Here is a 71,612-nt window from a genome sequence, read left to right as displayed (position 1 = left end):
TACTTTAGAATGGTTGACATAGCAGAGTGACTTAGCAATACATGAAAATTACTGTGTGCACTCCCACTCTCAGGCATTTTAGTCACAAGCCAGGAATGGTTTACGCTCACAGCAAGGAATTTATTGCATCTGTTTAAAGACTTCTTCTTCCACTACATAAATTATTTTATCTTTTGCTTCCTAAGGAGCATGAGAACAGGTGTAAAGAAGACATAAATAAAGCTTTTTCTTCTTCCTTAGTCCAAACTCACTTTTTAAGCAGTTATTTACATCTATAATTCACCTCCCTTCGACCAATGCAGGAACAAAGATTTTCAAAGCAGAAGGGATGTGCATCTGGCCAAGTTCTACTACATGTACTGAATGATAAATAATCCTCAGACAGGCTCAAGGCATTAACAATTTCAGTGTACCATACCTGAATAATATCAATGCTACTGAATAACATTAAGAAACATTAATGAAAGCTGCACAGATTTTTTAAAGTCTCATCTGGAAGGGGGGGAAAAGAGCCTTAAAATACATGGGTTTAGCTGCAGCACCTTAAAAGAAAGATGCCTAACCTCAAGGCTCAGAAACCAGCATTTAAAGGGAAAAAAAAAAAGTTCTGCCTTTTAAGCCAGAGTGTGTTTTAAGGGTTGACTTAAATATTAAGTTGCAGGTGTTGACAATGCTGCATACCTGACACTTACTGCACCTTTAAATGGGATCTATCGAATCAAAAGTACCTTTTTAACTGATAAGGAAGAATCTTTCTTAAAAAGCACAAGTAGGAAGCTAAATGTTCTGAGAAGGCCTTCAATTTCACTGTTGTTTCCTGAAAGGAAAAACAACATATAAGTGGTTTTGCTCTGTAAAAATCTCTTTCGATACTAAAAGTAAGAAATCTTACCAGGACTGTCACAGTATCCTCCGTGATGCTCTCGAACAAGTGCAGCATTCCTTCCTCCAGAGGGCGAACGTATGAAGCGTTTTCATGGAGATATTGTGAGAACTGAGAACAGAGAGATTTTAAAATGGTGCTTGTTGAAGGCTCTTGTAAAATCTTTCAAGTTAACAACTGAATGGTCCATTTTAGCAAAGGACCTGTCATCTTAAACGATGCCCGAGATGTCATTAATAAGATATAACAATCATGTGATGTACAGCAACCACTTCTACAGGACACACAAACACACCTTGAGGGAAAGTGAGAAGTAGTGGCAGTCCAGGCAAAACCACATCTACGGCTTTGCCACTGCACCCTATCTCATTTTAATTGCCATGCACAGCACACCAAGCCCTTACTTTTTAAGTTTAAACATTCTTGCATTCCTTTCTGAACCCCATCAAATTAAGGCTAGATCCATGCACCATTAAGCCACCAGAATAAACTATCCCACCTTCCTCCCAGCTGTTGTTTGCCTCTCAGCCCTGTGTGAAGTCCTGAAGAACTAAACTGAGTTAAAACTGAGAGCAAGAGATGTGGTTTTATCTTTATCTGTGTCCGGTGCAGTTTTCAAAACGACTCAAAGCATGCTTATGCCAATGCAAAGGATGGAGCACTAACTAATCAAAGGAGAATTCTTACTTCCAAAAACTATGACAGGTCTGAGCAATAATGAAACTTCAGCCTCATGGAACTGCCTGACTTTGCTGAAAATTGCTTAAGTAAATTCTTTGGTTAATTTTGCCCTCAAAAAAGCATACCTGAGAATGAAGGTGTGTACTCTCACACACAATCAAAACATACCAACACCATCAGCTTTCCCTTTTGATAGCTCAGTATCATAAAAACCTTCTTCCACAGATTGATACAGGTAGTGAAAAGCGATCTTGGTTTTTATTTTGCCCCACAGAAAGACACCTTCACCTTTGATTATTTAAACCACAATAGCAGCTAAAGATCCCAGGCAAATAGGGTACAAGAGATTTTAATTATTTCTTGTATTATTATAGTGCAGCAACACAGTGTTAACAAGAAGAGTGAGATGCCAAGCCCTCATTCATGCATGCACGAATCTGGACAGAATTAGGGAAAATTCCTAAATATAAGGAGGAAGAAATGACACATGCAGAATGCTCCTGGCTTGTGCTGCAAGAGAGAGGACTTGAGTTATCTGGCATGATGCTGAAGACCCAGCAGAACCCAGCAATTCAATACTTAAAGAGAAAAGGAATACTTGAACCTGGAGGGGAATTGTCCACATCTATTTTGAGTGTTTGGTGGGGAAAATAGCTCGAAAGCACCAGACAAGACCTGGAGTTGGGGAAAAATAAATCAGTGCAAATCTGCTAAGCCACTACCTGACACTTGTCTCATTTTCTCTACCATATTAAGGGGGAGGCTTTGACCCATTCAGTGGAGTAGCTAAAAATCACACTGAGAACACTTGCCAAGCAAACAAGTAAATTAATAAAAAACACAGGAGCAACTACAACTTCAGTCAGTTATAAAAGATGCTTCACTGCTGGAAAGTCACAGCAAAAGACCTGAGAAGTAGCATGCATGGAGGGAATTAGGTCATAAATACAGAATAGGGTAGACTAAAAGAGACATAATTACAAAAACAAAGCCTGAACTACTGAATCAGAGTAAATTATCAGAAAAGAAGAATCAAATTACGGTTCTGATTAAGTTGCATATATCAGCTGTGCTGAAAAGCAACAAAGAAATGTTAACAAAGGATGTTAGGGGGAAAAAAATTCAGTGAGAAGTGATGTCTAAGCAACTTGACTTTATTCCTTAGTGTAAACTGCACTAGTGTCTGTAGAATCCAGTCACCACACTGGGCCATAGAAACAAAGAGACACAGTTCCTGCCCCAAAGCATTTGGAAGATGACAAAGTCACACAGTTTTCCCAGGAAGGATATGCCATTTTGAGTGCATTTGGTGGCAGAAGCAAGAAAATGTTCTCAAGCTCATATCTGTGCTGACTCTCTGTAAAAGTGTATTCTTGACTGACAGAGTTGAATCAATTGAGAAGGCAAATAGAATGGGATTTCTCTAGTGGATAAACACCTTCACAAGCATATTTGTTACCTGCAAAGGGATAAAAAGGAGGTTTTCCCAAGAGCAAGAAAGTTTTGTGATAGTTAACATTGACACTACATGCATTGCAGCCACTTGGTCAATGTAAACCACATCCATCTCAGTAGCTTAAGTCTGAGCCCTACCAACTACTAAATGGAAATTAAAGTCTGAATCACAAAATACTGTCATCCAGCAACTTAAAACCACATAGGTCCACTTACACTATGAAGTCAACTCTGATGTCAATGCAATTTTGTTCGAAAGCATACATATGTGCATCTCCAAACAAATCCTTGTGCACAAAGCTCTTTTCCATGCTTTATGGCATAGAAAATGCAGCTGAACAGCCCTGAATGACTCTCGAAAAGCCTTCCCACAGAGTTGAACCAAAACAGATGGGTCAGATTTCTCGTATTGATTTCAACATGCTTTACAGACTTGCAGCTTCAGCACACTTATATGAAAGAGCTTTTTGCAAGTAGCTCAAAATCAGATTATAAAGTTGGTTTTTTTGATAAGGGAACAGAGTCCAGGTTTTCTCCTTCAGAAGTCTACCTTCCATCGAGTTTATTTAATGTCACAGTTAAACACTTCATATAGAAAACCAGATTCTGTCTCAACATCTCCCATGCCCTAGTGCATTGACTAAATCAAGCTCCATTTAGCAGTGCAGTATTTGAGTATCATTATTTTAAAACAAGTCAGCTGAACTCTTAACAAATGCACTTCAATTTAGCAATTAAAAAGCAAAGCTTTGATTTGATTATCATATTGTTCTTGTTGCAGAGGCACAGGGGAAAATGATTCTCTGCAACATTTGCCCACATTCACAGAATTCACCCAACAGAAAAGACTCCTCATGCAGGAGGGAGAGGCTGGCTCTCAGGAACACACTCACAGCATTCCAGTAAAGTGGTAGAAGTTTGCATGACTAAGATTAATCACTCATGAAAGTCTACATAATTGAATATACTTGTAGCTGAAATTTGTAAGCTTTACCTTCTGATTTAACGGTGATATAGTGTCTGTTGCAGAATCAATGGGAAAGATCTGTACCTTCTGCTCAGTGTATGTGTGGAAGTTCAAGAGAGCTGTTACGAGTTCTTGAACAAAAGCCAGTGCCTTGCCAGCAAGGTCTCGCAACTTCAGCTGTAAAGACAGTTAAAAAATTATCTTATTTGACATGTATCTATTTAAGTATAAAAAAAACAAACCTACATTTGGATACAAAAAATTGTTATCAGTGATTTCTTTCTTGTTACTATTTCAGCCTAAAAACATAGCAGCAATTATTTTAACTTAATTTTTTAAATTTATCCATTAACTACAATGCCACACAGAAGGGCACATTGTTCTATGACAACAAAGTATGTTTTAATTTCACACAACTGGTGATGCTTTGCCTCTACCTCATTTTTCAAACTGCAGGCCACAAGAACACTCAGAAGTCAATACAGTTACAGAAATCATCTCTGAAATTTCCAAAGACCAACAGACTAATTGCTGACAACAGCAACCTGGTTGCAAGGAAACCTAAATTTGCTTAGTAAAAACCAATGAGGCTTTCTCCCAAAATTAAAGGTATCTGCTTTCTAACCAGTAACACTCAATTCTTATTCTCCCAGCCTGGACAGAACTGAGCTGTTGCTCATTAATAAGACTGTTCTGTGGCTCTAGTACAGTAGGAAGGTATCCCAGATATTAATCAAAAATGGAACATAGTCAAGAGAGAAGAAAGCCACACTCTGTTGTGACTTACGGAGGAGATAAGGTTAGAGTGACACTTCAGCCAAGAATGACTTATCCCTCAGAGATGTATTCCTAATGCTTCAATGAACTGTTAAATCAAGTCAATCCTGATTATGGATCTGGGATGGTGGTGAGTAATTAATGTATTCATTAAACTCAGTTTCTGTATGTTAATTAGCTACGCAAAGGAGGTAAACAGACACTATTGCTGTTTTGCTGTCCTTTACACTGCATCCTGTGCTAATACATCTGCATTTTACCTTCACTGGCAAAGCCAGGCATAAAAATCTGTCCTGGAACGTTTTCAAGACTGCAGACTTGAAGTATGAGGCTGACACAGTTCTAGCAGAAAACAGTGAAGGGAGAAATTCTCCATGCAGTTATTCAGATTTTTCTTAGAACTCAGCAGCAGCGACCTGAAATTTAAGGCTACTTTCATCACAAAATTGAACAGCAGGACACCTGTTCTCACAGCAGATGTATTAGGAACAACATCTCTTTACAGGCACTTCTGAAGAATGGAGAAAGCAACTATTTGAAATCTTTCTGCAGTGGCATCTGAATGCACTCACTTGAAGGTTCAAGACATCTCATACAAGCAAAGAGAAAAACTACATTGCTGTGGAGCCCATCCTCAGTGGAAGCAACAGAGGAAAATTTTGACTGCATCCAGGTATCTGATTTGCTACTGTAAAAACCCTTAATATATTTAGCTATTCACAGAAAACTAATGCTCATTTTTTAATACTGAGTAAGCAACATTCCCAAGGAAACTCATGAAATTACAATAGTGAACAGAAACTTTCTTTTTCCTTTCCAAATAAAAGTATTTAAATTTATAAGGGTTATTTTGCTGCAAGTAAGAGATGTTTTGACAAGATATATCCCATAAAATGCAAATGAACCATGTAGAGATCTCAAAAAAACATGATTTATTCCTCAGGATTATGACCAGTGACAAGTAATGTTAACTAGCATGGCATTCTAGTGTACACACCAAAGTGTAGTTTACAAATGCAAACATTCTTCGGGTCTCGAGTGAAGTGACTGAAAAAGCTCAGTTTAAGGGAAAAGGAATTTAAGATACCAAACCTATTTTTTTTTCCCCTCAACAAAAGACCTCTAAAATAACGCAGTTTTAATCAACTTCAAAAATTAAATGTTCAAGTTCTAGCTCACTGCAGGTTGACTGTTGGTAGTACAGGTTGGCAGTGATGAGATCAATAAAAGAGGTACCAGGGCAATTAAAAAGGACTTTAAGGCTTTGGGTTGATTGGTTGATGGGGTAGGAGCACAGGTGGTGTTCGCCTCAATTCCTGCAGTAGCAGGGATGAATGAGGAGTAGGAAAACCCATTTTATCAATAGGTGGCTAAAGGATTGGTGCCACCAGCAGAATTTTGGTTTTTTTGATCATGGGGCAATTTTTATGGTACCAAGCCTGCTAGAGTTGGATGGGCTTCACCTATCTAGCAAGGGCAAAAGAACCCTAGCATGTAAGTCGGCAGCGCTGATCCAGAGGGCTTTAAACTAGGTTGAAGGGGAAAGGGGGTGAAACCAGGCTCTCCAGAGAAGAGCCTAAGGGTGGATAGCCTGAGTTAGAAGTTATATCAGCAGCATAGCTGAAGTGCATGTACACCAATGCAGGCAGCTTGGGAAACAAATAAGAGGAGCTGGGAGCCATGGTGCAGCAGGAAAGCTGTGATGTAGTGGCCATCATGGAAACGTGGTGGGATGACTTGCATGACTGGAGTGCTGCCATGGGTGGCTACAAGCTCTTCAGAAGGGATAGGCAAGGTAGGAGAGGTGGAAAGGTGGCTCTATATGTTAGAGAAACTCTTGACTCTGTAGAACTTGAAGGAGTAACAATTAGGTTGAGTGCCTGTGGACCAGAATCGGGGGGAAGGCCAACAAGGCTGGCATCCTGGTGGGAGTCTGTTGTAGACCACCCAGCCAGGATGACGAGGGTGATGAATTATTCTACAAGCAGCTGGCAGAGGTTTCAAAATCACCAGCCCTTGTTCTTGTGGGCGAATTTAACTTGCTGGATGTCTGCTGGAAACTCAACACAGTGGAGAAGAGGCAGTCTAGGAGATTCCTAGAGTGTATAGAGGATAATTTCTTGTTGCAGCTGATAAATGAACCTACCAGGGCTAGGGCCCCATTAGACCTGCTCTTTATAAGCAGAGAAGGGCTGGTGGGTGGTGGTCAGAGGCCATCTGGGGCACAGTGACCACGAAATTATAGTTTTCAATACTTAGTGAAGTAAGGAAGGGCATCAACAAAACCTCTACCCTGGACTTCCAGAGGGCAGACTTTGGCCTATTCAGGAAGCTGGTTTGGAGAGTACTTTGGGAAACAGCCCTTAAAAACAAAGGGGTCCAGGAAGGATGGACATATCTCAAGAAAGAAATCTTGAAGGCACAGCAGCAGGCTGTCCCTGTGTCCTCGGTGGGGAAGACAACCGGCCTGGCTGAACAAGGAGATTTTGCAGGAAATTAGGGGAAAAAAAGAGAGTCTCTCACCTTTGGCAAAAAGGGCAGGCAACTCATGAAGTGTTTAGGGATGTAGTTAGGTCACATAGAAAGAAAATTAGAGAGGCAAAAGCACAATTTGAACTTAATCTGGCCACTTCTGTTAAGGACAACAAAAAGTGTTTTTATAAACATATCAATAGCAAAAGAAGGGGCAAGGAAACCCTCCATTCTTTGCTGGACACGGAGGGGAATGGAGGGGAACATAGTTTCCAAAGACAAGGATAAGGCTGAGGTAATTAACACCTTCTTTGCCTCAGTTTTTAACAAGACAGGTTATTCTCAGGACAACTGGCTTCCTGGGCTGATAGATAGTGATGGGAAGCTGAATAGCCCCCATTATCCAGGAGGAAGAAGTTAGTGACCTGCTAGACTTGGATCCTCACAAGTCTATGGGACCAGCTGGGATCCATCCTAGAGTGATGAGGGAACGGCAGAAGAGCTCACCAAGAGCTTCTCCATCATCTACCAACAGTTCTGGCTCACTGGGGAGGTCCCAGATGATTGGAAGCTGGCTAATGTGACACCCATCCACAAGAAGGGCCGGAAGGAAGACCCGGGAAACTACAGGCCCGTCAGCCTGACCTCAGTGCCTGGTAAGGATATGAAGCAGATCATCATATGTGCAATCACACAGCACCTACAGGATGGACAAGGGATCAGACCCAGCCAGGACGGGTTTAGGAGGGGCAGGTCCTGTCTGACCAACCTGATCTCCTTCTATGATCAGGTGACCCTCCTGGTGGATGAGGGGAAGGCTGTGGATGTGGTCTATCTGGACTTCAGCAAGGCCTTTGACACCGTCTCCCACAGCATACTCCTGAAAAAGCTGCAGCCCGTGGCTTGGACAGGGGCACTCTGTGCTGGGTTAGGAACCGGCTGGTGGGCCGGGCCCAGAGAGTGGTGGTGAATGGGGCTGCATCCAGTTGGTAGCTGGTCACTAGTGGTGTCCCCCAGGGATCAGTGTTGGGCCCAGTCCTGTTTAATATCTTTCTTGATGATGTGGGTGAAGGGACTGAGTGTACCATTAGCAAATTTGCAGATGACACCAAGTTGGGGGGAAAGTGTCAATCTGCTGCAGGGTAGGAGGGCTCTGCAGAGGGACCTTGACAAGCTGGATAAATGGGCTGAATCCAATGGTATGATGTTTAACAAGACCAAGTGCCGGGTCCTGCACTTTGGCCACAACAACTCCTTGCAGCACTACAGGATGGGGACAGAGTGGCTGCTGGAGAGCAGCCAGGCAGAGAGGGACCTCGGTGTTCTAATCAACAGGAAGCTGAACATGAACCAGCAGTGTGCCCAGGTGGCCAAGAAGGCCAATGGCATCCTGGCCTGGATCAGGAACAGTGTGGCCAACAGGACCAGGGAAGTGATTCTTCCCCTGTACTCGGCACTAATTAGGCTGCACCTCGAGTACTGCGTCCAGTTCTGGGCCCCTCAGCTCAGGAAGGATATTGAGGTGCTGGAGCAGGTCCAGAAAAGGGCAACAAGGCTGGTGAAGGGACTGGAGCACAGGCCCTATGAGAAGCGGATGAGGGAGCTGGGGCTGTTTAGCCTGGAGAAGAGGAGGCTCAAGGGAGACCTCTCTACACTCTCTACACTCTTCACTCTCCACAACTACCTGAAAGGAGGTTGGAGTGAGGTGGGGGTCAGTCTCTTCTCCCACGCAACAGAGGACAAGAAGGCACAATCTTAAGCTGTGCCATGGGAGGTTTAGGTTAGACATTAGAATGAAATTCTTTACAGAGAGTGTGATCAGACATTGCAATGGGCTGCCCAGGGAGGTGGTGGAGTCACCATCCCTGGAGGTATTCAAGAAGAGACTGGATGTGGCACTTAGTGCCATGGTCTAGTTGACAGCGTGGTGTTGGGTCATGAGTTGGACTCGATGATCTCAGACATCTTTTCCAACATGGCTGATTCTTTAATTCTGTGACACAGTAAAAGATATTTCATATAAGTTTAGTAAGACATAGGTATTAAACCTTTTTGCCATTCTTTTTAGAAAGGGGGTATCTGAGTTAATACTTACAGTGATCATGAGCCAAAAATCAATGGATTAGCTCTAGAGAGGTAAGCAGACAACTTGACTCCTTGACATAAGAACAATATACACTACCTCTGGAAAAGTGCAGAGGCTCTGTGGACAGAAATGCCCTTAGAATGTCATTGTAGCTGTAAGGTAGGCTATCTTCTTTTGTTTCAGTCACTAAAATGACTGGTTTTATTTCAGCATCTGTGTAGAAAGTTGAATACGAAACCACGAAAAGTGCTTACCTGATATCTTCTGTTGTGTAACGGTACATTCAGAGCATTGTATCGATTAGATCCTACAGGACAAAAATTGAGTTTGCACTTATTAAATTGTGGGAGTTTTTGAGAGACACTTATTGGTAAATAGTGATTTTTTAAAAAAATAAAATTTCATTGCAGTAATCTTACAGTTCATGTAAGCAATATTAACTAAAGAGATACAAACAATTGACTTCAACAAGGTAGGCCTAAATATTCCCACTTAAGAACTGTTTCTGTGACTAAGTGGAGAGAAAGCAGTAAGTCAAATTTAATCATCTGAACGTCCTGAATTTGATAGCTAAGAGCAGAATCCTCTTGCCCAAAGAACAGTAGTCATGACAAACAAGAGCAAAAAAATCTTTTAAAAGAAATTACGCTAAAGGAATTCAAGGTTATTTTCACATTTCAATTACATTCCAGGGAGTGCCAAGTAAGACTAATCTATTTTTTAATGGTTTGAACATTTTTTTAAAAAAGCTTCTGTATATACTTGATGTGTTGATAATTTAGACTAAGATGTACTCTCCACGTATTTCAGCATTCTGCTCCAGTCATGAAGTAACCAGACTGATTATTCAACTACAAGCAGGCATAATTTTTAGAGACAGAGGGATATTTGTACCTAGAGAAAAGCTTACAAAGTCTTATAGATTTTAAAAGAGATCACATCCATCCTCAATTAAATTGAACAACTACTTCAATTTAAAATTTGCACTCAAAGGAAACTTACAGCTTTTTATTCCTTTTCTGTCATTCACATGGGAAGAGGTAGTTGTATTCAGAGGGCAAAAAAACTCTGTCTGACATTACCAAATCTTTCTACTCTGGAAATCGTGCTTAGCAGTCAAGAAGTCATTTGATTGTTACTGAAACTAGTCAGCTGGCAGTTACACTTAAAGCCAACTACAGAGCCTATAGGAAGACAGCTGGAATCCACAGCAAACAAACATCTCCCAACTTCCATCACTAAAGATCTGTCCACTATTTGTAGTGTTTTCTACACAAGCAAAAACATTATGCTATAGCAGCTCAGTGAGCAGATAAATTATTTGCATCAAAGTTATTATTTGCTACAATGATAACTACCTATTTAAAAAAAAATGGAGCTAAAGAAGCCAGAGAAATAGAAACAGGCAGTAGATGCCAGGCAAGGTGACCTTTGTGAGAGTAAAGAAGTGAAAAGGATATCAATTCAAGGCACCAACACCTCAGCATGATGTGCTCTATGGGTTTCAAAATTTCCTAAAGAGAAGATGATCTGGTGTTCCTAAGCCAAGACTCACTGGATTGCCAATCCAGTGGAGAACTTGGAAGGCTCACCCCTGTAGCACCTGCCAGATCAGCTTTTAGAGAACCCAAGGCTATTTAAAACATCATCAAGTTTTATACTGAATGAAAAATGCAAAAGCTACCAGTAAAATATACAGGAAACTCAACAGCCTGTTTTCACTTCTCTGCTCCTTCTTCGCTACTTTCGGCTTTTTCACTATTCCAGGTCTTCCTGGTGTCTCTGCCAGAAGAGTGCAGGCAGTGCCTGCCCAACCTTGCATTCAGCTATTTAGAAGGCACACAGTGCACAGCACTCATCTGGCACATACTAACCCATCCTTGCACCACAGCAATGCAAAGGCTGAGCATTCCTAAATTCATGGTATCCTCTGCACTTCAGTTTTTCTAGCAGCAGTTGGAAAGGAAGCATTGCTTCAGGTAAAAATCCCCAAATTCAAAGGGCTTTTTTTCCTTGAAAAGACAAACAAGTCTGAGACAAACTACAGATAAGAACTAGTCTGGGTGTTCCCTGATCAAACATGAGATACACTGACAAACTTCCCACTAAGTACAGATCACTGTTGATCCAATGCCTCTAAGTCAACACCTCTACAACCAGCAGTTTATCCCCACCCTACTCCAACTTGAGAATATACCCTGCCAAAAATAGTTACTCATCTCAAAGAGTATTATTTTTTACAGAGAAACCATTAAATTGACAGTGTTCCTTTATCTTTTACAATATTCTGTTAACTCTAAGCAAGACAAGTGGCAAATTACTCAAAAGCCTTCAAAAGTTTTAATTTCCATTGTATACATAAAAGCTTAATATTTTCAGATTACTAAGCAAGACTATGACAAGTATTGTGAATACTTACTACAGTTACCTCCAAGTGTCTGTTCAGATGTCCAACATTTCTTACAGCTAACACATTTTAATTCATAAGGTGTACTTCCTCCAGATGGATACCCAAAAATCAAACAAGAAACCCAGACCAAGGCAATACGTACTTGTGTCATTAAAAGGTACTTTTTCATTAATTATGCATAGTGATTCTTCCAGTCTACTGCCCAAAGCTGCTTGAAGATTCTTTAGCTGTTGCTGGCTAAATAACAAAGAGACAAACGAAAAACCACACACACACACACGGTAAACCTTTAAAATTTAATCTGTTCACCAACACCATATCTCACCATAAGCATCCCTTGAGTATATAGGTGTCTGTCTCCTTCTAGATATTAGACAGAAATAATAAAGTAGGAATTATTTGTCCTCCTTTCTGTCATATTTAAAAAATTACATTCTATTCTAATCCCTAACAAATGCAGTGAAAGATGCAATAAACTTGTAAATCAGAAGTTTCATTCTTGAGAAGCTCAACTTACTTCAGAGTTAAAATTTACCTTGTTTTCCTATTCTGCAAATATTATATAAACTATATGAAGGCATTCTTTTGTACTAGAATTTGAGTGGGAATGTAAAAGGGCCTTGAAATTAAGTTACTATGTATCAAATGTGGTATTCTGATATGCAGGTAATGAGTTGTCAATAATTCAGTTAACTATGTCACATCACTATTTGAAATACATAACAAGCTCTTTAAAATCCCATATTTAAACACTGCCACGATACAGCCTCTTCTGACAAGACTTGGCAATTATGCTTCTGATGCATTCTAAAGTGATTTTTCTCTAGATCTGCTTCACTTGCATTTGACTGTGTATACAGATGTGAACCTAAGTAATTAAGATTACTAATATAATTAGATTCCTGAGAGGAAGAGTAACATACCCCAGCACTATACACATATGCCAACAAAGATCACTGCATATTGATTCCAAATTCCACACCTTACCCAACTTAGGCCCCCAAATTCTTCACTGTTTTGCTTCCCGTTTGACATCTAGAACTCCTGCACATATAGTGGAGGGTGGGGGGGAAGGTGTCAAAGTGACAGTTTTTTCCTTTTTTACAACATTTGATACACAGAAATTTATCAGGACTAACAAGGCAAAATAATCCAAAATAGACAAGCAAGATATGAAGAAACTAGCCAATAAGTAGCTCATGCACGTTAACAAACATTTTTCTTGGAAAGCAGCTCCAAAATTGCAGAGAAATGGTACAGCATGTACTGCAGTAGCACTGGGCATGATAGAAAATAAAGACAAACTGCAAATGTACAGATATTTCCTTTTTGTTCTATAAAGGAACAATAAACAAGTAGTTTGATATGTTTTGTTTTACATTCTGCCCTTAAATTTTCAAGGCACGCAGGCTGTTAAGTCTCATATCCCCTGGCTTTTCTGAAGAAAGAGTGGGTGTCAGAGGCAAATGGATCCCTTCCCCTGAAAGAGTGGGGAAAACAGAAGAGCAGTATTCTCAGAGACATATTCTGTCATGTGCTCAACAGATACTGATTTCAGTGTTTAAAATTAAGAAGTGTCAGGTTTTATTATTGTTAAAAGCCTCGCTTCTTAAATAGTAGGGACAATTTTTTACAATGACATTAACTACCCAGTCATCACAGAACGTGATAGACAAGGTCTGAGCTGAATAGTAGCAGGTTAAGACTATGGTTTTTCAAACACCACAAAAAAGCAAACAGCAGCAAAACACAGCTTTCATCCTCTTTTGCAAGTGACTTTTAGTGAAACCCTGACCTGTATTAGAGGAGATTTATGGGATTCAAGTATCTTCAGATCTATCAAAATAATTAAAATACATACTTCGAGGTTACCAGGTAAAAGAAGGAACTCTGCATCTGAAAATTCACTATGCATCTTACTCATGATGTTAAAGAACTATACTGCACATATAAAATGCACCTTAAAGAAGAACTTCAGAGAAATGCACCCTAATTTGATTTGGCCCACAGTCCTCAACTTCCCATTTTCTACAACTTGCATTCAAGACAATGAAAGTATTCCAAAACTAACAATAAAATTCTTCAACAAAAACTTTGAAGTATTCTAGCTGAGAATGTTATGTCTGAAGCAAAAACAATTGTTCAAGAAGCTTTTGCAGTGGAGGGGGATTTTTTAAATCATTTCAGTCGGTTATCTGAGTGTAAGCTTTGTTTTTAGAAGCAGTTTTTACAAACTCACAGATCTTTGTTTCATTTGAGTTCTTTACTTTCCCTAGCTTTCCATTACAAATAAATTCTTCAAGTTTTCATTAACATCACTGCTACTTAAAACAGCCTGGAGACAAAACCGCTACTACTGAAAGCAAAATCTGTGGAATTGTCTCGTTCCATACACAGCTAAAGAAAGCGGGGTTTGACCTGCACAGGTCAGGCTTGTCTTCATACTATCATTTGAGTTTTATCAAAGTCTTTTTTTGTCCCCCTTTTTTTAAAGGTATTATTAAAATGATTAAAAATAATTACTAAAAATAATCCAGTTAATGTTTACAGCAGTTATTTTTTTAATCAAATTTTCATTATATTAAATAAAAACACTTACCATTCTTCAGTTCGAAGCCTACAGTCCTTAGCTTCTCTTTCTAGTGTCTGAGACTTGATCTTTATGCAAGAAGATAATCTCACAATGTAAGTACTGACATGGCAAGACATTGCATTTCAAAATTTTTCAAACTTGCAAGTAAGAGGAAAAGCTCCTTACTTCTAATTTGGCTTTATCATTCTGCAGCTTTTCTATGGCATCTGTGTATTTCTTCGTTAAACCGTCCACCACAGCTTGGTGCTGGGCAGCATCAGTTTCCAAAACCTCAAGTCTAGTTCTCAGCTCCGCTTCCAAACGTTTGTGCTGCTCATCTGCTTCAAAGAACTAAAGGAAGAAAAGCAAAGCTTTTAGGAAAGCTTCATTTTACTGTTGAATCCAGTGTCCTGTGAGTTACACTGACCTCATTAACCAGTTCAGGTTAATAATTGCTAGTTTTCAGACAAATAGAAATTTTATTTTATTTACAGAGAAATGATTCAGGAACAAAGTAGTTTAATAAAAACAAAGTTTTGTAGTACTACCAAGTACTCCTTAAATATATTGCTGACTAATAGCAGACACCTGAAAAACTGAACTTGAGCCATAAGGTTTTTTCAAGTTTTGTAAAGTGAAATGCATTCCATTTTGGTAAAGTAATTCCTGACTTAATTACAGCAACTTGCAGAAAATATCTTCAACTTTAAAGCAATTCTGAAACAGTTAGCAAATTAATAATGAATTTCCACCCAGTACCAGCCTATTTTCAGTACAGTAGCTGTCACCAAAAAGTTAAAAATCTAAATGAGAAAATATGTATTATGTGAATGACTCCACATGCTGTCTTAAGAATCTAAGTCAAAATACTTTTTTATTTGCCCAGTGAACATCTTTATAAACAAGCTATCTGATCTAATCTACTGTTTTGCATACAACTAAGCCCCTAAAACCACTAGTTTTCAGACAGCATTTTATTTTCCCTATCTTTCTTTGTGTGATTGGTTTTCTGATTGAAAAAAAAGTTTCATTCACCAGTATATGTAGTCGTTCATTCTCTTCTATTTTCTTCTGAAGATCTTCATTGAAGACACTTTTTTGTTCTTGACTCAACTGAGATGAGGATTCTACACTTTTCTAGAAGAAAGAAAATGCCCTCATTGTCTCTGGGGACATCCCAAAGCCCATCCCCAGGTATGTGAGAACATTCCCACAGCTAATTCCCAGAAGGGCCACATGAGCATATACCCTGCTTACATTGACTAATATAGCAAAAGGTAGGCATACTGGACACAGCACAAGCCTAAAAGCAGCACTCTTCCCTTCACACCGTTGTTACTGTACAGTGGTACAACACTGACTGGTGAAAGCCCCTACTCAGATGTCACATTCACACAATGAAACCAGTCCTACAGGCAGCTGCCCATCTGAATTCATTGGAATACTGCACAATTCCATGCAGTCAGTAACACAAAACCCTATGCACACAGGCTCATTTGGTTTGGCAGCTGTGTGTGAGGCACATCTGCCCCCAGTAAGTGTCCAAGTGTGAGCCAGGCTGGTCTCAGCAGGCTAGAGCACGAGGTGGCACTGGAAAGCACAGGGTCTTCCCTGCCCACCAACTACCCTGAGAATACAGACATCTCTCTGCCAACTGTCTCCTCATTTTTCACCCATTTAATCCAAAAGACTCAGAGACCACCAGTGAGTCCCATGTTGCTGCTCTGCTTTACCACAGTGATGAAGAATGGTAGTATCGTCACCAAAAAAAGGGAGGCTCTTCACATTTAAACTTGACACCAAACTTCAAGTGCTCAGGACAGACAGGTCAGCTAGCCACATTTGGTGTCAGCCTGTGAACTACACCTGAGATATGGGCACATGTTCTCCTCCTTCTACAAGCAGTGCACTCTGACACAGATTATCTATCTGAATCTTAATCTAATTAATTTTAGATGCTATTTACATGGTTCCTGATGACAAGTCACCAAAATAAGAGTGACATGGAATTTAGTGTGTATGTACTTGGTGAGAACCTACAGGTAAAACTAAAGGGAACATATTTAAAAGATAGTATACTTCTTAAAAGAAAAATAAATAAAGCTGTGCATTCTGACAGTTGAACAGGAAAGAAACTCAGTGACAATGGTTTGCAAAGCTACTCAAGATAGGCCAATGTCCTTCAAAATTTGGAAACACATCTAGTGAAACTGATTTACATAATATGAAATAAAAGATCTGAAGGGTCAAACTGCATTTAGAAGAACGACCTACTATGGTGCATGAATAACGCAGTCAGAAGTACTATGCCTGTCAAGGAATTGGAGAGCAGAAAAATGGACAAGAGTTTAGGGAAAAAGTAACAAAGATGACTGTATTACTAATAAGTTGAATTATTTCTTTAATGTCAGTTTGATAGCTACAGCATATTGAGAGCTAATCAAAAAGAAAAGATGACAGTAATTAAGAGGGGTTTCCTCATAAGGAAGGTAACAAGAGGTGCTTGAGAACTGGTTAAGTCCAAGCACACCACACCCAGAATTGTGCTGTTACCTACAGAAGGCACAGCTGATGTTAGAATGTGGTATTAGCAGGTTTAATCAGCAAGCATTTTGGCAGAGAAAGATCACAGTACTGAAATTGCTCTGTCATTTTGAAATAACATAAGGAATAGCTAAAAATTGAGATTTCAGAGCATCTGACAAGATTCACAAACTACAATCAAAGACTGAAGAGTTAACCATCAACACCAAAATTACAAAGCAGGGAGGTGGGAATATGAAATGAGTGATCAGCTTTCTTCATAGCAGCTGACTAATCACAGAGCTCCAAGATATTTCCCAGCTGTTTGAACGCTTAATAAATACCCAAAAAGGGATATAGCAATTCAGTATCAGACGACAGACTAGAAGAACAGAGAACTACTTCTCACATAATTGTATGTATCAATACCTATTTTATGGGTATTTTCACTAAAGGACAAGGTATTGACAGGTGAGGAGCAGACACCTGCTAAGCAAGTTTTTTTTGCCTTTAGCACATACCTTGCTCTTTTTGCCCCTGGCTTCACTTAATGCAAGTTCATCTTGAAGTAACTCCACCCGTTTGGCAAGCTGCTGATTTCTAAATGTTAAGCTGTCCATTTCTTGTTGCAGCTTTCTCAGTGATTGATCCTTCATCTTCAGTTGCTCCTGAATGACCAAAAAATTTAATTTTAAAACTTTCACACTCGCTTTTAATAAGTAGTATCACATTAAAAAAGAGAACAAATTATAAAAAGAGGAAAAAAAAGTATCATTTTTAAACTAAAAAGATTTCACTTCCTTGAGCTGCCCATAGACCACATTCAAGTAGGTACTTCATTCTATAGGCTAATCATCAAGAAGCAACCTTCCACTTTTACAAAGTTAGCACTTACAGAGAACAATAAAGACTAGTTGCTAAACAGAAATTCTTCTAGTAAATCAAGTCTCTTCTTTATTCTCTTAATTACAATAATTTTGAGTAAAAAGTACTCCTGTTTACCTATTTTGTCACAGCTTCATACATCTGATATGAGCAGGTTTTAGAGATTACCTTCAGTGAAGCAGAGTTTGCTTGCTCATCTACAACTCCTTTTTTCAGTACTTGGTTCTGAGCTCGAAGCTGAAAAATAAGAGATGCCAGTAACTATGCAAGACAATGGAATAAATAAGAGCCATTCATAGAGCATCTGAGTATTCTCTCAGGAGACCACCAGATATGAATGCTTTTTCAAGTATTGTTTTCAGGTAGATACTAGTGGTATCAGGTTGGAAAAAAATTACCCAATTCATATCCTTAATTGCCAAGAAACAGGAAGTTACTTTACCACTTGAATATTTTGGTCAAATAGATCATAATTCTTACTCAATAAATACCTTTGAGGATAATTTAACTTAAACATAGTGAGGGCTTGAAGAACAGTGAATAAATATGGAACATCTGCAACTTCTTCCTTGAGTACTCAAGTTCTTGGTCATATTCAGAGCTATTCCTGTCTCTCCCCTCTTCTCCCCAAAACTGTTCATAACTGGTTCTGGAACATAAGCAGGGCTCACAAAGTCCAAATCTGTATCAATTCAAGAGGAGCTTAACTATACTCTAATGCAGAAATACTTATTACCTGTGGCAGCAGCTCATCCAGAGATGATCTGCCTGATAGATCATGAGCCTGACATGAAAATGCATAAAAAGCATAGAAAGAAAAGCTCTCTAAGACTTATCTACATAGTCCACAAATTTGAGCTAAAATCACTACAGTGAAAAGTGATACTCAAGAAATTCCCAGTCACTTCACAGACTCCACAGTTCCATCTTCCCATTCCTTGATAATTGCTTGAATCTTGGTATCTTCAATGACAGTTTGTATTCATTCGACATGTCTGAGTCCAGCTGTTGCAGATATAAATTAAAAGGGTTTGTATATTTGGGAATATCCCTGTCAGATGCATAACAGGCAAGATTCAACGCAAAACAGCAACAGCTAATGGTTCCAGTCTGATGACTGAGTGTATTTGAAGGTCAGAAGTCAGCTGTCATTGCCAAGCACAGGCCTTTCCCCTGTAGTAGTCCCACTGTGCTGCTCAGGCATCACAGAAGCAAGAGAAGAAACTGCCAAGAGCACCACAGAAAGGCTTCCAAGCACAGGGTTTCCCTAGCAAGAAAAAGCAGTGTAGTAGTTTTCCACACCTGTTTTTCTGCCACAGCTACTAATGCAGGACCACATCAGGTACAGTGGATGAACCCTTCATGGATACCCAAGCTGAAGGGTGACCCCCCCACAGGCTGCCACAAACTGAAAGAGCCTTTTCACTGCTCCTTCATGAGAGCTGCAGGAGAGAGCCAGAAGCTGCAACTTGTGTGTTTTCAGAGTCTCTTCTTCACCTCATCCTTCTCCTGGACTGCTCTGCGAACCGGGAGGGAAAGCAATCCAACGGCAGGTACTTTCCTGGGCACTCCTTGAGTCTGTCAAGCTCTTTCCAAGTGAACAGGCAAACAGCTTCCAAAGGCTACTCTCTGTTTCCACCTGCACACAACAAGCAGCCAACTGAACAACTGACCATGTACACAAAGAGAAGAGGTGTCTCCCACGACGATCCGTGTTGCGCAAGAAATGGGATGAGATGAAAAAAGTTGTTCCCACAAAGAACCAGTGAAACATCCCAGGCTGAGAAGAGTGTGATGAAGGTCAGAGAAAGTTTTTGGACACCATGATACTAAAAGAAAGAGGATCCAGCAGCTGGAACATTTATACAGTCAGAAGTCCACATTTTGAAGTTTCATTCAAGAATCAAGCAGCAAAATCCCTCAATTACCTTATCCTCAGCCACCATTAATTTCCAAGGCATAGCAGAGCCACTGTATAAAGCAACAAGAAATAGAAACTCTGTGACCTACAAAGCCCCACAGTGAATTCAGTTTTCTTAAAATGATTTTGTGGAAACATTAGAAAAATAAGTATCTGTGAGCAATTTAGACTGGATACAGGGGTTTTTAACAGCATTTTCAAGAAGAATAGTATTTAAAGACACATGGTTCTGCAGCACATACAGTCAAGCGCCTTGTGCCAATCACTCTGATGTTGGACTACCCAATGATGCTTTCCTCCCCAAGGCTGTTGAAAGACCGTGCCATTCAAAACCATGTCCTCTTCCTTCTAGCAAAGAAGAAAGAACAAAGAGCTCTGCTATTTTAAAAAGCATCTCAGGCACCTTGGAAAGGGAAGGCATTCTCCACCATGAGCTGCAAGTCTGTGCAAACACTGTGTTAAGCGGCACCAGAAACAAGATGCAAAGTCACCTGGGGCAGAGGAATGGGAACAGACACTCAAGTGTGGAATCCAGTGCCCTCGCTTCCAAGACACAGCAAACACCACTGACACGGCTAAACTCCCACTTCCATCACAGCCAACTCACACGGCTGAGATACAAGACCAAGATCGAATCTCGCGCCCAACTGGGAAGTGCAGAACAATGGAAAACACCACCAGTTTCGCTTCCCTGGCACAGCCGAGCTCGCTATTTGTATTCCAGGATGTTTTGCAGCCGAAGCCACTCCGCTCCTCGCCGTGTTCCCTCGGTACCTGCAAACCCAAACCCGCACCTGCCCCGCCCGGGTCCGCCCTCGCCCCATCCCCGGGAGGCACCTCTGAGCCCCAAACCCCCCGCGCTGCCACAGGAATCAGCGCCGAGGGCTCCGCGCCCCGCGGGGCGGCACCGCCAGGGCAGCCCCGGTCCGGGCTCTGCTGCCTCCTACCTTGGAGTACTCCTGGGCCAGCTTCTGGTACTTGCCCTGCAGCTCCGCCGCGCCCGCCGCCATCTCCGCCCGGCGTGGGTGGACTGGGTTCGGACAGGCTTGGCTAGACTCGGGCCCGGCTCGGGCGGGTTTGGGCGGGCTGGACTCGGCTCAGGTGGACTCGGCCAGGCTCGCCTCAGCTCGGCCGGACTCGGCTGAGCTCGAATCGGGTGGACTCAGCTCAGCTGGGCCGGACTGGGCACAGTTCAGCCGGGCTCAGCAGGGCCGGCCCCGCACGCCCGCGAATGGGCAGACGCACTTCCGGGTTCAGGCGGTGGGAGCGTGATGACGACATCGCGTCGAGAGGCGGGGGGCGGAGCTTTCACCAGCCGGCGCCGCCATCTTGACGCAACTTCCAAGATGGCGGCGCGGAGGAACGTGAGGCCGCGCGGTGCTGGATCACGTGACACTGGCGAGGCGCTCGTGACGCCCCCGTTGCCATGGCAACGGGCTACGGGGCGCCGCCCCGCCCAAAAAGCTTCGCCCTGAGGCTGGAGCGGGGTTGGGGGGTTATGTCGCGATTGTTGCGACGGGGGGAGCGGCGGGCAGTGCTCCGGTGCTGCCCCGCCGTCCCTGCCCGGGCACCGTGCCGGGGTGGTCCCGCAGGTTCCCGGCCTGGGCAGCGCTGTCGCCAGGGGGAGCCCCGGGCTGGGCACCGCGGGCACGGAGCACAGACACCCGCGGACACGGGAAACGCGGGTTTTGCGGATCCGTGGGGGAAGAAATGAGACAAAAGGCAGTCGAGACACTGCTCATAGCTCGCAGTGCGTGTCAGTGCAGCGCTTTGCTCTTCCTACGCCGTTCAGCCCCCACATCCATATTGGAGGAGATACTGCATATATTTATCTTATCCCAGGGGACTCGGGCAGTGCCATGTCACTGCAGTGCCCTCGGTTTGCTCCCAAGGTGCAGGAACTCGAACTCCACAGTCTCAGGAATCATTGAGAGTGGATCTCATAAATACATTTAAATACCTCAAAGGCGGGTGTTAGGAGGATGGTGCCAGACTCTCGGTGGTCCCCAGTGACAGGTGGAGGAGCAATGGCCACAGACTAAAACACAAGGAGGTCCACTTCAGCATGAGGAAGAACTTCTTAAATTGAGGGTGGCAGAGCACTGGAACAGCCTGCCCAGGGAGATCGTGGAGTCTCCCTCTCTGGAGACATTCAGAACCCACCTGGACGCATTCCCGTGTCACCCGCTCCAGGTGACCCCGCCTTGGGTCACCGTTGGGCTGGATGATCTCCAGCGGCCCCTTCCAACCCTAAGGACTCTGTGATTTGGAGTATCTGCACTCTGTGTTTTCCGGAGGGGGGGGGGTCCTTCTCTGATGCCTTCAGCGTGCAGGTCTTTGTTTCAGAGCCGCCTTTGATGGCTCCAGCATTCAGGCATCCTCCTTTAGAGATTGCTGAGGCTCTGCTAATTATCTCCTATTTGCTTCGTCTTTACCCTCAGATTTGCCAAACATTTAAATGTGTATATGCCATCAGCACTCCTCGAGCAGAAACTGAAAATATCATAATAGGTGTGTTTGGTCCTGCCAGATACTCAGCCAATGCAGGATTTTGTTTCTGAAAATGACTGGAAACAGATGTGTAAGGAAAATAATAAGGCAAAAATGTGATGAGATTTCACCAGCTGAGCATCTGGTGATTTGCAGGTTAAGGGCTTCCCGGTCTAGGATAGAGATGTAACAGCAAATTATTATTTTTGTTCAGTTTCCATGGTATCATTTTTTCCACTTGATTTCAGCACAGTGTCTTCATAGCCCTTCCTCAGTAGTGGGTAGTGCTAGAGGTGCTAAATCATCATTTTCTTACCTCCTTTGGTCTTTGTTCCCCTTTAAGTAGGAGTAGATAGTAGGTGCCTGTAATGGAAGTTAATCTTTTCCCTTAGTCTTGAGGCTTTGATGGTGTGTGTGCTATTCTTCTGCTTATCACAGTAGTGGAGTTGGCAAGCCCTAAATATGATATGGTGGCCAGATTAGTAAATATGTTTGTATCTCCACAGGAAGTCCTACTGTTGGAGGACATGTTGCTGACCCATATTGCCAACAACAGCACTGCGCATTTTTAGGAAGTCTGAAAGGGGAAATAAGCAAAACACATATTGTCATTACTCATCTGCTTGACCAGAAGAGCTTAAATAGCAATACTGAAATAAGAAATAAGGAAGCTCCAGTTTTTAACAATCAGAGCCATGATATGTTACTCCTTCCACTCCATTTTGCATTCCCTACAGAAGTTCTTATCGAAGTAAATGGAGTTTGGAATTGTCGTTCAGCACATCAGGGCTAACAGCAGCATGCCTTGCATGGTATGTCCTTACATGAGAGTGCAGTAAATTTTATAGTGGACAATTATTAAAAGCCTTTACAATTGATTCCAACCCGTATTTTTAGGTTTGCATTTTCTAGGGTGTGTCTTTCATGAAATGTTACATTGAAATACTTTGAACACACTTTGCAAGACACCACACTACCGTTTGTGCTGCATTCAAAGATGCTTTTGTGATACAATTTTATCCTTCTATGTGGTGCAGTGGAGGCTGACAGAGAAGTTTCACAGCTGAAAGCTGGAAGAGGGAGCTCAGAGAATTACAGTGCCTAGTTGTAGCAGAATGAATTGCTTTCCCCCTGACAATAACAGTGTTTCTGACTGGGCAGGGAGCATTCAGAGTGGAGGAGCACAGAATTTATTTGCCTGCACCCATCCAGAGTGGCAAGATCCAAGTTTACATTATATAGGGCATTTATCATAGGAGGTGCTGCCAGTTTCTTAAAACACAAGTGCATGGAGTGAATCAAAAACTGTGTGCTTTTGCTGCTTTAAGACTGAGAGCTGACTGTGGGATTTTTAGGCTCATCAGAACAGCTCTACCTCAGTGCATTTAAGCATCAGGCCAGCCTCTGTTATTTTAAAGTGGTACTGCCTCTTGCCCAGTTTCTCATGGATCCTGGAGTCCCTATAATGCTAGGAACATGCAGTGTTGTAATTTATCACTGCTCCATGGTGGTATCTGGTGAACAGCTTCAGACAAAGCTCCCCAGACATACAGGTGACAGAAGTTATGTGGCTTGTTTGTTGGTGGGGGGGTTTTCACTTTCTCACAGGAAATTCTCAGATTCATCCTTTTGATTTGATGTTGCAGCTGCAGTGGTACTTCCCCAAACTTCAGCTGTGAAAAAATGTCTTTCTTGCTCTGTTTCCTCACAAGCACGTTCTTAATTCTCCTCTCTCCCTGGAGATCCAGGTTGTCCAGGCACTGACACCCAGAGCCACACGGCACATGTGGCAGCAGCCGGTGTCGTACGGAATGACTCACTGATTGCAAAGGACTGACCCAGCTGGCAGAAGTTCAGAGCGAGAGAGGTCATGGGAGTGGAATGCCAGGCAGTGTCGGGTGGTGGCCACAGGACCCCCAGAACACCACCTTTGCAAACCCACCCACGTGAATATAAGCACAGGTTATGGCAGCAGAACTTAATGCAAGCTAAAACATGATGTGTCAAGCAAAGAAATCCCTTTTACAAGGGATGGCATTTTTGTTTGTCCTGTTGGTTTTCATGAGGGAGAACGGAGAGCAAAGGGTGGGCAGTGTAACAGAGGCTGTGCTTTCCTTCTGTCTGTGCTCAGCAGCTACTATAATGGGTGTTGAATTTTAGACTCTGTCTCAAGATGGCTAATTTATTTAAGAATTACAGGGATTGTTTCAAAATGTCTTATTTTCAAGCTCATTTATCCTCCCTTCCCTGCTCAAACAGTGCCTCCCCCTCTATCCGATTAGTCAGAACTTGTACTCACAGACACTGTGAATAGGTGCAGGTAAAGAAATAAACAAAGAATATATTTCAAATTATCCAGAATGTTTTCGGTGCTTTGGGAAAATAAACTCCATTGTCATCACTTACATGCTTACAAGTATTCACAACAAAAGGGTTTCTAAGAGACAGACAAAGATTCAAAAATGATTGGAAGGGAGCCATCTTCAGTCATCCGACTATCACAAGCAGCACATAAACCACATCCTCGGAAGCTGCAAACACCCTAAACTGGTGTTTTGTTTCTGTTATCGTAGCAACCGCAAGTACGAACAGCAGGATATGTGCTCACAATACCGGCTCGCTATTTCTCGTGGTGACTCTGTAACAAACTGCTTGTTATATGTAACCTTTCACCTCTTCAAAGCCTGATTGTGCTGATAAAATTAAAAAAAAAAGCCAAGTACTAAAAAAAAAAAAAGTATATGCATGTACAGATATGCACTTCACAGAAGAGTTTACTTTAATAATTATTATGTTCATTATCATAATTTCAGTATTTCCATAGCAGTTAAAAATAGAAATGAGAACAAGTCTTTCTCTCTCTTTTTCTCACGTCCCTTCCCAGCCCATAGGATAAATAGCTTGAGTCATCTATAGGGTGTGTGCAAGGTCGAGGGAGCGGTGCCTTTGTACAGAAAGAAATTGCGGAGAACAAGAAGATGGAAAAACTGAGCCGGCAGCTGCCTGTGATAAGTCAGAGCTGAGTTTTGCAGCTCACGTTCCACTTGGGCACAACACATACCAGCCCTGGGTGCAACAGCAGGAGCGTCTGTACCTGTACAGCAAATCCTCACTGACACTTGCTCCCTAAAACAGCAGAACTCAGTAACAGCTGGAAAAGTTTGATTCTTACTTTTTTTTTTTTGAATGCGGAATTACCCCTCTTCCAGGGAAATGAAACCTCTCCCCTAGCTCTGCCATCTTTTGTTGAAGGTCTGCACATCTTCTACAGCCTCACTCCTTGATTTTCTTCACACTTGCAGGAGCCTTGGCTGAGAAACCTTGGCCCAGCTCAAACTACCTGCACTCAAATTCCACAGTTTTGCACTTTTGCTGGAGAAAGAAAAATAAAAACCATATACATTAAATTCTGAGAGACAAAATTCAGAAGACTGAATTGAGGAGCATTGTGAAGATTGTACAGTGAGAAGTGGATGCTCTTTCACATACACCAGTTGTGGACACAGACCTGCAGGCCTTCAAAAGAAGTCCCAAGTCACCCATGCAAGTAACATTCACAAAATCCAGGACTGTTACCTGAAGTAAAGATGACATGGGTTTGTCTTGATTTTCTCATCGCCAGAGACAGATATGTGAGCAGAGAAAGGAGAGAGATCTGAAAGATTTACCAGTAGCTCAGGAAACATTTTTATCAGAACTATTCCCATTCATGTTTTTTTTTTAATTTTTAAAAATATTGTGGTGCCTCTGGAAACAATTTGGACTTTCGGAAAGAGCTAAAGGCAGGTCTTTGACGTGTAAAGACTGTCATGGAAAAAGAAGAGGGATGGAGGAGACGTGGGCAGGGTTCCTCACTGACAGAGCACAGGGAGACGGCACAACGCCACACAGAAGGAGACAGTGATAAATAGTTATTTGTACAGCACAAGCCCGATGGGAAAGGGAACTGGAAGCAGTGGAAGGGGAAATGCCTCAGGAGGATTGAAAGGCAGAAGGGGAGTATTCCAATCAAACCGACTGCTGGAAAAAGTGCCTTGTTGGAGACAGGTTTGTCTTAGTGGATTAGTATGAATTGGGAAGGAGAAACAGCATGAGGAGCAACACCATGTTGGTTTTGAATCCTAACAATGGGAGGAGAAAGAATCTTAGGGAGGATTATGAGGCTGAAATCAACTATCTTAATGTTTTTAAAACTATGAATAATTTCTTTTTTTAATTATACTGCATTTAGGGGGCAGGGGGTTGCGCAGTTCTCAGTGTTTTTTCTTTTTTCTTTTTTCCGTGGTTATGATACTGACCAGTAAAAGCAGAGTTATTTCAACTGAGTGAGGTATCACATACCTTTAAGAAGGTAGCACTTGAATGCACTTACAGGGATGTGTGTAGTAATTTATCACAGTGACATAGTTGGTCAGAAGCATTTTCCTTTTTTTTGGTAAAATACAGGAATAGGCTTCCAGGCTTCTACATTTTAGAAATAAATGAAATGTAGATAACTATAAAAAACCTGAGCACAACAAACAAAACAACAAAAAAACAAACCACAAACCAAACACCAAACAACCTCCCGGAAAAAACCCTCAAACAAAAAAACCCTTCTATAGGACTTCATCATTATCTATAAATATTCTATGTAATAATTTAAAGAGTTAAAGTTTTGCGGTGTTAAAAAACCCTTAAATTTCAAAATTACATCTGTTTTTCTCAATGGCCATAGATAATACAACAAGCTTCTTAACCAAGATGAAATTCAGCAAGAAACAAGAAGACACATAATATTACTAAAAATTGAAGCTTAATTGTTATTGCCAGCTTCCCATCCACGAGCATTCATTCACTTGAAATCCAGCATTCCTTAGAAGGAAAGCAGGGATGAGCCGCTTGCACAAGCCAGCAAAGAAAGGAAGATTCACAGAACAATGCACAATTGTCACCTCTAGTTGCATCCCATATTTCTGTGTATGGGTCAGTGCTAAAAGGAAATTTGGCATGAAGCTCTACCTGGGGCACTTGGGCTTCTCCTCTTTTTATGAGACATTCTGTATGATAAACAAAACAGCAACACTGTGAGGATCAGGGTATTTGTGAAGTTGGGACACCAACAAGTAGGGATTAACAACCACATCGGAAATAATGAACCTTGACAGATCTAGGGTTAAATACTTTAAAATTAGATCCTGCTGAAAGCCGAATCTTGTTGCTTAGCAACGGCTGCATGGGATGCTGCTGTCACTCAGCGGATGCTTCTCTGGGGAGTTAACATCATGCTCACAGAAACTGGGTTATGATTGGGTCAAGGTGACATCATGCAGCACGACAGCATCATTTTTTAAGGTAGCATCCACCACAATCACACCCAGAATTGTGTAGCCACTCGGAGATTTAAGGAAACATCTTTTGTTTTGGAAGGGCTCAGCTCTGCCTACACCTTACCTGGCCCACAAAAGGGCTTGCAGAGTCTGTGCAAAAGGGCAGGTCGAGTCAGCCACCACAGCACAGCCAAACTCAACAGTTGGATTTATCATCTTTTCAAATCCCTCAGCACCAAAAGCAAAGCAAAATACAGGCTGCAATTTGGGGATCTCTGACTGTATTCAGAGCATGGAAACCTCCACCAGCAGTTCAGAAAACACGCACAAAGCTTATGAGAGAGAATAAAACATGCTCTTACTGAAAATAACTGGAAATTTAGTTTGCTGAGCTAATTTTAGCATCTAAAACAACTGGTAACCTACTGGATCTTAGTAAGAAACCAAGATACCAAGTTAATTAAATTTTAAAAAAAGCCTTTGAGGAAAAAAATCTTTTTTTCAAAGTGATGCTGTGTTAAGGTTGGTATGGGCACCCACATTTCTGAGTGCCTGCCTGCCAACTTCAAAGCATGTGAGTGTTTCTGGTCTGATAGTGACCAACCTGCATTTCTAGGCATGAAAATACCCAAATGCTTAACTGCTACCAGTGTCTTTGGATACAGAAACTGGGTCTTCAGTCCAATCTAGTATGCTGACCATTGGAGCATTGGAAAGTCAAGATACCGTGGAAATGGAGATTATGGCAACCAGCATAAAAGCAACACTAGGTAGACATACCTAGTTTTAAGATACAGGATGTCCTTCTCTGATCATTGAAAGAGCACAGACCTTCCTTTTTTGGGACAGGCTGCATCAAAAAGGAGCTCCTGGTGAGCAGGAAGGTTACCAGGAGGGATCACAAAGAGTCAGGATCATGACAGATCTCATTAAATCAACTTCCAGGTCATGAACTAAGAACTTTTTCTGCTGATTGGGGCCTCACCACTTGGCAGTGATGGAGAACAAAGATAAGGACACATTAGTTGATAACAGGATTAGTCAACTGCATGTGACAGGGTAAAGGCCATGCCAAGCCTAGGACATACAGACAAGAGTGCTGCAAAGGCAAGGAATTATTAAGGGCAGATTTCAAAGAAAAGCACTCTAGAAGAGTGGTTTTCACTCTTCTCATGTGCATGCTGGCAGGCTGAATTAAAACTGGAATTGATGTACAGAAAAGTGGTTAAGAGGAATGAAGATCATGTCTTCCAAAAGGAAAACACATAATCTTGGTTTGTTTAATAAGTCAAGAGTCTAAGGAGGGAAATGATTGCTTTTGTACTGATGCAATAGGAAAATAAACACGCTGGTGTTTAACGAAGAGCTGTTTAAACTAACACTGGCAGACAGCAGTTAATAATTTTACATTAGCTCTAAGTAGTTTATAATGGTAAGAGCAGGCAGCTTTCAGGAGAGCCTGCTGGAAGAAAAGAGAGAAAAAGAAATCCAACTGATCTGAAGACTGAAAATTCAAGCAGAGGTGATATTGTTTTGCCATCTCAGAGGGGAGAATGAACCTCGTGGGTAAAAACAAGGAAGAGTTTTTATGTCTAAATATGCTGGGAAAGTTCACAATAACATTGCTGGACTATGATGTGATTACCTCTAAGCACACCAGATGTTCACAGCTACATGTATTTACTCAGACTACTCAAACTAAGAACATTACAGGTACCTGTAAGCTCAAAATCTGTGAAAGAGTAACCATATTCTGTGTCAAATTTAGACAGCCATTTTTTCAAAATAAATCTAATCTAAGAAGTATTTCCTTAACAACTGTCCTTAAAATACAGCTGGTGTAAGTGCATAATTGCTTCAGTTAATGCTTTATTTTGAGAGTTGTGGCTTCATACAGAGGGTAATTTCCAGCAAAGCTGTAACAGAGGAAAACACTCTTGGGAAATTTAACAATGAGCTCAAGGTTCTCAGCATAATACAGAGAATAACAATTAGAAAGTTATCATTAACATATGATACATAGTTGTGATTTTGTCCAAACTAATTAGAGCAGTTGTTCTCTTTTCAGTATATTAAGATGAACACTAAATCAAATATCTTAATAGCACATATGTATTCTGTAATGTGTGATTTAAATTTTATTTGATATGGCAATGAAAGCAAGTCTTTGTTAATATCTCCTGTATCACTTCAAGTATTGAGAAAGTTGTATTGTCATCAGATTCTACAGAGCAAGCTTAACTCAGTGATACTAGTCGGTTAAACAAATAAAAATAGAAAAGGTGGACCAATGTCTGCTTTTAACAGAGATAAGCATCATGTCACATCTTGTTTCCCTTCTCTGGTCTTTCTGCCTCTCAGGCACTGGAAGGGCACACGCCACATGCATTTGAGGGGAAAGGTGGCCCAGGAGCAGCAAGCTGAGGCACGTATAAAGTGGGATGGGGAGCATTTCATTCCTGCTAGTGAAGAGGGGGCGTTCCTACCTCTGTGCTTTCCATAAGGCCTTCTGGATAAAGACTTGACAGACATCAAAAATCACATCTAGGGAAAGTACACATTGAAAAAAACCCAAACAAGACCTACAGAGTGTTATCCAGGGACACATTTTTTAAATTACCTGTCCTGTATTAGGTTGTTGATCTTCTGAGTATTGTCCAAGCAACTTGGCCACAGCAGTATGGACACAGAACAGTAAATAATCATGGTTTCATCAGCAAAGATTCAAGTTATTTCTATTTAAACAAATGCTTTGCACAGAAGGGCAAAATATTATGCAGCAGTGTTTCAGCAATTTCCAACATGCCAAAACATTCTTTGAGTTCCAGGTTAAAGGGTAAAATCTTGGCCTTAAAAGATGCTCTTCAATTATTATGGGCCAGCTATGGATGAACCTGACTGTCAGCAAATCCTCCTATGGACTGGTAGGTATTTTACAGATGACTTCCACATGCATGCAACATCTTAACCAACCTTCAATGAAACACACATTTGGCTTTTTACACTGGTCCACTTCTCGTGGACGAAGTTTAAATGGGAAGGTGGAATACTCAGCACCGTCTGAGACCAGAACCAGGGTCTGGAGATAAAGAGAGAACACAGCGCTTTCTGTTTGCAATGCTGTTTATTTTAGAAAAGCCCCTTTGATCATCTGAATGAAAAATGTGGGCAGAAAAGTCACAAATGTTATAAAACAAAGTTTATTCTGCAATATTTTGTCATAATGAATTGCATCTCTTTGGTAAAAATAAAATTTATAAACATTTTAATTAACAGAGATTAGCATACAAAAAACTAAACTTCTGTAAATCGTCTTTAAAACGGGTAAAGGACTAAACCGGAGGAAAAGGGGTTAGAATTGGTCACCTACTGGAAAAATTATTCTAGACAAACCCAAGGACATTGTTTATGCTACATTAGAAACAAGCTAACGGGAATGGTTTAAAAACAACTCTGGTTCATTTGATCAGAAAGCATTCTTACAATTCACTTTTAAATAAATAATAGTTACAATGAATTGGCAATTATAAAATGTTTTATATCACTATATGGCAGTAACATAATACTTTTAATTATGCACTTTTTAATTTGAAGAAATGTACACTTATAAAACAGACTTGATAATGGCACTGGCAGTTAGGTGTGAAGAATGTGCTTTAAGATAAAATAGCAGGTGCAACATTTAAAATATTCTACCTTTTCTTTTCAATAAATATTCTGACCACACCATTATTCACGTGTATGAGTGTACTTTGCTTTAATTAAAGCTTGTACTTTTCAGGTTGATGAAAAGTTGCAAACCACACAACTTCCATTTTACAGTTGGATTTTAAAACATTTGATGTGACTTCTGCCAATCAGTAATTTAGGACTGGAATCTGGAAGGCCAATATAGGTTTGTACAGTATTCACATCAGATTTACCCTGAACAGAGCAACCTCCCAGGTACAAAAGTCTCATACACTTCTTCACTGCATTTAAAGAACTGAATGTGGTTCATTAATACTTTTCTTGCCAAAATGTATCCAAGTCAACCATTGGCATCAACATTTTACATATGTCACTAAAAAAACCCAAAGCCCAACAATCAAAATAACTTTTAATTATACTCCATTTATACTATATACACTAGGGTCTCTAGCTGAGGTGGCAAACAAACCCAAACCCAATAGATATGTAAGAGAAAGGAAGGACAGCTCTTCTCCTGCTCCCAAGAGGGGTGCTCTGCATCCGAGCTTTCGGCCTTTGCCTCCCAAACATGCAGGCAGAGGTGTGGGACAACACAGTGGAACAGGTCAGGGGCACAGATTGTCTGCCTTCTCCTTTGAAAGGAGAAAGGGAAAACAGCAAAGCATGAAGAGCTTTGCTCTGTGTCCCAGGGAAAGACTACGATTGCTTCCCCACTTCCAGAATTCTAGTTCTCCCAGGCTAAAAGCTGTAAGGATGGATGCAGCTAGCTTTCACTGCTGACTTTGATTAGTAATTGTTTTTTACTGGTCATTGCATATGGTAATTAAATGCACTGTTAGCATCCCAACTCCATCTCCTCAGATATGCTGAAGTCATTATCACCAGCTTCAGGGTTAACAGCAGCACAGCCACACTCCAAGTCAGTATTAACCTTCTCCAATTTTATCTGAGGCATAAAATAAATGCAGAACCAAATCAAAACACAGAGCCAACTACGACCGCAGAATTTCCAGAATACTTGGACTTTGATCCAGCTTTCACTGGAAGCTACAGAAAAGCTGCAACCACCTTCAGCAGGAGCCAGGCAGCACCCCTTTCCAACAGCATGAAACTGAAATCATGGCACTGAGCAAAATCCCAGGCTGCTACACAGTATTTATGTGTATCTGAATCCTGGTTTTCACATTGACACAAACTCTGCCCTTTGCAGTTTTCCATCAAAGTTCAAAAGCAACCCATGAACAAAAAGCAGTTCCACCAAGCATTCACATCTTCACATCCTGAAATCCAAAGAATCACTGTGTTGATAATTCATTTTCCTTTAAATAGTGAGTTTTACCCCTACTACCCATCAGTAACACATCAAAAATCAGATCTAATTGGCTAATGCAGCACTTGTGATTGCCAGAAGACATACACATCTGCACATGTTGCTCTGCTACAGGTATAGGCTAACAGGTGTTCACACAAAGCAGGAATGAAGCAGAGTATTTTCCTTCCCTTTCCAGAAATAAAACAAATAATTCTTAAAACTGAAGTAACTGGAAAAAGGAAAAAAAAACTACAAAAAACCAACACTTTTTTTTCTCCTAGGGTTTGTGCTGTAAATTCCAAAACACAAAGAACCTCAAATATTTCAGGCTTGATCCAACAGCCATTGAGTCAGCAGGAGCACCACCGTTGTCTTCAAGAGGCACTGAAATGGGCCCTCAGAGCAACAGACCTTCAGCAGCATGGCTGTGTTTGTATTTAAAACAGTTTATGACAGTATTCATGAACAGACTGACAAATACGAAATAAAAGGAAAAAGGGGCAAAACCCCCCACACTAGTCTAATAAAGGCATCCAAATAGCCAGGAAAACACCCCCTTAGGGAAAGGTTAACTTTTGGCTGAATCCAGCACTGTTCTCCACAGTAGACATTGGTTTCCTAGGTGGCTCTGCTCCTAATTTTCAACCAGCTTGCCCAACACCTGCTGGAAGCAATAGCTTCGTGTTGGTGAGAATGTTTATGGCACATCATGTTACCTTTTAGCAACAGGAAAGATGACCTTGGATAGCTGTATACGATTCTGCAACATACTTAAGGCATCCTTGTATGTACAGTAATGTTAAAACCCACTCCAACTGAACTGCTTGTCCATTTTTTAACAGAAAATTAAAAAAAAAAAGAAAAAAAAAAGGTCATCATCTACAGGAAGATGTAAGCAATCACCACTGATTTTAAAAGGAAAAAACAATAGGGATAAAGTTCAACATACCACAAAAGATTTTTGGCTGAAGGATGTCTAGGAACTATAAAGAGATTCTCTTATTGCAAAATGAATTGTGAAGGAACTTCTTCCCAAAACAGAGGTCCTCCTGAGCCTCAATGCACATCCAAAGGCAAAAGCCTTGCCCATTGGATGCCCCATATGTGGCAGCAGGCTGATGGGGTTCACACAGCACAAGGCACAGTGATCTGGGAAACAAAAGGTATGGATGGACAGTCCATGTGACAAAACCAGCAAACACTGGGGGAAGGGGCAAAAACCCCCAACAACACTAAACTGGGATGAGCTGTCGTCTCCCCAGAGGGCAGGGAGGCCCTGCAGAGAGACCTCAACAAATCAGAGATGGGCAATCGCCAACTGCATGAAGTTTAAAAGGGCAAGTGCCAGACTCTGCACCTGGGATGGGCAACCCTGGGTGTGTGTATGGACTGGGGAATGAGAGGCTGGAGAGCAGTGCCATGGAAAGGGACCTAGGGGTCCTGTGCAGGGCCAGGAGTTGGACTCAGTGATCCTGATGCATCCCTTCTAACTCAGCATATTCTATGATTCTATGGATTCAGGGTTCAGAGATCCAAAAGGAAGCAACTCTATTTTGTCTCAGATTAGGCAGCAAGACGTTCCCTTTTCAGCAGCTGTTTGCCAACTAAAGCCTCCACTTCATCTCCATTGTCACCACCATCAACTGCTGGGCTCTTTTTTCCCTCCCAAACTGGTACAGGGGAGTAGAAGGGTAGATGTAGCAGGACTGTGTAGGTACTACATATTCAACAGTGGTGGTAACACAGAGACAACATCTGACTTGAAAGGCAGTAGCTGTCACTGTTGGCCACATCCAAGGCATGTGTGGGCATGCACGTATCTGCATGAAAAGGACAATCCCCCACCCCAAAAAAACTCAACATGTCTTAAGATAAAACAACAAACCATGTTCCTTCAGGAATCTGAGCTGCACACAGAAGATTTGGGGGAAGGAGGGACAAAAAAAAAAACAACTGTGGGTGGTACCCACCTCAGCTACCCCTTATCCCACTCTTCCAGGGGGTGTTTAGTATCTTGCTGAAAGCAGCTCCTGCAGGTTTTCAGCCACTGTGTCAGATAGGCCAAAAAATGCAGCAACTCAGAGTTGCTTCACCAGTGTTTTCACTAGAGCCTGTCTAAAAAGTGAAGAGAGGAAAGGTGGGAGGAGGCAACCAAGGCCAGGACCCTTTCTTTCTCCCTTTCTTTTTTCACCTCCTTTTTAATCCTTTACATGGAAGTCAGAGCCCTTAGACAGAACAAAATTCACCTCTGCAGATGGGGCCAGCAGAGATGTAAATATGATCCACAGTGTGCATCTGAACAAACATATCTCTGCAAAAAAAATAAAGTCAACTATTAAAAAGAAAAAAAATAAACAGTGATCATTAAGTATGCTTTCAGGTTTTCACAAGTCATGCATCTCTAATCTGAGAAGATTAAATATTCTATTTTTCTTTTTAGGTGGTGATTTAAAAATAAATGGCTAAATTATAGTTTGCGCCAAAAAATAAAAAAAGCAGTGAGTCCTCTTATGGCTTTGATCTCCCTTGTGAAGGGTAAAAGTAGAAGAGTATTGCCACAATTAAAAAAAATATATGTATATATTCAACACTGACAAACATATTATTTTTTCCTTTGTTTGTGACAGTGGGTCTTTGCAGTACTTATTAAGGAACTCAAGCACGTTTGGATGCCAGCAAGGTGGAGCAGAGACCCCGCTGCTTCTTTCAACTCCTCATCGATTTCTTGACATAATTCCTCAAATGCTTTCTTGCTAGACTGACTTTCCTTAGAGGTATCTACACAAGGTTGTGATGCATAGCCACTGTCTCCAAGAGGATCATCTTCATAGTCAACGTCTGTATCCACTTCGCTGTGAAATCCTTCACTGCCATCGCTCCCGTCATGGCTGGTCTTGGAAATAAATTCATACACCTCGTCGAGGGAGGACAAGGAAGACACGCTGGACCTGGATGCACAGCGCTGGGAACCCATGCTGCTGGCACTGTAATTGTGATCCTCGTTCGGATCAATATTGGTGGCCGCAGAATCATTTTCCTGCAAATTTATGGAACTCGGAGGATTGAATGCGCTGCCATAGCTCCTCTTCTTGGGTGTCTTCAGAGGCTGAGGTTTCTCACCTATTAAAAACAAGATGTGTCAGTAAGCAAATACTCTATCTCCTGCACAATGAGCTGGCTGACTGCAAGGTGAGCTGAACATCAACAGTTAAGAGTCGTGGTCTCCTGTGCACATTTACTGTCATCCACAGAGGACAACAGTCCTCAGCTAATTGCAGCTAAGAGCTGCAGAGAAGTAGCCAAGAAGCTCTTCTTACCATTTAGCACAGAGAGGGCAGGGGAAAAACTTTGCATAAAAACCCCAAAAATAACTGGGAAAAGAAAAAGAAGGTGGTTCTAATAAAACTCTTGCAGTGCTAGCTGAAAGAACAATCAAACCAGAATTACTTCTTGACTGTTCCTAATATTTGGAAACTATACTCTACTTGTTTCCTGAAATTTTATAGAGAAAGCCTTTAGCTACTGAGTAGAGAAGAAAAACAGAGTAAAATGGCTTATGCTTACAGTCCAATATCCCTTGCTGAATGGAAGTATTTAACAGCATCATTGCAGTAGCAGCATCAATATCAGATTCTGTAAAGCAGAAGCAGCAAAATGTTAGATCTCAGGTAAGCCTGACAGGACGAAGTCCCTAAAACATACAAAGAACATATATATCCGCCTATACTGGCCTACAATAAAAAGTGGGGGCAGGGGGAATGTACAAACTCAGACCAAGCATGACTTGTACATCACAACACTGTTGCAGATCAGTCTCATACCTTAACTATGCCGTTCAAAAGCTGAATTCTCACGTTGCACTCACCGAAGCCAAGAATCAGTGACATAATTAGACATTCATGTGACAATGCTGTTGCTATACTTAACAAGTGCCTTTTGTTTGTATCAGTTGAGAGAGAAAGATTAGACACATGGCACAGCAAAGCATCTCAGCAGCTTCATACCCTGGCTATGTGAATGTGCAAGGCTGAGAACAACCGTGCCTGTTAACCCGGCACTAATTCAGAACACCTCCCTCCCCCAGCAGTATTTTTCACACTAATAAGTCAAACAGAAGAAATTGAGAATATGAGGGGGGAAAGGGCACTGAACTGCTTGATCTAGAAAGCATGGGGATCTAAATAATAAATAGGCACGTAAAAAGGCTTAGGTGAACTGCAGCATTGTCAGCTGGGGTGACAAGCGCTGCTGTAAAATGCCATCCTTTGTTGCCCAGAGTGGATTGCTTAAATCTCTGAAAGGCACCTGGAGGATATTAGGGCAAAGAGTGACATTTCTAACCAGAATCAGGTGAGAAGGAAAAGAAACAAGCACGCCTTTCCCACTCATTTCAGGATATGCTCATGCACTTTAAAAAAGAGGAAATCCAAGGTCTTCCTTGGCTCACTTCAGCAACGGATGATGAATACTCCTTATACAGGACAGAAATATATATGGTGGACTAACCAGGCAAAAGAAGAGCAAAGAGACAGTGAGCTCTCACAAGAGCCTTGGTGTCTGAGAACAAAAGATCACATTTGAGGCATATGTAGGTATGTACACGTGTATGAGCAGGGAGTGGAGAAGAGGAGCTGGAAGATATTGTGCTGGAAGGGACCAGCAGCAAGCAGAACAGGCTCTCAGTTCTGCTGAACTGGAACCTGGGTGGGAACTGTTAAAGTGAACCATCAGCAATGTCACTTCTGATGGCATTTGTTTTCCCCCCTACATTACAGGCATTAATTATATTACTGAATTTGAGGGGAGGGGACTGTAGAGTCATCAGTGTGGCTTCCTTATCTTGACAACTGTCCCTACCTTCATCCCTGGTCAAGAAGAAATCTGAAGAACATGACACCTTGGGATATATTGTATCAACACAGAAAGGGGACTGACCTGCTGTTTCCAGCACAGGTTATAAAACATACACATTCCCCCCTTGTTTTCAAAGTCTTTCATTTTAAACCCATCATACTTAAAGGTCTATCCCATTGTACTCATGAGATTATTTTTTTAATTCTGTTTTGTCTTTCTCTGGCAGAAATAGAGCCCCTGAATTTATAGGTCACATGCATCCAACCGAAAAAAAGTGGAAAAAAACCCATGAAGAGTTAATTTGCTCCACTAGTGTAATCAGAAGGTGAAATACTTCCATTCCTTACTTGCTATCACAGACATTTTGTTTTATCATCTGATGTTGGTACATAAGCACCACTTGTTAAAATGGCAAGTTATTAGAAGCATTAATGCAACACGGGATTACTACCTGCAAAGAGTATTCTGCACCTTAATACTCCCAAAGAAAGAGGAGAGACATTTCTGCAGTGACTTCTTAGCAGTACTCTGTGTCACTGTTAAGGTGCTTTGGCTTCATTTGCGATTGCTCTCCTCAACAGAGCAGTATTTCCCAAATTTATGCTTCCCCAACAGAACAGCTGAGGAAGCACCTTATTACAAGGAATTCTTTCATGTGCAGAAGAGCTGCCCTATATGACCCCATGAACATTAATGGCTTCCCTCTAATGCCAGAGAAATGCTGAGCAGGTTCCCTGAGATGCAGAAATTAAATGATAACCGACACAAATCATTATTTCGGCACCTCTGGTGTAGCTAATTGAAACAGTTAGCATCAGGCTGGCAATCTCCATACCTGTCACAGGACACACCAGCAAAATCATTAAGAGGAGGGGGATTTCTTGTATTCCCTAACGAGCCCTGAGAATCCCAGATCTAGCAGCCTTGCAGCAGCCAGCCAGCCAAGGAAGCTTCCTTGCCACTCATGTACAACCATAAACCTCCATCTGGATGCACGGTGATTATCATCTGTGGGCCAGGCACCTGCTTCATCTCTAAAAAGCCTTGGCTTTGCTGCCTAGCCAAAGCTGCTGGTTTGTGTCCAAAACTAAAAGCAACCTTCTCCCCTCTAAGCCTACCATGCTACCAAAACCAGGGAGCTGAGTGTCTGCTGTGCTTGCTCACAGACCCACTCTGTCAGTGGCCTTTCACTGTCCTTTTTGAAAGAGCTTTAACAACACTCCTATACAACACATGCTCACTTTCTGTTAGATTCAACTTTTGTGGCCACATCCCACAAGTTTTATACATCAAAATTTGCTGCCCTTGGTTCTCAGTTCTTTGTCTCCAATAAAACTAGTACAGAGATGTGTAGCTTTCAGATTTGTTTTCTACTGAACTATTCATTCTTTAAGTAGGTCATTTTTGGGAGTGATGCATGTGCTGAATACTTTACTGTCAGAACAAGATGGCCCCAATTACACCTTGAAATTCACCTTATGGATTTAAAATTAATACACAGGTGGCTAATATAATACACATACGCTGTATTACATCTGGTTTTTTTGTCATCTAGGAGACCCTTCAGAGCAGGTCTGTAGACAACATCAGCTGGGCGGCAGTACATGCTTGTGACTAAAACCAGGGGAGCAGAGTAAAGGAAGAAGAAATGTTTACCTTTGAGAGCTCGGCCATGGTTCTGCTGAAGGACTGAAGTTAGGTAGTGAGGGGACGACGACCTACTGAAAAGAAATTCAACAGCTCAAAGCCAAGCCCTAATTTAGGCAAATGATTTGTACAAAGTTTAGTAGACACCATATTATGATCACAGAAGGGTAAAAACAAAACCAACCCTATTGCCAAAGGTGGGCAAGCAATTCCTATTGCCCTCAGTAAATGGCTTGACACTTGGTTGATAGTTTGTGTAGCACTATTTAAGCCATCATCAGCATTTGGAAAACACCTCCAAACACACACAACGAAGCAAAAATCTTGTTGGCAAGAGATACTGACTTCTACAGATTTTATGTAGTTGCCTAAAGGCTGGATTTTAAACAAAAACATGTATTTTTTAGTATGCAAAACCTACGTGTGAAGTAAACTTCAGCTTACACAGGGATGATGCTCAGAGCCCAGGAGCAACACAACAGGTAAGGGGGAGTTGTGTCTGCCTGCTCCTCCAAATGGCAGAGGGCAATTAACAAAAATGAAAGGTAATGTGCAAAAGCTGGGGAAGAACAAAAAAAACCCCAAATCAAGATACCTGATGATTTTAAAGTTATCTGAAGCTTGGTTGTTTATCTGGGGCTTTTTCATAATCAGACCAGCTTTGCACCTGGCAAAGCACCACTAAATCCCCTACAGAATAAAGGGCAAGTTAAAGCTTTTGCATGTTTGTTTTTTGGGGTTTTTTTGCTACGCACCCAGTCTTAATTATTCAGTTCACTATAAATATACTAGCAAGCAGTTAGAAATAAATACAACAAAAATAGTACACACTATTAAAATTGCATGAAATGTAGCAATGTGCATCTCTTATAGTGTTGCTGGAAGAATTTGAAGGGTGATGAGCAGAATTTTCAAGCCCAACCTGTAATGGAAACCTCACAGGATTAATGGGGTGATTTTCATCCTTAAGGTGTGCTTATTTTTTATATTTATCATATTTAGGCAGCTCTGTTTTCCAAAATAAGGCACAGCCACAAAACCTCCCAAATCACAAAGTTGCTACATGTTTAACATTGTAATTATTTGTCAGATCATTCATTAAAACTCAAATAATTACTTCAGCTTTAGAAATACCTTTTCTAAACTAAAATCTTCATTCTTCAAATTGAAGTTTGAAGAAAATGCTTTTCACTGGTGACTGGCTGCTACTGAGGCTGTACACATCTCAGCCACCCTGAGATCAGCTACCCTGCACAGATGTTAATAAGGGTGCCCATGTAATACCCTCAGTGCTCCAACTTGCTGTCATATTATCCAAACTCAGCTGGCCATTGGTAACAGCTCCAAAGGCTGCTACAGTGCAAGGGGGAAAAAAAAAAATCAAAGCAAGGTGGTTTGAAATGCACCATCTGGGCTACATAAGGAGCTCTTGCTGCACCACAGCCTGCCTGGCACTGGTAACCAAAGCTACTGAAAAGGAGAGTAATATTTGAGCACCTCCCAGTGTCGTAACCAAGGGGAAAAAGTTCCAGCTCAGCTGAATGGGAAAAAGTGGAAAACCAGAGTTCACTGTCTAGTATGTTTTCTTTGTAGCAGCAATGGAGCACAAAAGGAACTGCAAAAATGGGGTGAAAAAAAATAATTAAAAATAAAAGGAAAGCAATGGTCCAACCCCAACAGGCTGGCTCTGCAGCCCACAGGTCTATTGTACAAAGAGATGCTAAACATTTTCATCCTTTTGCTCTAAGCTCAGATCCGTCAATAATCACGTCCACATGGAGCTTCCCCAGAGCAAATTAATGCCCAGTATTAAGACAAGCTATGCATAAGGTATCTCCAAGATGAGGACTGTGGCCATCCCCAGAGCCCAGGGCTGTAATACATGTAGTACTAGAAACAGAATGCAGCCAGGGGCTCTGTACCAACTTGTTGAACAAGCTGTGCAGAAATAAAATGCATCAGGGATGCCAATCATCTATGATAATATGAATTTCAGTGTCACTAGACACAGATTACAGTTTTGGAAAGCTTCTGCTCAAAGTAACAGCTTAAATTTTATTTTAAAATCCTGCGGAATGATAGGCATACTCCCCACAAACACACTGTAAAATAATTATGAACACTAGCCTTCCCACAGAAAAATTCAGAGACTCTCACAGTCGAATTTTAGGATCACCCTGTAGATAAATTTGGACAGTACTTCCAGAGTCTCTCCAGCTGTACCTCTGGGCTTTCTCTCTCCCTTCAACAAGGCAGACCCTTGTGGGCCCTTCCCCAAAATTAGGCCAGAATTTAAATCAAATCCAAGAATCTTTAAACGTGGAAGGGGAAAAAAAAAAATCTGGTTTTCTGTGTGTGATGGAAAGTCATATAAATGTTTTTTTTACTATTAAAGGAAAATAAACCAGCTTTTACTAGGAAGAAGTCTGGTATCTTAAAATGCCGTTTCTTATTTTCTTGTACTCATAAATACAAGCACTGCAAAACCCTTCCTGTATTGAAGACAGTGGGAATTTTGCCATGTGGCTTCATTAGAACCAGGATTTCCTTGTAATTGTGATTGTTGGCAAGTGTGACTAGTCCTTCAGTGAAGGAAAAAAAAAGTTACCAAAAACAACAGCTTCAAATTAAAGTAATGATCTTCTAAGTACTTCAGCATTCAGATAAAATCTCTCCTTCCCTACACCTGATTTCAGCATGTTGTATTTAGACAAGCTAAACAAACCACACTTCGGTATAACTTCAGCTGGACTAATCTTGAAGACCTTGGAGATACTAAAAGCTTAACTGAACTCCCCACCCTAGGCTGAGCCTGTCTGGATCCTCTGTGCCTCGGCTGGACAGACAACATCCGGAGGTCACTCTCTATCTCCATTATTCTCTACATTTTAATGTCTGACTGTGTTAACACAGACGTGGTATTAAAGCTTTCAAGGACTAAACTTTCACTTGAGTTGTACCAAAAAACCAGAAGTCTGTGCCCTTACATAGAAACATTAAAGCCTGTAAAAGCATTATCCTCTAGAGCCTGATTACAGTCATTTCAATAATCTTTATTCCCATAAAACCAAGCAATACCACCAGTCATCTCATACTTTCCAAGCTGACTATTTCTTAATACTTAAATGCTTTGGTGTTATATTAGTATTGCTCCCATTCCAGTAGAAAGCTGGAAAACAGGATACTTCTGCCTGGCTTGTTCCAACCCAAGATGGCCCTGGGTTGGAGAGAGACCAGAGATCACTGGTTATATCCTGTAGGTTACAAGCCCAACTGGAAAAGCCCCTGCCACACAAAAATCTTCAGCCAGACAGCTAAGGCTTGCATGGGGTTGCAGCTCCCAGAGTCAATGTCCTGTTGGACCCTGAGAAATGCCTGCTCAATGTTACCAGTCCAGTAATCCCAGTTCCTCCTGTTTGTTAAGGAAACTCCTTGCAGTAAGGTTAAGGCATAGGTCAATGTACAGAGACCTTAATTATCTCTTATCTCACCCAAATTCTTTGCTGAACTAGACAAACCGGCCACATGCCTACCTAAGAACTGAGCTCACCCAATGCATTCCTCTGCTTTGTGCTCCTCCTCTCTGTCCCACCTCTACAGGTTGACCCAGCTCCTCTTCCTCTACTGAGGATGCATGAGATTGACTTCAAATTCCCCCAGACCTATTGCCTGATCTTAAAATGTGCTGGTAAGGAAGCCCTGGTTTCAGAAGTCTTGCACGTTCCACCTCAGAGTATATTTATGTCAAAGACTGTTTCTTCCATCCCTGCTGCAAAATCCCTTTAACAGCCTTGGAGAAAAACAACCCTCGCAGACTAGCCTCCCTAAGCACTTCAGACTGTAGAAAAGTTGATTGTTTTTGACAACAGCATGGAGTATATACATTTTATAACCAGATAAGTGACTTACAGAAGAAGACACCCACCTCCTCCAAAGCCAACAGCACCACGCACACTTGATTCAGTCCTGGTGAACTGTGCTTGAAGGAGGATTTTGCTCCAGTTCCCGGGACTGCTTGCCCCCTGGAGAAATTGGGCTAACCAGTAAGCACCCAGCACACCCCTGACCTCCTTCTTTGAAACTCTCCCACAGTTAAGGAGACGACTTGGACACACACCTCAGATGTGCTGTCTGGGAAGCCCGAGCTCATTAAATCTCCCCACCTCATCTAGCTGGTCTCACCTAAGCCCCACTCAAATTCTTCTCTCGGGTGGCAAATGGTAACAGCAGATCAACATCCATGTGGGCATTTCCTCTGCCAGGTGGAGAAACGTGACCGCACACCCTACTCAGATGAGAAAATTCACCTACCTTGGTGGTGACGCCGGCGGAGTATAAAATGCAAGTGCTGAGGAAAAAGGCTGTTTCTTCAGTGCTTGGACAAGATTAGGTTTATATTTTGGGTCAACGCACCACAACGACCCTTTTCCATTCACCTGCAAGAAAGAAGCACGGAAAATTAGAAAACCTGGGGCCAGACTGTAACAGTCCTTTCTAATTTAATACTCCCAAGTTGCAGCACAGTGTAATGACTGTACATAGGCATACACCCCAGTGCAGCTGATGTACAACATCCACAGGCAGCTTCACCACCAGCATGGAAAGTGCATGCTCCCAAATTAAGAAAACAGTCATTATACACTATGGAAGCACCCATCTTGCAGCTTGGGATAGCATCTCCAAAGTCCCATTTCCATTTGCATTTGTCCCCCAAAAGCTGTAAACCTTATTTTAACACTTGGTAAACACAGCTGTGAGTTTAAGGATATGGCCAAGCACCAGCAAACTAATCAGCAGTCTTTTCATTAATAGGTTTCTAAGTAAAAAATCTAAGCACTCTTCCTTTTGCTTAAATATGGCCACATACTCATTTAACTTTACAGCATCCTGTAAAAGGATCTTGCCAGATGCCCAGCATTTTCCCACATTTTCAAAATCTGAAAACTTAATTAATGTATTTTTGATGCACCTAACAGTGTAAGCACCACTGTGCTAGTCATTCTTGATATTAAATTTGCTATGTTGAAACTTAAGAAAGATTAAGCACCTCTTGCCCCTCCCAAAGGTTTCCTCAAAAATTTACTAAATAAAGAAAAAAAACTGTTTTTTTTTGAGCCTGTTAGTTCTTGAAGACATGAAGAAAATTAAATAGGAAAGTTAAAACCTGATAGATCAGCTAAAAACTCTGCAGGTAGCAGCACCAGATTTTTTCGGGAGAACAGGTATTACAGAAATGATCATGTACCAGGCTGAAGGGTGGGGCAGCTCTACACCTGCACAGGAAGGAATTTTTAGAGGATTTGAGGGGTCTGATTCTCAGAGCAGAAACCCAAGCTTCATGGAGCACCTCCTGTGAGCCCACAGAGGACAGCTGGCCTCCTCCTGCCACAACCACAGGGGGTAATAATACCCTTTTATGGATGGATGCTCCATGACTTACTCAAGACTGAAAAGGACTCATGAAGCATGTAAGTCTGTGGTTCTATTTAAGTAATGTTTGTTTTTCTGGAGAAGAGGAAAAACTTTGCTATCAACAGAGAAGAAAGCCCCAGCTGAGAAAGAGATGCAGCTCCATAATTTTAGTTGAAGTCACTGCCTTTCACGAAGATCTGAGCTGCCCAATCTCTCCAAGTTATTTATTTTTTAACCTGAATCTTTCTTAAACTCATATTTTCATACTAAAACTGAGCACAGCCTGTAAGATACTTATCAAGAAGTTTACCTTTAATTATTAAACAGCCACGGTGGCTGGGAGGATGATGTAGCCACCCTAAATACTAACAGGGAGTATCCTCCCAACTGGCTGAATCCATCATCTCAATGACACTTAAAAACCCAGACCCCTTTCCCCAGCATCCCAACCCCCATCCAACTGGCTTTTTTTTCCCCTCTCTTTGGTAGCTTTGAGGCCCTCAGAGAACAGCAGGAACTCCCCCGACCAGCAAACCACTGCTCCACAGGGTTTTGTCTGCTACTTTAGGTGAGCACTTTCGCTTCATGCCTAATTCAGTTCAGCTGCTGGGGATTAGTTTCCCTCTTTCATCTTCCCAGCCAGGTATTCCCGCCAGCTCAATGCTATGACAACTTAAAACAAGGATTTTGGGTGGGTATTGCAAGCTGAACCAGGCACACCCTGAAGCCATGCAGATACTGACCCAGTGTAAGAGGCAGTAAAACAGTGACTTCTTCTGTGGGTTATGTGTAATGTGAAGCCACACTTCCACCCACCATTACAGACACTAAAAGCAGACATTGAGCAAAAGAGGTGATGCCCATGGGGCTGCTCCTGTGCACTGCTTCACTTGCACCCTCTGCCCAGCAAAGACACAGTAGAAGTCCAGCCCAGGTCTGAAGTAAAGTTTAATGTTTTAGGGGAAAGCCAGTCACAACTGGAGCTGGCAATTCCAGAGAACTAATACAACCAGCTTTAAAACAAGACAAAACAGATTGTGCTATTTCTCCTAGCAAAGACTAATCCTTGGATGCTCTAAAATGCTAAACTGCCTTTGGAGGTTACTATTTCACATCAACAGTGAGGGAAGTGTTGATGCGCTAGCTGAAATGTAGGTGTAACTTTCATTTAAGATCTAGAGAAACACCCCTCCAGAGCCAGTGCAGAAAGGCCACCAGGCTCTTCTTAATCTGCATCTCAGGACATGTGGAGCAGTCATATGGTTCTGAGATTATTTTTTGACCTATCATCTTTTTTGTATCTTCCTAATGTTTCTAATTTGACTTGCAGGCCTTCATCTAGGCAAAAACAAGGGAAGGAAAGTAATCGCTATGTTTTGAAGCACTGGAGCTATTTTGTAAAGACAGTAAGTTTCCAGCCCCCAGCATTTTGGGACTGGAACGTTGGAAACAAGATGCCTCCCGTGATCCAGCCTTATCCTTTATCACCACCCCACCACTAGTCCAGTGAGTAAAACCCAAGGAGCAACCACAGCAGAGCAACCCAGCTGGTGCTGCTGGCTCGGGCTCCCTGCAGAGGCAGACACATGTCCCTGTCCTGCAGAGAGCCCTCCATAAGCTTCAGCCCTGGGCAGCATCCCCAGCTCCACTGGGTATGGACAGTGCTCACCAGCCACTGGAAAATACTGTCTGTGTGCACAAAGGTATATCATATACTCACCAAGACTTTTATCAGGTAATAGGCATCTCTCTCCTATCTCTACAGCCTTATGGATGGGACCTGCCCCGCTCCTTGCCCAAATATTTGAAGAGCTACACAGACTGCATACCACCACTACTTGTCAAAGACGAAAAAAAAAAAGACAAACACTAAAAGAAAAAAACCCTAAACCACATATTTACCTAGAAGTCAGAGAGCTTTGTTGAAGATATTCAAGCCCTGCACCCCATCCTGCAGAGGAGCCAGTGGCAGGGCCACCCACACCCATGCAAGCAGTGGCCTGCCAAATTGATGCTTAATGCAAATGCCATTCCTGCCTCCCTATACCTTTTCCTCCCAGTGGTATCGATTAATGCATAATTCCCAATGCCACAGTTGTAAAACCAAGTCTAGAAAACAGCAGGGAGGCTCTTCAGGGCTTCCAGCTCCGAAGTGCTTTTCACTTCAGTTTCTCCTGTGCTGTATAGCAGATGCTGCTCCCTCAAAAAAAGCAATTTTGCACTGTAGGCATCTCTCTTCCCAACCCCAGGGAAGCACGACAGTGCTTAAGATGCAAAGACCATTAGATGTATCTTCTGAAGATCACTAGCCCACAGTTGTACCTCCACGTCTTCAGGGGCACCAGGGCCACATCAGGTACACTGGAAGGCAAGCAGGAGTCTCTAAGACTGGCTCCAGCATTATCCCCTCGCTGTTCATCAGCCCCACCTCCCAACCACCATTATGAGAGACCCACTGGAAATCTCATGTGCCTGGATGACTGCAGAGAGGAGGTCGACCCCAGCTCTAACAAGAAAGGGCATTTCAGCTTGTAGGTCTGTTACCTTGGGTAAATCTTGACAAACCACTCAAATACAGCAGCGCCGTGCGATGTGCATTCAGAACAGGTAATGTGTGTTTTAGCAGAGATGTGACATACATACAACCCTGTTTCCATGGCATGAGAAGTTCCTCCTCTTGACTGCAGTGCTGGCTCATAAGGCATCTCAAACCAGTTACTTTCCCTTCAGCACCCTTCAAATCATCAAAAGAAAACCATAACATACAATTTTTTCCAGCTGTCCAAGCAAGGACAGCCTTCTCAGCAGGGAAGCTCTAGCAGGGTCTTGTGGACAACGTCCAGAGCCATCAGGGCACAGTAAGCATGCTACTGCAGCAACTCTTCCAGGTCAGCACCAGCACAAATGAATCCAGTTTAAGTGTCCCGAAACTGCCCTGCAGCGCCAGCTCAGTGGGGTAAGTGGGGAAAAATCAGGAGATTCATTTCAATGTGCACTCCCAATCCAAACCAAAATATCAGCATTATGGTAAAGATGAGAGACTTTTCCTACTTTTGCTGCCAGACCTCCAAAAGATGATTTCATAGCTGACAGCCAGCAGCAATAGCCAGGGAGCTGTCAGACAGCAGCCTGCCCAGAGATGTGGGGTCACAGACCGTCCCCTCCTGTCAGACATTTACACTCTTCCAACACAAGAGCCCAGATTCATTTGAAAGGCTTTAAAACCCTTCTTACCCTGACATTACAAAAAAACCCATGCTTATCCAATACAGCATGCCATGGATCTCTCTGCTTCCACAGGCACTGGAGCTAAAAGAAAGCTGACTGTGTGCTCCCTTTGAGATATAAAATGCAATTAACAAAGGAAAAAAATGGAAAAAATACAAAATTATCTTGCCCTCTAGGGAAAGCACCCAGAGGCATGGCTAGCACAAGGTTACCAACAACCAGTAGAATAAGTTTGTAAGCCACTGCTGCTTGCACCAGAGGAGCTCATACAAAGGGGTCTGCAGCATTTCCATCATCTATCAGATCAACTGCCATGGAGTCTGTGCACGATGCTCTGTGTCACAGACTTATTTTGCAGGAAGAATTTGGAGCAGTACCCTCATCTGGTCCTTTTCTAAGCAGGGCAGAAGGTTAAGATTTAACTACTGTTTGCTGGAAATGGGGAAGCTTCAGCAAAGTTTCAGGAGGGGCTTTTTTGGGGTTTTTTTGTAAACGAAGTTTCTGTTCTTTAGAATTAGAGAGCTGTGCGGTCTCTGGAGCCCCGGGAAAACACTGACAGAGCACATCAGCATCACCCAGATGGTAGCAGTGGTAGCTGTTCCGCATTTTGCTCTTCCTACTAGAGATGTCACATCGAGCAGCAAGCCATCCTCTGAGCCCAGCAATACTAGTGGAGATGCCAGGGCAAGCAGGGGACCACACCAGTCTCAAGCTCCTGCCACCCAAATGCCAAGACAAGAGGTTTGACTGGTAACTCCTAACCCATGGGGGTTTCCAGGCTAGAAACAGCTGAGCATTAAAGGGCAGATCCACAGACAGTAGGAACTCATATACCAATTTAGATTTCCCATTCCTGCCCTAATTCTTCTGAAACCATTCCTGGACAGAGCCACACAGTCCTTTAAGGGTACCTCTGTCACCTGCAGCAGCATGTGGTCCCTGCTCAGATCCAGTCCTCCTCACAGGCACAGCCGGCAGCATCCCAGTTACTCCATTGCAGCACCTGGAGTCACATTAAGAGCCTGTCCTAACTCTGAGCAGGACTTGACAATGGGGGAGTTACTGGACTTGTCACATTGCAATAAAAAGTCACTTTTTCAGGGCAAAGCTGCTGCTTGGACAAACAGTGGCTATCAGTTAAATGTAAAAGCAGGAATATCAAGAAGCAGTGGTATTCAGTCCTATCAGTAGAAAGCAGTCCTTCCCAATGCCCACTCAGCTCCAGGACCACTATTTACAGCAAGAGGTTGTCAAGCACGCCAGGCATCACAGACATTTTTGATAACAAGACTGTTACCGCTGAGGCTGACCTCCAAACACAGGGCTCCAGGATTTGTTTGTTGACTTCCAGTATGTGGTTTGTTAGTTTATTTAAGTCAGAGCCAGCTCTTTGAGGAACAGGATGAGAAATGAGAGAGGGAGGAAGAAAGTCATTAGTAAAATCATAAAAGTCAAAAGAAAGAACTTGTACAAAAAAAGAGTATCCTTGACTTCAAGAACTGTGTCTGCACAACGCAGAGACACACACTGTTATGCTGTGACAGGGGTTAAAGCATTGCAGTACATTAAATGCAGGAATTAAGATGACTATTGGAAAGCTAGAGCTATGCAAAGTGTAACAGGAGATCACGAGTGAAGGAGTCAGTTTAATATTCAGGAAAGCTGTTTGGACTGAGAAACACTCACCACGTACATACAGTGTGCCCCCAAGCAAGAGGACCTTGCAGAGGACCACATCTGCACCCAGAGGGGCAACACCCACGCTAGCTAAGCAGGGAAGCTGGTTGGCATCCCACAACCTCTTCTGCTTGTCAGTGCAATCATAGCCATGGCTGTGTTGGAAAAGAGGGGAAGGAGGAACATACCCCAAAGTTTCAGCACTGGGGAATAGAGAGAGCACTGGTTTAAGAAGCTTTATCGAGAAGACAGCCTAAGAGAGATATCTGAAATTTCATCTGGCTATTGCAGGCTAACGAAATTGTACATAGAAATGAAGTCCTTTACAATTGCATGTTTGCCAGATTTAAAAATGATGCACCACAGCAAGATCTACCCAGGTCAGTAATAAATAACAAAACCAAGTGACTTTTGTCATCCTGTGATTTGTCAGAAGCAGCATTTCCAAACCGTCTCCAGCTGCAAATAAAGTGTTAGAGGACATGAAGAGGGGAAAAAACACCAAACAAAACACCCTTGAGAACAACAGAATCTTTTTCATTTCCCCCTGAATTTCAAACTTGCTCCACCTCCCTCCTGCCAGGTCTCACCTTGCCATGGCTTTTCTCCACCTTTCGGAAACACTTGTTCAAGGAGAGGTTGTGCCGGACCGAGTTCTTCCAGCCGGTGGGGGCTGTGGCGAAGTAGGGGAAGCGGTCCAGGATCCAGCTGTAGATTTCTTTGACTGGCAGGCTCTTGTTGGGGGACTGCTCGATTGCCATGTAAATGAGAAGGCTGAAAGAGTAAGGGGGTTTGGAAGTGGAGGATTTTTTTTCAGGGTTCTGGTAACAGGACGGTGAGAAGGATGGCACGCTGTCCCCCTCGATGTCATATAAGGGGCTAACGATGGGAAGGCCCTCACTTCCGAGGCTGAAGTTTGTTAGAAGGTTTGTACTTTCATGCAGCCAGTTCAAATTTGTGAGCTCATCGTCTGCTGCATCTCTGTCCACCACAGTGGCCTTTGGCTTGCCGGCATCGCCAGCGTCAGGCAAGCTGCCCATCCCATGACACTGCCGTAGTCCTGCAGCTTTTTCTGCTCCTGGCGTTTCAGCTTTCTTATCCGGAGTCATTCCAGTGACTGGACCCATTTAGCTTTATTGGTCTGCAACAAAGGAGATGGTCAGAAATCATTGCAAAACGCCAAAATCACATTCAGCCCACCAAACCCAAATACAGGGCTGCACCATCCCTATGCTGTGCAGGAATACTGTAGTCACTGATGAGAGCCAGGGTCCAGCAGGAGCCTCCCAGTAATCTCATGAGCATGTGCTAACTCCCCTTGGTTTGTAATCAGAGATTACAGTAAACACTTGGAAACTGCTGTATCTATCTTGAATTTAGACACAGAAATAACTATTATTTTCATGTCAAAATCTGAATCTGGAAAAGACCTTAACAGGTAGGATCTAATCCATGTAGGTCTGACATTAAGTCCTTAGTTATACTCATTATATTTGTAAATTGACCCTGTTTAGAAGTGTTTGCCTTTGGTGCCCAAAGAGTGAAAAAAGCTGCAAAACTTACATCAGCATAAAGTGCATTTGTGGTCTCAGCACAAACGAAGTCTTTACAACTCCCTACCAGTCACAGTCATTCCCAAGTGCTGTCACATATTTCTACCAGCCATATTTCTGGCCAGCCTATCAGTTCATCAGCTGTGGGTCCCTCAGAGCCGCTTGGGTCCAAAAGATCTTTTTCCCTCCTGCAAGAGCTTGCTGCCCTAACCTCAGCTCTCCTGCAGAGAGGAGGGTGGTGGAACCAGCTCTTAACAGGAAAGGATCATCTGCTGGGGTGGCAGCTCAGACTTGTTGCAGGAACAATGGCTGACCACTTTGATTAAAAAAAAAAACCCACACTAAAAACCTAACCATAAAATTATTATCTACAAAAACCTGCCACCCAGAATGCATGGGCTAACATGCTTTAGAGGCATTACACTAATAAAAACCACCTTGCTTGTAGGATTTTAAATGGGATCCTCTTGCAAACTATGTTATGGGAAGAACTGCTTTTTACCTGCTGATGTGACCATGCTAGAGCTTCACTGCACCCATAGCTTTGGCCAACACAGCTACACCAGAAGTACAGACCAACAAAACCACTGCACAGATGTGGGCTATGTACACGTACACACACATATACACTACAGACGTAAGACACGCCAACTGTGGATGCTGTTTATCAGCAAATCTGAGGTTCACATTAACTGTAAAAAAAAAAAAAACCAAAAATCAAACATACAAAAACCCAAACCCAACCCAGTTCCTTATCCCAGTACGTGCTATCATTCTGGTCTCATGCTCTGGCCCCCAGTGCAAGAGCTCAATTGCAAGACAAGGAGTTTCCATATCAGGCTTCACCAGACAGCTCTATGCAGTTACTGGATGCTTTCTTACAACAGTCTTCAGTAAACATGTGGCTCCAAGCACTTGCATCTTCTCCTACAAAGTGGAGACAAGGAGTCAGCCAGCCTGTGTACAGCTCTTGGCTGTCTCACCTACAAAACCAGAGCCAACCAGTTCCAACCTGCCAGCCTCACCGTGTCCATGGGAGTACCCTGTCCAGCCTGCCTGCAGACATATTTGCCCAGTCTCCTTACTCTGGAGAAGGGGAGTGACATGTGTGATGGAGAAGTGACATGGTGACCTAAAAAGGCAACAGGATACATCCATTTTATGCTCCCCAACAGGGGCCAGAGTCCTGCCAGCCCCTTCCTGGTGCCAGGCAGTCGTGGGGTGCAGAATTTATGCCTCCCCCAGAAAGCACACCAGGTTTCCCACCAGCAATTTTTGCTCCTCTCTTCATCTGTTCATATGCTCTTGCACCAGCAACTGCAAAGCTGTTTTGACAGTAGCACCTACACCTATGCTTACCAGCAGTGGTGCTGGAAACCACCCCCAAATTTTCTGTTTTCTATTTCTTATTTCTATTCAATGCAGGGATGGGCATGATCAACTACCAGCTCAGTTATAAAAATAAATAAATAAACAAAGCAAAGTGAGCTGCTCAAATAGCTGGTCGAAAATAGCTTTGCTCTCCCTACAATTTACTTCTCCCCCAAGCCATCAGAGCAGATTTATATTGGCAGTCAGTGATGGCTGGCTTTTAACACAGCCATATATACATACGCTCATGTCACTTCTTCAATGCTTTCTTAAATTAAAAAGAAAAAAAACCCAAACAAACAAAGAGCTAGTGAAAAAATTCATACAGTGAAACAAACCCCAACTCTGCTGCAACCCGAGTTGCACCGCTCTCCTTATGAAGATTAACTTTACCTCCTTGTTCAGCACCTCTTTAGCCAGCTACATACTAAGCTTACACCTCGCAGCCGTGTGTCGGTAATTTTAGCTCTCGGTTCATGTTACGTGAAATATCCCTTTGCGAATCTTCCGTCAGCACAGCAGATCGAGAACACGCACAGGCACACACACACACATGAGTCTGAGGTCACTGCATTTATTTCTTAGGTGAAAGGGGGCAGTAAAGTCTGTTTTCAACTCAAATATGGCCTGGGCACACTCAAAATTAAAGAGGGAAAAATATTAACTTATTAAATTGGCATTGCATATCAGGCAGGATTTGTGGTAGCATGCAAACCAATAGTGCATTGACATTTTCTTTTGGCAGAGAATCACCACAAGAATTAACACCCTACTTATCAAAAATATTATTTGCAGGTAATATACTTACAGGAACTAATTTAGGTTAGTGCCATGTTTCTCTCAGTAGATTTATTACAAAAATCCACACGTCTCATAACCTTCTTGGTGCCTAGTTCACCACCTTGCACACTTTCTACTTGAACACATCAGAAGTCAAAATATTTTTTCTAGAAAGCTATGAAGGCCATTATGAAGGCCATCTCATAAATAAGAAAAAAAATAAAATTAATTCCATAACTGCTGCAGTTTTCAAAGAGTGTTCTCCAGTGGTCTGCATCAAGGATAACTGAAATATAGAGATAGCAGAGTATGCAACAGGGAAGCTATTTTAATGAAGAATTTAACTCCATTGTGATGGCAGTAATAAGACTGGTGACACTGAGGACCATCAACTGATCATTTTGACACTGCTTTTCTGGAGACAGCATCACCTCAGCCTCAGAATATAGAACGCAGCCTCAGAACCTCTAATTCTGTCTTGTTTACTCTGGCCTGCTGCTGCATCAGTCTGAAGAAGAAGCCAACACTGGCAGCCTTCCGACTGCATAGGACTGCAAAGTCATCAAAAGCTGGCTGTTCCCCTAAGATCAACAACCACGAGTCCAAGGGTTGCCCCACAGATGGGGTCATTAGCAGGCATGGTAATGTCTGTCTCGTCTCTCAAGCACCCAAGGACCATCTGGACCACAGGACCTTCTCCCTTCTCAAGTACCCAAGGGCCACACAGACCACAGGACCACCTGAGACAGCACTGCTTTCTGCCTGCAGCAGCCTGGTGGGGAGAGACACCAGTGCCTCTGGAGCATATCTGAAGGCACACAAGTGGTCAGGTTGTGTGCTCTCCAGAGCCCCTCTTCATTCACAGAGACCTTTAATGACATGGATATTCACAATTTTTTTCTCCATGTGGGCTCTGCCTGGCCATAAGCAGATGGGATTGTGAGCACACAGCTTCCAAGATGTCATTCTCAAGATTACCACTTCCAATATTCAGGTTTTAATATTTTACATAAGGACTGTGGGATTCACCAAAGCCATCTTTGCTGTAAGCTGGCAAGGTTTTGTGGACAGGCATGACCCAGCGGGAAAACCACAGTAAGAGTGAGAAGAGCACGGAAGAAGCTCTCCGATGCAGATGTTTTGATAAAATTGTACATGCTTGGACCATCAGGTTATTTTCCTAATGTTTCTCACTGTTAACCAGCTCAAAGAGTCAAAGCAAACCAGGTTAGAGGTGGCCACTAGGACTTGCTCTCCACAGTGCTCCCAGACAAGCTGAATTAGCAGCACCAACATGGAAACAGGGAGGTTAAGAGTGCGCATGCACACTGCCAGGTCACTTGGTGAAATTCATCTTCCACTCCTTTATTCCCTTACTGCCATCTTCCCTGCCTCTTCAGCTACTCCAGGAACAGCAAGAAATCCATTTCCAAATGACAGGCAACTGCTCAGCTGCTGAAACATGCTCCCCATCCCTCTATTAGAGCTCTCCCCAAGCCAATTCTTACCGAAGGGGGATGGCAAATGGCAACCACCTACCCAGCTTCTCCAGCTGCTGTGTTGAATGGCCAGACACTTGCTGCAATTCCCACAGGGATAGCCACAGAAGAGCCAGAAAGCAACCTCCAGCCATGCACATGCAAAAATAATATGCTTTAAGCACACCTATGAAAAAGTACGGAAGAGTTTGTGCTCTGACCCATATGCTTTACCCCACCAATAAGTACAAAGTGACACAGCATGCTGCTGTTCATTGGTATTAACACTTGCAACTGAAAGCAGAGCATCACACATCCAAACCCTACGGAACTCAAGCATCTACCTCCTGCAAGAAAAGAAACACCAATCAAAACATCTATTCCGAGTATCGCAGTGGAGGTGCCCATTATTTTGCACGGCAATTATAGACAGAGGTAAGACATGATTCAGGGGTAAGAAGATTAAAAGGCTGCAAAGTCAACTGAGGTTGCTCAAGCAAAAGTTAGGATGCATCAGAAAAGAGGCGAGAGAGACAACCTTCTTTCCAGCAGTCTCTGTGATTTTTGGCATCACTCAAGAGAACACATAAAAGCCAGGAGTAGACCTGCCTGCTAATATGTGCCAGTCCAGCACCCAAAGCCCAGTAAAGACCTGCTCCTCCAGGCCACTCACAACCTGAACAGCAGAGCCCAAGTCCAAAGGGGCTGATTAAGGCTGCAGATGTGTTCAGTCAGCAGTCTGTTTCAGAGAAGCAGGAACAGACTGGAGAAGACTCAGTGTCTCAATGTTGCAAGACAAGATAATATTTTTGCAGTCTTCTCTCAAACTCACTGAAGAGCTAACTTTGGGAAAGGTTATGGGGATTGCAGAGCACACCTGCAGTTAAACCAGGTTTGTGTGCCCCCACGTACATCTCCAGCTACAACTTCATTTTGAAAGAAGACCTTGAGGATTGATACGTTCTGACACAGGAGAGAATACTTTGTGTGAGCATTTTATGAAGACAAAGCTGCTTTAATGAAGGCCAACTGTTTAACAAAATTGAAAGTTCACTTGGGCATATCTTCAGCCAAGCAGGGAAGCATGCTTGTTTTGCAGCAGCCCCTCTCAAAGAAGCCCCACTCCAGAGTCCAGGTCCAAAGGACAAAGCTGCAGCAGATACCACCACCACCAAAGGTGACCTTCTCCAAATCCAGCAGCAATGCAGGTGTAAGTCCACAGATGTCATTTTAGCACTGCGGCCACCGTGCCTGGACTCACTGACCTGGCAAGAAAGAAGTCAGTCTTTTTGTTAAAAGGTGCCACAGCCTTGTCCGTGCCAAGTCAGCGTGAGAACAGAGCTGCTGTTGCTGCTTGATCCTTCTTTACTCTACACTGGCATCAGATGAAAGGTGCCATTTGGCACCTGCACAACATCAGTGTCCCAGGTTAGGACAACCTTCTCCACAGCTAAATGCACCTATTTATTTCTGTATGACCAGCCAAGCAACTAGGTCACCTCAGCTAATAGTGGGAAGATCTGGAACCTGCCAACAGTGCAGTGATTTCCCTCCAGGTTTAAAAAAATACAAAAATAAATCTTACCCTGCATTGTCCACATCTGAGGAGCATAATATAATTTTAATCCAGGAAAAAAGATTTTTAGCCATATCACACCTTGGTTAATAACAGCAGCTGTGCACCCACCCTCTCTGTAACAACCTCAGGGAGCACAGCCTTTGTTACAGAGCCAGGCATTTTTGTGATTTTCACACAACTTCTGTACTAACAAAAACAAGCTCTGTGAGAGTATTTAAAACGATCAGTAGGTGCTTTTGCATGCAAGCAACTATACCAACAGCAAACTCTTCTCTTGATTTTCACATTCCCTTGCATTTATGAGAAGGTATTGACACCAGGGCTTGTCCTGACCTAAATTTATCAATGTATATACTGTGTTATTGAAACAGCCTAAGAATTACACAACTAAATGACTGTCACTGCTCACCTATATAAATTGGGGATAAACTTCCAAGTCAGCATGCACACAGCACAGGACCAGCTACAAGTCTTTGCATATTAGAGGGAAGTGCAAAAAAAAAAAGATCCTGGCACAACTAGTGAAAACCCATCACTAAAAAGCACCACATCTACTTGACTGGGAACATTAAAAGCACAACACCAGACCATTTCCTCCCATTTCCCCCCCAATTAATTCAACCTTTGCCCCCCACTCATCTCTTTGTCTCAGGCTGCCCTGCTCCATACCCTGCACACCTCACACCTGTGCTCAGCGGGCTGCAGGTCAGCTGAAATCATCCCCCCCCAGCCCCGAGAAAGGCCTATATTTGATTACGACACTATATGATGTCACGTATCCAAGACAACTAAAGGCATTACAGTCTCTTGAGGACAAAACCACCTCTTGGCCATAGATTTCAGCAAGCTGGGACCCACTGCCTGCAGAGGAGATGCGCAGACAGCTGCACCCCTGGGTGACAAAGGGCACCCAGAGATGCTCCCTGGGGTAGCACCTCCAACAGGCAGGGCCCTTCCAACTCCTCCTGGCTTGCAAAGCAGGGAAAAATTAAAAATAATTGTTTAAAAAAGCATTAAAAAAGCAGTTACTGGCTTCTCAAAACCAACTTGAAAACAAACCCAACCAACTGAAGGACCACACAAGCCATAAGCTCAGGGGTTTCGTTTTAACCCTGGCATTGGTAGGCTCAAAGGGGAAGAGAGGTTTTCCAGGGATTTGCTGAAATACTTCCAAGCCTCTCTCATTTTAATGCTCTTTTAATGTCAATGTTCTCCCGCACCCTGTGATATAATTAAGGGGAGAGGGGCGGGGGAAGGTAACTAAAACCAGTTAAAAGGTCCAGTATTAGGAAAAGTTAAGAAATGCTGCAAAATTTAAAAAGGGGAGGGATTAAAACCTTATCATAACCCAGGGAAGGGCAGGGAGCAAGAGAAAGTTTTCACCTGATCTGACTTATAGGAAAAAATTTTCTATTTTTTTTATTAAGTACACATATACACACACACAAGTGGGTTTGTGTTCAAAACAAGTATCTGAAAGTAAAATGATAACGTGAATTCTGACATGCCCAGACCCCAGTCCAGACCCTGTGCACAGCCCAGAGCCTCTGGGACATTTATTTCATCACTGCCTTCAGAGACTATGCAATCATGCAGCCTTTCCAAAGGCTGCAGTCACTGTTGGACCTAGTTCCGTGTGCCTCAGATTTAAAACATGCAGATAAAAACAGTCTAACAGAGAAACGGGGAAATGAAAAATATAAAAACCAAACCAGCAGTGAAATCTAAACTATTAAGAAAAACCCTTGGTGTCAGAGAAAGGGGGCTGGGGATGGAATAAGTGCTTTTAAGAAAAATGCTTCACTGCCAATAGTAGCTTTTCAAAAGATGCCTACGGGTCATGTTCCTTAAATTCAGTACTGTGCTCGCTAAATGGACTAACATGCAAAAAAATGTAAGCCATTGATATGTTCACAAGTGAGCCATTAGAGCAAATGCCTTGCAAAATAATTCTGATGCTAATTCCCTTTCCAGGGTAACCCCTCCATGTGTTTCTCTACCATCCTCTTGAAACAGAAGTGAATATAGCTTCATTTCAGTTGATGTCAGTGCCAATCTACCAATGCTAGAAAACATACTACTGTCTTTTATATTCAGCTTTTCTGCCCTCTTCAGCTTTAAAGTACCAAAAGTCCTGACTTTCACCTGAAAACCAACAATTTGAAGCTTTGCCCCGAGTGCCCCTTCTGCAAGATTTAATTTGAAAGCAACATCAGAGCTGTATCAAAAAGCCACGGCCACACTGCCGGTACAACTCTGTGATTGTGAAGCTCTCCCCACTTGCTGCTTCCCAGCTCCTGCTCTCAAAGCACAAGTTTTCCTCCAGAGCTCCAGGGAAGGCAAAGCGATGCTCTTCGCCGTGCTGACCCCCATGGCCAACTTGCTTTTCATTTTATTCCACAAGTGTCGAACTAAACTGACTGATAAGCGGCCTGGTGATGGTCCTCAAAGAGCAGAGCAAGCTTCCCAACTCCCACTCACTCAGCTCTACTTTGTGCAACTTCTCCAGGCACTGAGCTCTCTCCATATACAGTAATTAACTTTTAGGCAACCATGTACTTGCCCCAAACTTAAGCACAATGGAATCCAGTGAGAGTGGTAAAAAGAAAGCAAGCAGGGGACCACACTCGAACCGGGAAACTAAAAGCAGCTACAAACTGCAAGACAGGAATGCACTGAAAACAACTCGAGAGAAGAAATGAGGCCTAAGCGTGGCATTGAGACATGCTGCTCCAGGAGATGGGCTTTGGCAACACATCCCCTCACATGTCAGGAAGCCCACAATAAAAACACGATGGCAATTAGTAAGACACACACTGGTGGGACACGCAGATGCATAAGCAAAGTACCACAAGGATAGAGCAGCATCACCCACACACCACCCTTCCAGCACTCAGCAGACGGAGAACACGGTCACGCCAATAAAGTCAAAGGTACCCAACCATGCTGTTCAAAGGCATACTGAGGTGTGGGGGTCTGTGACTGTACTGCAGAGACCCGGTTTGTTGCTGGCCGGAGGGGAAGGCCAGCAGACAGCCAAAAGCACCGCAGCTGGAGGCTGCAGACCTGATCTCAGCTCACCGCTGCACTTCAAACCCATACCATTAGCAAGTTCAGTGGAGCAGTGACAGCCACCTCAGACAACAACTACCATCCTGCCAGGCAGCCAACATACACCACTGACCCGAGTAAATCGTGTTAGGATGTTCTGCCAGCAGGAACCGGGTAAAAACATTTCCAAATTATAATCTAATCCTTACAGAGTGTGCAGAAGAGCAGTGGTGGAGGGTGATTCCCGCAGCAGCAGTAGTCAATTTAGTGGAGTCCCTAAAGTGCCCTAATCTTTGAGGAAAAAGTTTGGAGCTCTAAGTCTAGTCTGAACATAATGGAAAAAATTTGAATGCATTAGGAAAAACAAAAAAGTCAAAATCCACATTGTTGACTTTTGGTATAAATATTCCGATCTGCGCAAATTCTAAGCTTCTCTTAAAACGGTCCTGGTACCCCTGAGGAACCATTTGGTAACACGGGTATTCCTGCCCCAGACACAACATCCAGGTTTCCCAGCTGCAGGCCTGAAGGCACTCGGCCTGAGCACTCAGCCTGAGCACTCAGCAGTGCTCTCTCCAAATGGGAAAGTGACCCAACCCTCGCGCTTCCACAGCCATACTGTTTTACAGGGAAGAGGCAGAGCACCAGGGGTCATAAAGACTCTGGCTGACATCAGGCAGCACTTCTTCCTTTCCATGTAATTTATTACCAAAGCACAGGTGAGCTGCCTCCCAATTGCTGACTGAAATTGTATTTTGGAAGTACCCTGGACCATTGCTGCATGCTTTTACCCCTCGTGGCAAGGATGGGATGGAGAGCTCACCATCACACAGCATGCACTAAGTCAGAAGACGTGTAATGTGACAGGGAACAAATAAACACGTATTACACGTAAGGGTCCAGCCGGATAAAAAGCGAAGCAGCATCTCAGGGTTTTCTTGTTTTACTTGTGGGTGTCTTCTGTGGGAGCAAAAGGCAGCCGCTGGATCTGGGAAGAGACACCCCACATGCACCCACCCGGAGCCTCTCAGCGCTGCACCGGGACACGGACAGGGTTTGCAGCCTGCAAGTGTGCACTTGTTGAGGCACAGCCGCGTGCTGACGTGAGTCACCGGTGCCGCTGACAGTGGTGCCTCGGCGCAGGAAGTTGCCCAACACCATTTCGGTTGCTGAGTGGCAACACACACACTGGGATGAGGCACTCGCTGCCTTCATCGACTTCCCTCAGAAAAAGTTACTATCAGTGCAGTGACATCCTACAGATGACCTTATACACAATACATTCATTTACCAGGAGGGGAGGAACAGCCACTGCCATAGCAAGAAAACTCAAGGAGCCAAAAGGAATAAACCAAAGTTAAACCTGTGTTAATAGGTAGTGAGCACGCATCCAAACCGCTGACAGACTTTACTAACAGTGACTAAAGGCTGCTTTTCACTGATTTGCAGCCAGGAAACAAAAGCTGTGCTTCACACAGCTTTTTTTGCACCACAGTAGTGCAGTGAAAGTACCCCATTGCAGGGAACAGCCTTAAGGGATGCATGGCAGCGGTGGCTGTGGGCTCGCCTGTCACTCCTCCCAACACCCATACTTCCTGCCACCTCCTTGGCTCTAATCCCACTGTGCAGCCCCTTCTGATAAGGTATCATGAACCTGCACATGGGAAAAGTCTTCTGCGTGCTTGGGGTATTTCCTCTCAAATACCAGCTCCTTTGAACCCCAAGGATGAGCAGTCAAGGAGTAACAGCAGGAGAGGAAGGTGGAATTACAACCCCAGTGAAACCAACATAAAAACTTCAGCTGCTCTTCTGGGAACTAACATTTCTGCACAAGAACTGTGTGGCTTTTTACCAGTTTAAACTATATCCATATACAGCATCTTCAGATGCCAAACCATCTCATTCTCCAAAAAAGTTTGCTTTTGCTCAACATGTCAGGTTTTCAAGTCTATTGCACTGAGTGGAAGAGCCTGTGGTTAATAAAGATGGTAAAAATCAGCTTGACATGTCCCTAAGCCTCTGTCTTCTTTCTCAAGTACTACACTCACTTGCCAGGCAGCACTTCTCATTCAAGGGGACCATTACACAACCCTGTACCTGCTCCATTACTTACTGGACTGGCATGTCCCGACACTCAGATAGTTGCTGTCAGTGCTGGTGCCATCAATCCCAAGTTCCTCAGAGGACATGGGAAGGCTTCTCAAGCAGAAAACTCGTGCTGGTTGGAGCTGTTGAAGCAGTACACTCCTTGGCTGGTGTCCCTTTTAGACAAAAAATACCTTACTTTTGGGCTGAAAAATCCCTGAGGAGCTCCTTCAGCACAGCCTCAGTGGCAGCAACCAAAGCAGGTCACAACTTCATCCTCTGGTCTAGATGCTGCCAACAAAGATATTAACCAAGTTTTATTTCAGCAAGGTCCCTGAGAGTGCTCAGGGTCATATGCCTGGATTGATACAGGGTCAGTGCCTCCAGCTTCCCTCAGAACCCGAAGGGCAGCCAACGCAGCATCTCCACCACAGCCTGCAGGTGTAGACACCGTGTACAGCGGCATCGCTCACTTTAGGGGAGCACATGATAATAAAAAAAGCACAGAAAAGTCCGATACTTATTTCAGGCAACTCAAACATCCAAAGTAGGAATTACCATCCCCTCTCTATTTCTACATAAGTCAAGCTGCGCAGCTGGACACAACTGAGCCCCCAGCAGAAGCCAAAGTGCTGTGGCAGCACACGGCCGAGCTCAGAGATAACATATCCTGGCACTCAGCTAAGTTCATCAGCTCAAGCTGTGTGCTGCATTAATTGCTACTACAGAGCTTTCAGTTCAGAGTTGTGTCCAACTACCTTCTGCAGAACTTGGGAAATGTGAGTCGACACCTGCCAAGAAAAAACAAAAAACAACAACCTGCTAACTAGTTCAAGTTTTCTGACATAATATAATGTCAGCTTAATTTTTCTTGCGTAGATGTAGCATAATACCAGACTTCTAGGAGACAAAAAAAAAGACTCCAAACCAAGAAACACAACAGAAGTTAAATGATTCTCATGTCACTATCTTACTACCCAATCATTACTAAATCCATCTAAATGCAAGTCCACCAAGAATAAGATTCGGAGAGTATATATACATATATATATACATGGTATACTACACATAAAGTTAGCTTGATTTCATATGTTAGTCACAAAGCTAAGCAAGTTACCTTCTCAGCATTGAAATCCACCATAATTCAGCATTTTTAACTTCACATTTTCCATACAGTGTCCATCCCTAGGCAGGCACCATGGCGGGAATGTGAGTTTATTGGGCCCTCCTCAAGGTTACCCCTTATTTTCTGCTCTTAATCTTTGTCCTCTTTACTCTTTGTTTGGGCCTTGTCAGAATCCAAACCTTTACCAACAAAAGCCAGTTTCCGCTCCTATAGAACCTGGGCAACCAAGCACGTTGGTGTGTCCAAGGCAGAATAAGGCGGGAGAGCACTGGGATGCTGCTCCTCTGCTGCCACCAACTCATTGCCCAACTTCACCAAAAGAAAAAAAAAACAAAAGAGACGGAAAACTCTTAAGGGCCACGTGCAGACAGATCCTAGCCTCACCTCGAGCACCTCAGCAGCCGTTTCTTGGATTTCAACCCAAAACGCGGGAACCCCGGAACGCCTCCCCTACTCCCCCCTCACCTCTGCAGACCACAGACCTTCTGCACATCCATGGGGGCTTCCCGCCGCTTCGGGCACGGCGGGGCGCGGCGGAATAACGCCAGAAGGGTCCCTACTTAGTTAAATGAAGCGCCGCCTGAGGCTTTTCATGGGGGCGACCCGGAGGCGAGGGGCACGTCGGGGCCGCGCTCCCGGGTCCCGGCGCCGGGCTGGCCCCGCTCTCCATCCCCGCCGCTGGAAGCGCGCACGGAACGCGGGACTGCCCCGCCGGGGGAACGGGGGCTAAGGGGGGGGAGGGGGGGGTCACCCGCGTAAATCCCGCGGGTGGAAGCTCCGCCGAGCCGCGCCGGGAGGAGGAGCAGCGGAGCGGGGTGTGGGGAGCGGGTCCGCGGCCGCCGTGGGGACAAGGGGGGGTTGTCCCCACGCACCCCCCTCCCCGCGCATCGCCATCCAGGGCAGCGCCGCCCCCGAGCGCTGTCCCCACGCGGGGCGCCGGGGGACACCAGTGCCCCCCCACGGAACCCCCCCCCCCGGAGCCAAGCGGGACCCGCCGCCCCGCTCCCCGCGCCTCCCCCTTCCGCCCCAGCGGAACCCTCCCGGAGCGTCAAAAACAAACAAAAAAAACCCCCACCATCCCCCCAAACGCGCGGAAAGCCCGAAAACTAAACCAAGAAAAAAGGCGGGGGGAGCGACAAAGCCGGTGGCGGGGTTGGCGGGAGGGGAGCGCGGGGCAGAGCGGGCTGCACTCACCGCGGTCATGAAGCCGCGCGGCCGGCGGCGGACACACAATATGGCAGCGGGGGGATGTGTCAGGGAGCAGCTGCTCCCTGCGCAGCGGCGGCGGCGGCACCGCCCTCCCCGCCGTGCTCCCCATGGCAACCGGGAACAAGCACGGCCCCCCCCGCTCCCTCGGCGCCGGGGCCGCCTCTGGCACCGCCGCCGCCCCGCGCCCGCCGGGGCGGTGCGGGCTGCCAGCGGCTTCCAGGCTCCGCATCCCGCCACGAGCATCCTCGCCGCCTCGTAAAAGTTCACCTTCCCCCCCCCCCCCCTCCCTCTCCCCCCCCCCCCCCCCCAAAAAACAAACCCAAAATTTCAAACGTAAACCCTCCTTTTAGTTTCGCTTCGCTTTCCTCACCTTCTTTATATTTATTCTTTTTGTCCTCTCAACAGAAATGAAGCCGCCGCCGTGTTTGCTCTGCCTTGTAGCGCATTGTACTCCGCTCGTGCCTTCGGCTTTAAGCTTTCCAGGGCAAGAACTTGGCTGTTTGCTCGGCGGGGCTGAGCCGTCCTGCGTGTACACTTGCAGTTTTACAACATCATAAAGGGGACCTCGGGAAGTCGCTCACAGAGAGGAACTTTGGTTTGGACCTGATCTTCCACTGCAAAAAAAGTTTATTCTCTTTTCCAAGGTTCCCTCACCTTCTGAAGGACACAGCTTGTGCCTGCTTCGTGATGACTTGCGGTAATTTTATTTATAAGGAACAATGGGGATGTGTTTCAAGGAAATTCCCCCACTCCGCGTTAGGAGGAACCAGTTGTTGGTTTTTTTTTAATTTGAAACAATTTCGGAGAACAACCTTTTGGGTTTTGTAAGAGTGAAGATGTATCAGGCTCAGGGTTATAGCACGCAGAATATTCTCCCAAGGGCAGAGGATCGAATCCAGTGGCAGGGAGGCTCCTTCTGCTGCACCATGAAGCATGACCAGCTTCAGAAACAAAGCCCAACCACACAGTTTTGACCAGAATAAATTATTCTCAGCAAATTTCATTTAGCTCCTACCTAATTTCCAGTGATTGAATGTGTTATGATTCATTCAACCTCTTCTTTTTCCTTTTACAGCCTCAAAAGTTATCCACGGCCTTCCTACCATCTCTGCAGACAACAGAAATGCACTTATATTAATTATGTATTACCAAAGCCATCTAATGCTGAAAGCACTCTCCATTCCTAAATCATTAAAAATAGACCTAACACTGCTGGTACCAGCAATGCTTTGCCCATAAGAGGCTCTTTTGACTAAATTCCTATCCCTCAGAAAGTGCACATCAGCGTGCCTTGTCTACCTTTCACACCTCAGCTGCTTTGGCAGAGGGAGGAGCAGGGCTGAGCAGAGTGTTCTTTGCCTGTTGGGATCAGGGTGTGTTGCTTTGACTTTTGCCCAGCTGGGCGGCAACCTGAAGGAGAGACATTTGAATCCAGGATCCCTTCAGCTTCAATTTATTATGTGAAAGGTTCAGCGTGGGCCACCGAATGTGGTATCTGTTCTCAACCTTTGACAGCATTTACACCCTGGCCTTTAAAGTGGGTCTGCTCACAGATTTTTTCCATTTACGCCTTGAAAATGCAATCTGGGTTCTGTAGGAACGCATGCTCTCTCACCCTTTATAGTTTAGTGGTAGGAAAAAAAACCACCAGAAAAACAAACAAGAATTAAAAAGATAAAAGCTGTAAGTACCCTGAAGTCGCCACCTCCTCACAGACTTCGTCTTTGAACTGGCATTTTATTTAAACAAAATTGTAGCACAGCACTTCACATGAAATAAAATGTTTCCACACCTCCTGAAAAACACTGTCACCTTTATCTTTCTCAGCCCTCCCTACTCCCAACATACCCACATTAGGTCCTTGTGGTTTCAAACTGTACTACATTGTTCAAAATCCAGCTACTTTGCATCAATAGTGACCAAGATTTGAGGGTTTTTGGAGCACCTTCAGAATCTCTCTCTTAGCTCCAAGTCCAACCACAGTCACCTTCACTCAGCCTGTGAAGTCATCAGTGGCTGCAGCAGTGCATCTGGGGACAGGGGACAGAAGAAAGTCCAGGACAATCCCCAGAGAGGCTTGTCCTTTCTGCCTTGTGTCGCACTCATCTCCATAACACGCAGTAGCCAGTTACTCTTCCAGCAGTGCACATACAGTTGCGGTCCTGCAACAGCTCATCTGTGCAGTGTTAGAAGAGCTGTAGCCAACCTGGCCTGGTTTGGGTGCAGAGCATTTTGCGTGGGCGTTGCCAGGTTAGGTACTGGGTACAGGACAGGTACATGCCACAGATATGGGATTTGAAATCCCTAGTGTTGCAGAGATGGGAGTCACTCCTCAAGAGTGGTCATTCTCCCACCAGCCACAGCCTCCAGGAGTAGCCTAGCGCATTCCTGCCCAAAGACCATTTGCAACCCGGAGCGATGCTTCATTTCCACCCTGTTTTCAGCAGCAGCCCAGATCCATCCCTGCAGCTCACACAGGAGCCAGGACATGGCAGGGCTCCAGGCTCTCCTGGTCCCCACCAAACACACGGCCAGAGAGAAGGGTACACATCCTTCATGAACAGGCAGGGACAGTCTTCCACCACAGGCCCTCTGGGTCATAGAGTTACACACTCACACCTCTCCTGATGTTTGCCTGCTCTGCCTGTACTGACTCCTGACTACCAACCTCCGTCAGCATCAGGATGCTTCTCTTAGTCCCAGGCAGCTGCCAGATAATTGAGGGAACTGTGTTTGTCTCTGTTCAGTGTCCACACCAACTTTGATCCCTGCTTCCTTACTGTGATCCAGTTTGGCTGTTAACTTGCATGCGATTTGTGAGGGCAAGAGGAACCAGCTGGTGAAAGACTTGGAAGCAATGGCATCAGACAGAGCCAAGGCCACTGGTATCATCCTGCTGTGCGTTTGTTCACCCCCAAGGAACTGGAGAGCCATGGCATGGAGGATGCCCTGCCAAGCTGTTTTGTGCAGAATGCCTGAAAGCTCCTTGCTCCTAAATTTCAGACCAAAGGCATTAAACCATTTTTTCCTGCAATGTACCCTGTCCCACGATGGAGGGTTGTGGCTGCCAGCAGTCTGAGCCCACACACTGCCTTGGTCTCCCTCTTGCTCCATCTCAGTTTTCTATTGCAGACAGCACAAGCACCAGAGTTGAGGGAAATCTACAGCAAAACAGCAACCAAGCAAAGCAGAACTCATCCAATAAATATGACAAGGACATTGTGCGTTTTTCTAACACAGACCTTTAAAATAGGTGGGACTGACATTAGTCATGGTACTCCCTCCAGGTGTCTGCACAGAACACCAGGACGTTCGTGCAGCATCTCCTGCAGCCCCCCCAGGTAGGAGGCATGGGGAAAATGGGCTGCAGAGGTGGAGGCAGGTGCTGAGGAGGTGGCAGGAGGCGCCTTCCACCCTACCCTTGTCAACTCCTGCTTTGAGCCAAGACAGACTTAGCAGAGGCTGCTGGTGCCTCCTGGCCTGGCTCCAGGCTGTCCTTGAATGTACTGCCCACTGAAGGACATGCTATGCCTGCTTTGCCAAGGCAGCTGTACATCTCTGCAGTCCTCCTTCCCAGCTCCTCGCGTGATTTCTGCCAGAGCCTGGCTGTCCTCTCCCCTTCAGAGCACAGTCGTGTGTCTGGGTGACTTGCCATCACCACAGGTGATGAAATGCAAGAAAACAAAGAGAAAAACAAGAGGTGGTTTTGTTGGTGGTGTTTTTTTCTGCTCTGTGCAGAAAATAGGCCCGTCCACCTCTCCCATGTCAGGGTGAATATCCTCAGACCCTCTTTCTTGTTTGAATCCCAGATGTTGATAGTAAATGGCATTTATATGAGCATCCTGGGAGAAGACTTTCCCTGGGCACAGAGGACGGTCATCCAAACCTGTTATGTGCAGGACAAACCCACTGGGAAGCCAAACCTATTATGTGAAGGACAAGCCCACTGGGAAGACGCAACCTGTCTTCTGACAGTTGCAATTCACCTCTGCTGAGAGAAGAAGACACAGTGGGGACCCTCTGAGGGCTGCATCAGCTGACCATGATCCATGCCACCCAGCGCCATGAAAGCATCTCCTCGCCCAACCTGTCATCTAAAGTTGGATGAGCATGGAGAGCAGGGAGCAGCAAGAAGGGAACTGCTAAAAAGCAGAGGGGTGAGTGCAGGAGGTTCAGTGGCGTGGATGTGCGATATAAAAGCCAGCAAGCCCCAGTTACTGTGCCAGGATTTCTACCACAGGTGTGAACAGTCAACTGGGCTTCATAGTGTCTCAGCACTTCCCATCATGAAACCACAGGCCCTTTGATCCTGGTGAACTACAACTGTAGTATCACCCTGCAGAAAGCTGGCATAAGGGAAGTTTGTCAGGTTAATCCATCCAGGAATAGCATTGTCTCCACCACAGGAGCAAATCGGGCTGCTGTTCACAGCTCAGGCTAACTTTTGTTTTTGCCCAGGGATACTGTGGGAGAAATGCTGGCCCAGCACTGGTTGGACACCTGCTTCTTCGAGATCTTCTTGTTGCAAGCAGCATCTCCAATTTGCATCGACAGCCTGTTTGAAGTAATAACTTCAAAGGGACTTCCTATTTCTCCGGGTTGGTGTGTCTGCCTACTCAGCTCTCACACTGTAACTTTCTGCTTCCTGTTTCTGCCTGGGAATGTCTCCTGCTTTGCTGTCTCCTGCCACCAGTCTAGTCTAGCAATTGATCTCTTCCCTTACCTCAGGCAAAGCCATGAGAGACACTGTGCAGTGCATGGTTTGTAGCACTTCTTCTCCTGCCATCCTGCTGCCTGCCACATTTGCTCTCTCAGCTCTTGTACATCCTGAATGGGAGTCAGTGCTTAAGTTCTTGTTGTTGTACCCATATACAGACAGGTCCAAAGTCCCTCATTTTAGGGACTGAAGTGCTCCCTGCTTTTTTCTTTTCCCCTTAACAGCTCCTCCTAAGATTGGGGGTCTGTTAATATCTCCTGAGACCGATGCTTCTATGGATATCTCTGCAGTATAGATCTAGATTTCAGACAAGCAGGTAACTGTAAAGGAAGACGTAGGGGTAATGTTACCTGGCAAAATTAATAATTAGATTATTTCTCAACCATACAACCACTGATTGGAAAAATGTTCAATGCTGGTTGCAGTATTCCTCCTACAGCACATGCTGCATGTCCAAGAACTGAATTAAATGTATTGAGTTACCATCAAAACATTAAGACTCTTCAATATTGGCTATCAAAAATTATTGCAAAGCTAAGTTATCTTCATTAGAAAGAGTTTGAGAATATTGCTACTCTGGGAAACACTTTGGGTGGGAATATCAATCCTAATTACACCTGGTTGTGTGGTATTGCTTATGCTATCTCAGTAAATGATGTAAGCCTAAACCTGTGTGAAATGGTTCTGCCAAAACAGAATAGTGAACATTTTGCAGTTTAGCTGTGTCACTTGAAGGTGAGGGGTTGTTTTTTTTCAGACTTCTAAATGATACAGCTGAAAAATACTCACAAGGAGAGCAGCCTGGTGCAGCCTAGTTTGAAAGCTTGTGCAGAAGAACTTACTCAAGAATGGACAAATCAATCATGGAGTAAAGCAAATGTGGTCTACCTTAGCAACACATTATATATTTATATATGTATATATATTATATTTCATATATATATAATATATATATGTTATATTATATATATTTATTTCATATATTTAACACTGTCTTCTGTTTACTCTTAAGCAGAAGGAAATTTATCTGTAGACTTACTATCTTCAACAATATACGAGGAATAAAATCTGTATCTTTACTGTAGGAAAAAATCTTGCATTGTTAAGAGGTAACTTACTTGCCTCTCTTTATGAGTAATACAAATACCTTAGAGAAAATAGTAGCAATTTCCTAAATAAGACCAAGTCAATTGTTTTTGTTGTGCACAAACAAAAAGATTCATGCCTTTTAGTATCCAGCCCACTATGTAATGTGCCAGGCTGAATTACCCAGAGATACTTTGTTTTGAAAGGAGTACAGAAATCCTGCAGGTTTAATTGCCAATAAATCAGCATGACCTCCACTCCCTGACACTTTTTTTCACAATGATCTTTTCAAGCAGAAAATGAAGAGACTGATTTTTACAGTGTGTGCCTACTGCCTTTGGAGAGATAACAGCAATGACACACAGGCAGGTTCCTCCATTAAAAGCTATCCTAGATAATGAAGGACTCAATCAATGGTGTGTTCTGTTTGCTTTCTGCTTATTTTCACCTTGTGTTATGGCACTCTCTTTTTGTTGTGATTAGGAGAGTACTTACTTGTTTAACAATTGGCTTTCAACTTATATTCAGCAGCACTTGAGATGAATTTACTTGTGGTTCATTTTTGTCCTGATGCTTAAAATCTTAAGGCAAATGGCAATAGTTCAAGTTCTGATCTGAGGTTAAATATCTGAGTAGGGACTTGGCAGTCTGAAGAGAGCTTGAGTACTTTTAAAAGAAATTGTTTTGATTTTAGTGCAAAATACTCATTATGGTGCCTCTCAGCAACAAAGTTTTATGGGTTTACCTTATTATTCAAGAGAAAAGGTCTGATTTAAAGCCCAGTGAAAAACCTGAAAGCTAACCCCAATCTTCCTGCATGTTATAAGCTTTATTACTCATATCAGCTTTTGCTTAGCCTATCTTTAATACAAATATCTTCAAGCATTTACAAGTGCTTAGCTTCAAAACACCAACTGAGGCAGCTGGTTATTATAATCTCCTCTAACAGATAGATGGGTTAGTATGGGGGGTGACTGAGAGGGGAACAGCATCTCATCATTGTACAGTGGTAGGCTGGGGTTCAGCAGCTCTTAACTAATCTCCAAAGAGATTTTCTTTCATCCTGCCATCATGTGTTTTGGCTGAATTAGGTACAGCACAGAAGAGCTGTGGCTCTGCTGTCGGATATTTTTGGACTCATGTTACAGGTGATGCCGTCCTCATGTTCAGACCAACAGCAGGAGGAATGCACAAGCTTTCCAAGGCTGTTGCTGGGAGGACAGCCTTAGGAGATGCTCTCTGAATGTCCTCTTTTGCACATGACACTTACAAACCAAGGAGTGCCTAGCACAAGACAAAGGACAATGATCCGCCTACCAATTCCTTCAGTCTTCCTGGGTACTGCAAAGGCAAGGAAACAGACACTGCCTAGGTCTGAGGGAAGGAAGGACCACCAGTCTCCATATGCAGCTGCTGGTGTTGGATGAGTTGATCTTCAGACAAGAGACAGAGGCAATAGGAATGGCAGTGATGGGGGCTCTGATGACAGTAAGGACACAGCTCTGGCATGCATGCACAGCTCCTTGGCTCTCCTGACTCTCCTTCTTTGTTGCCCATAACCTGTAAGTTAAGGGATTCCAGACAGGGCAAAAAGATTGAACACGAAACTGTCACGGTATTCTTATGAAGTTCAAAGTGTTTGCAAAAATATATAAAGGGTGAAGAAAAGAAATCAAGACAAGAAATGGGATTATGGATGGAGCAAGCAGGAGGGCATATTTGTTACAGATATTTCTTGTGTATATGTATTAGACACATGGAGCCTTATGCAATGCTTTTTTTGCCATCACTGGTATTGAAGCACTGACCCAGGCAGTCCAAGTTATCACCTCCAGTGACTTCATGATGTGACAAGAGTTCATAAGGAGAGTAATGTGGAGTTCTGATCTTCCCTGTCTAGGGCCCACATGGTTTGAGACTCCAAGTGCATTGATAATTGTGGGTTTGCAGCTCGGTTCTGCAGGGAATTTACCCTTTGTCTGAATCTCCCTCCATTCCTGCAGTTGCTTGATAACCTCTCCACACAAGAGAAACTCAAGATGTGGTCCTTGTATGAGGCAAATACCAATGGCTGACTTGGTACCTGCAAACCGATTCTCAATTAATTTTTCAAGCAAGCTAGGAAAAGTCACTCTTGCATGGATTATATTCCATTATCAAACCTGAAACGTCACAGTCTGTTGCAGAGGATTTCAGACATGTTCCCTGGCTGGAAGTATTAGAAAGATCACAGAATCACAGAATATGCTAAGTTGGAAGGGACTCACAAGAATCATCGAATCCAACTCCTGGCTCTGCACAGGACCATCCCCAAGAGTCACATCCT

General features: G+C 43.5%; 2 protein-coding genes across 10 annotated transcripts in view; both read right to left on the bottom strand.

The window, feature by feature from the left end:
- Positions 1–20,874, bottom strand: part of PPP1R21 (protein phosphatase 1 regulatory subunit 21) — a 36,332-nt gene extending 15,458 nt beyond the window's left edge. The window contains exons 1-11 of one of the 6 annotated variants that reach the window (XM_027696520.1): positions 20,580–20,874; positions 17,880–17,948; positions 17,348–17,494; positions 15,339–15,440; positions 14,490–14,654; positions 14,331–14,389; positions 11,874–11,968; positions 9,576–9,628; positions 4,014–4,163; positions 893–994; positions 729–817 (exon numbers count right to left, since the gene is read on the bottom strand). In XM_027696520.1, coding sequence (XP_027552321.1) covers positions 729–817; positions 893–994; positions 4,014–4,163; positions 9,576–9,628; positions 11,874–11,968; positions 14,331–14,389; positions 14,490–14,654; positions 15,339–15,440; positions 17,348–17,494; positions 17,880–17,948; positions 20,580–20,642 — 1,094 coding nt within the window. In that variant the 5' untranslated portion in view covers positions 20,643–20,874. Of the gene's footprint in view, positions 1–728; positions 818–892; positions 995–4,013; positions 4,164–9,575; positions 9,629–11,873; positions 11,969–14,330; positions 14,390–14,489; positions 14,655–15,338; positions 15,441–17,347; positions 17,495–17,828; positions 17,949–19,013; positions 19,346–20,579 lie in introns of those variants that run through there. The other 5 variants (XM_027696516.1, XM_027696515.1, XM_027696517.1 and 2 more) reach the window with 5 other exon arrangements.
- A 9,662-nt stretch (positions 20,875–30,536) lies between these two features.
- FOXN2 (forkhead box N2) lies at positions 30,537–63,562 on the bottom strand. Of its 4 annotated transcripts, none has more exons than XM_027696542.1 (6): positions 63,469–63,562; positions 49,842–50,392; positions 43,246–43,370; positions 38,944–39,008; positions 35,998–36,066; positions 30,537–35,553 (listed from the first exon to the last, which is right to left on the bottom strand). In XM_027696542.1, the coding sequence occupies exons 2-6, from the start codon at positions 50,376–50,378 to the stop codon at positions 35,036–35,038; spliced, it is 1,314 nt and encodes a 437-aa protein (XP_027552343.1). In that variant the 5' UTR covers positions 50,379–50,392; positions 63,469–63,562; the 3' UTR covers positions 30,537–35,035. The 4 variants fall into 4 exon arrangements, with proteins under 4 accessions (XP_027552343.1, XP_027552346.1, XP_027552345.1 ...); XM_027696545.1 differs by having other exon boundaries at positions 38,944–39,005; XM_027696544.1 differs by lacking the exon at positions 63,469–63,562 and adding an exon at positions 62,266–62,884.
- Between the last annotated feature and the right edge of the window lie 8,050 nt (positions 63,563–71,612).

The sequence above is a fragment of the Neopelma chrysocephalum genome, unplaced genomic scaffold (genome assembly GCF_003984885.1).
Source record: "Neopelma chrysocephalum unplaced genomic scaffold, ASM398488v2 Primary Assembly neopelma1_108, whole genome shotgun sequence".
NCBI classification, from domain to species: Eukaryota; Metazoa; Chordata; class Aves; order Passeriformes; family Pipridae; genus Neopelma; species Neopelma chrysocephalum.
This window is presented reverse-complemented; position numbering and strand designations above follow the sequence as displayed.

What these genes read in the sequence shown, in the direction of transcription:
- FOXN2 (XM_027696542.1), bottom strand. Translation starts at nt 50,378, where the DNA reads ATGGGTCCAGTCACTGGAATGACTCCGGATAAGAAAGCTGAAACGCCA. An exon ending in TGGAGAAAAGCCATGGCAAG is followed by an intron (nt 43,371 to 49,841) that starts GTGAGACCTGGC and finishes TCTTTCTTGCAG; the next exon opens with GTGAATGGAAAAGGGTCGTT. An exon ending in CCATGGCCGAGCTCTCAAAG is followed by an intron (nt 36,067 to 38,943) that starts GTAAACATTTCT and finishes TCTGCTTTACAG; the next exon opens with AATCTGATATTGATGCTGCT.